General features: G+C 44.5%; 6 protein-coding genes across 8 annotated transcripts in view; 3 read left to right on the top strand and 3 right to left on the bottom strand.

The window, feature by feature from the left end:
* The window catches only part of LOC118373132 (oocyte zinc finger protein XlCOF6-like), a 14,360-nt gene extending 13,875 nt beyond the window's left edge, over nucleotides 1–485 (bottom strand). The window contains exon 1 of one of the 3 annotated variants that reach the window (XM_052525524.1): nucleotides 1–485. This exon is cut by the window's left edge and continues 1,835 nt beyond it. In XM_052525524.1, coding sequence (XP_052381484.1) covers nucleotides 1–348 — 348 coding nt within the window. In that variant the 5' untranslated portion in view covers nucleotides 349–485. The other 2 variants (XM_052525521.1, XM_052525522.1) reach the window with 2 other exon arrangements.
* A 12,461-nt stretch (nucleotides 486–12,946) lies between these two features.
* Nucleotides 12,947–13,462, top strand: LOC127931806 (uncharacterized; the record flags this gene model as incomplete). The annotated part of the gene is made up of 1 exon (XM_052525517.1): nucleotides 12,947–13,462. A coding segment is annotated over one exon (516 nt), but the record flags the coding sequence as incomplete, so codon positions are not given.
* An 8,190-nt stretch (nucleotides 13,463–21,652) lies between these two features.
* Nucleotides 21,653–40,204, bottom strand: LOC118373122 (short-chain specific acyl-CoA dehydrogenase, mitochondrial). The gene is made up of 10 exons (XM_052525511.1): nucleotides 40,067–40,204; nucleotides 33,926–34,086; nucleotides 25,536–25,685; nucleotides 25,353–25,464; nucleotides 24,984–25,135; nucleotides 24,664–24,834; nucleotides 24,429–24,566; nucleotides 23,568–23,663; nucleotides 23,430–23,486; nucleotides 21,653–23,284 (listed from the first exon to the last, which is right to left on the bottom strand). The coding sequence occupies exons 1-10, from the start codon at nucleotides 40,092–40,094 to the stop codon at nucleotides 23,132–23,134; spliced, it is 1,218 nt and encodes a 405-aa protein (XP_052381471.1). The 5' UTR covers nucleotides 40,095–40,204; the 3' UTR covers nucleotides 21,653–23,131.
* Nucleotides 40,205–41,686: 1,482 nt separating this feature from the next.
* LOC118373127 (beta-crystallin B1) lies at nucleotides 41,687–45,209 on the bottom strand. Its single transcript, XM_035759193.2, has 6 exons — nucleotides 45,101–45,209; nucleotides 44,290–44,431; nucleotides 43,392–43,510; nucleotides 42,922–43,054; nucleotides 42,544–42,686; nucleotides 41,687–42,084 (listed from the first exon to the last, which is right to left on the bottom strand). Exons 2-6 carry the CDS (start codon nucleotides 44,410–44,412, stop codon nucleotides 41,907–41,909), a joined length of 696 nt encoding a protein of 231 aa, XP_035615086.2. The 5' UTR covers nucleotides 44,413–44,431; nucleotides 45,101–45,209; the 3' UTR covers nucleotides 41,687–41,906.
* An 8,164-nt stretch (nucleotides 45,210–53,373) lies between these two features.
* Nucleotides 53,374–56,649, top strand: LOC118373124 (beta-crystallin A4-like). The gene is made up of 6 exons (XM_035759189.1): nucleotides 53,374–53,471; nucleotides 54,658–54,701; nucleotides 55,321–55,439; nucleotides 55,647–55,788; nucleotides 55,901–56,043; nucleotides 56,432–56,649. The coding sequence occupies exons 2-6, from the start codon at nucleotides 54,663–54,665 to the stop codon at nucleotides 56,577–56,579; spliced, it is 591 nt and encodes a 196-aa protein (XP_035615082.1). The 5' UTR covers nucleotides 53,374–53,471; nucleotides 54,658–54,662; the 3' UTR covers nucleotides 56,580–56,649.
* Nucleotides 56,650–67,814: 11,165 nt separating this feature from the next.
* The window catches only part of LOC118379134 (beta-adrenergic receptor kinase 2), a 97,509-nt gene continuing 93,694 nt past the window's right edge, over nucleotides 67,815–71,629 (top strand). Inside the window, exon 1 of the mRNA XM_052525518.1 lies at nucleotides 67,815–69,754. Coding sequence (XP_052381478.1) covers nucleotides 69,642–69,754 — 113 coding nt within the window. The 5' untranslated portion in view covers nucleotides 67,815–69,641. The remainder of the gene's footprint in view (nucleotides 69,755–71,629) is intronic.

The raw sequence follows: 71,629 nt of genomic DNA, 5'->3' as shown, positions 1-71,629 counted from the left end.
ATACTGCGAGAGCTGGCGGAGCTCCGCAATGTACTCCGGTATTGACTCTGTCTTTTGCTGATTCCGTTTGTGAAATCGGAAACGTTCGGCTATGACCAGCGGCTTTGGATTTAGATGGGTCTGTAACGCGTTTACAATCTCTATGAAGGTCTTCTCTTCTGGCTTTGTCGGTGCTGTAAGGGTACATAGTAAGTTATATGTTTTAGCTCCCATTACACCCAGAAGTACCCCCACTTTCCTTTCAGCTTCTACATCGTTAGCAAAGCAATACTGCTCAAGTCTCTCGATATATGTAGCCCAATCCTCTATGGTGCTATCGAAATTGTCCATTTGCAGCAGCAGGTCCATTTTGGGGTAGAGCTATCAACGTGATATACTCAATATCAAGCAAATAAAGTCGACGTTTCACCCAAATTTCGGTGCCCATTGCATGGTAGGAATTATACTTCAAGCAGAGAACATTTACATTACTTCTTCTTGGTAGTTTCCGGCAGCAATACGCTGTGTTGCGTATTGCTGCCTTTCACAGGTCGGAGTGCGAATTTCACATTTTGTCACAACTTCATCTGGTACGGTCCTCGGGCGCATTCGACATTGATTTTAAATGCGAGTCAATAATCACCTTGGATCATAAATAACGATTCTAAATAACAAATGTTATTTGTAGGTCAGTCAGTCATTCACAATAAAGGTTAAATAGTATTTTAATTTAAGAAAAGAAGACAAATACCGGTTTTGATGCCCTCGAACACAGCCTTTGAATTCGTTATTCAAACTCATGCGCAGTGCATTGTTGCGCAAGCGCGGTACTTGAATAAGTATCACTGCTCAAGTAGCAACATACAGTGCCTTGCGAAAGTATTCGCCCCCCTTGAACTTTGCGACCTTTTGCCACATTTCAGGCTTCAAACATAAAGATATAAAACTGTATTTTTTTGTGAAGAATCAACAACAAGTGGGACACAATCACGAAGTGGAACGACATTTATTGGATATTTCAAACTTTTTTAACAAATCAAAAACTGAAGAATTGGCCGTGCAAAATTATTTAGCCCCTTTACTTTCAGTGCAGCAAACTCTCTCCAGAAGTTCAGTGAGGATCTCTGAATGATCCAATGTTGACCTAAATGACTAATGATGATAAATACAATCCACCTGTGTGTAATAAAGTCTCCGTATAAATGCACCTGCACTGTGATAGTCTCAGAGGTCCGTTAAAAGCGCAGAGAGCATCATGAAGAACAAGGAACACACCAGGCAGGTCCGAGATACTGTTGTGAAAAAGTTTAAAGCCGGATTTGGATATAAAAAGATTTCCCAAGCTTTAAACATCCCAAGGAGCACTGTGCAAGCGATAATATTGAAATGGAAGGAGTATCAGACCACTGCAAATCTACGAAGACCTGGCCGTCCCTCTAAACTTTCAGCTCATACAAGGAGAAGACTGATCAGAGATGCAGCCAAGAGGCCCATGATCACTCTGGATGAACTGCAGAGATCTACAGCTGAGGTGGGAGACTCTGTCCATAGGACAACAATCAGTTGTATATTGCACAAATCTGGCCTTTATGGAAGAGTGGCAAGAAGAAAGCCATTTCTTAAAGATATCCATAAAAAGTGTCGTTTAAAGTTTGCCACAAGCCACCTGGGAGACACACCAAACATGTGGAAGAAGGTGCTCTGGTCAGATGAAACCAAAATTGAACTTTTTGGCAACAATGCAAAACGTTATGTTTGGTGTAAAAGCAACACAGCTCATCACCCTGAACACACCATCCCCACTGTCAAACATGGTTGTGGCAGCATCATGGTTTGGGCCTGCTTTTCTTCAGCAGGGACAGGGAAGATGGTTAAAATTGATGGGAAGATGGATGGAGCCAAATACAGGACCATTCTGGAAGAAAACCTGATGGAGTCTGCAAAAGACCTGAGACTGGGACGGAGATTTGTCTTCCAACAAGACAATGATCCAAAACATAAAGCAAAATCTACAATGGAATGGTTCAAAAATAAACATATCCAGGTGTTAGAATGGCCAAGTCAAAGTCCAGACCTGAATCCAATCGAGAATCTGTGGAAAGAACTGAAAACTGCTGTTCACAAATGCTCTCCATCCAACCTCACTGAGCTCGAGCTGTTTTGCAAGGAGGAATGGGAAAAAATGTCAGTCTCTCGATGTGCAAAACTGATAGACATACCTCAAGCGACTTACAGCTGTAATCGCAGCAAAAGGTGGCGCTACAAAGTATTAACTTAAGGGGGCTGAATAATTTTGCACGCCCAATTTTTCAGTTTTTGATTTGTTAAAAAAGTTTGAAATATCCAATAAATGTCGTTCCACTTCATGATTGTGTCCCACTTGTTGTTGATTCTTCACAAAAAAAATACAGTTTTATATCTTTATGTTTGAAGCCTGAAATGTGGCAAAAGGTCGCAAAGTTCAAGGGGGCCGAATACTTTCGCAAGGCACTGTACATTAGTGCCTAGGATAAATGCTATATAATGGTATCACATTATTTCATATATAACACATTGTCTATGGAGATGCCTTTTATTCTGTATCCACTGGACGCTTTTGATTTAGGAGGATTTATCCCTCAGTTAAGTAAAGATACAGTAGGAGAGTCCTAGCCCAAAAATCCACTAAAGGAGCCTAACGTTACTCCTTACAGTCCAAGGGCCTACATGTTCTGTTTAAAGGTGAATTGGCTTTGGAAGCCAAAACAGCCAAATACTCAATCTAAATGTGAACAGATTCTCAATTGCTGTATGGTCCTGGAAACATAAATCCCTCTACTTTCATTTCACATCAAAATTATTCCATAACCCTATAAAAGGTGTGTATCAATTTACCCTTTTTGTTTTTAGAAAATTATTTCTTACTGATAGAAGGTCCTTTCACTTCCAAACCCGTACCGCAAGTGATGGGGCTCTGAACTCCCTCATACAGAAAACTCCCACCCAATGTTCCCTCAAAAACTTTTGGGCACTGAGCAAATTTCAGGTCTGCTGAGGGCAAACTGTCAGGCAAAGACGCACTGAGTTTGAAGGTAGGCCTTGAAATCCATCCACAGGTACATCTCCAATTGACTCAAATTATGTCAATTAGCCTATCAGAAGCTTCTAAAGCCATGACATAATATTCTGGAATTTTACCAAGCTGTTTAAAGGTAAGGTCAATTTAGTGTATGTAAACTTCTGACCCACTGGAATTGTAATACAGTGAATTATAAGTGAAATAATCTGTATGTAAACAATTGTTGTGTCATGCACAAAGTAGACGTCCTAACAGACTTGCCAAAACTATAGTTTGTTAACAAGAAATTTGTGGAGTGGCTGAAAAACAAGTTTTAATGACTCCAACCTAAGTGTATGTAAACTTCCGACTTCAACTGTATATGTCCGTTACGTTTATGGGGGGGTCAATTAAGGAATAAATCTTCTTCTGCAAACCACTGGAAACTAGGACAACATGAGAGGATATTTTTAAAGTACTGGACAGCTTTGTGACATCAAATGGACTTTGGTGGTCAAGATGTTTTGGTATCTATAAAAGCCATGACAGCAGTTGCTCCCGACGTCACTTCGGTACACTGCAGCATCCACCGAGAGGCTCTTGCTGCCAAGGGAATGCCTGACAGCTTGAAAGATGTTTTGGACACTACAGTGAAAATGGTTAACTTTGTTTAAGCAAGGCCCCTGAACTTGTGTATTTTTTGCATTATGCAATGATGTGGGCAGCGACCATGTAACGCTTTTACAACATACAAAAGTGCGCTGGTTATCAAGGGGCAAATTATTGACATGTTTTTTTGATTGAGAGACGAGATTAAAGTTATTTTTACTGACCATCATTTTCACTTGTCTGACCGCTTGCAAGACCGCTCTATCTGGGTGATGTTTTTTCTCGCTGAATGATCTGAATCTAGGATTACAGGGACTCTCCGCAACTATATTCAATGTGCGGGACAAAATTGAGGCTATGGTTATGAAGTTGGAGCTCCTTTCTGTCTGCATTAACAAGGACAGCAAACAGGTCTTTCCATCATTGTATGATTTTTTTTGTGAGCAAATGAACTCAAGCGTAAGGACATTGTCAAATATGATATAGCAAAGCACCTGAGTGAGTTGAGTCTGCAATTACTTACCCGAAACAGACGACACAAACAACTGGATTCGTTATCCCTTTCATGCCCTGCCTCCAGTCTACTTACCAATATCTTTGCAACAAGCGGTTCTGTGAAAATTGAATTGTATCAGAAGTCACTGCCAGATTTTGGGATAGGGTTGCGTTCAGAGTTTCTTGCCTTGGCAAATTGCTCTGTTATGACACTGATGCCCTTTGTAACCACCTATCTATGTGAGAGTGGATTCTCGGCCCTCACTAACATTAAAACTAATTACAGGCACAGACTGTGTGGAAAATTATTTAAGACTGAGACTTTCTCCAATACAACCCAACATTACAGAGTTACGTGCATCCTTTCAAGCACACCCTTTTCATTAACCTGTGGTGAATTATTCACAATTTTTGATGTACAAATAAGGTTGTATATGTAAGATGGATAAATAAAGAACAAAATTGTTTATTATTATTATTATTATTATTTGTGCCCTGGTATTATAAGAGCTCTTTGTCACAACCCAGCTTATGGGAAGTGACACACTCTCACTCATTCTTAAGCGACTCCCAAACCCGCATGCGGGAGCGTAATCATCGCCTGAAACTAATTAGCATAACGCAGCGGGCATAAATATCCCTAGAAAATATTCCTATTCATGAAAATCACAAATGAAATATATTGAGACACAGCTTAGCCTTTTGTTAATCACCCTGTCATCTCAGATTTTCAAAATATGCTTTACAGCCAACACTAGACAAGCATTTGTGTAAGTTTATCATAGCCTAGCATAGCATTAATTATGCCTTGCTAGCAGCAGGCAACCTTGTCACGGAAATCAGAAAAGCAATGAAATGAAATCGTTTACCTTTGATGAACTTCGGATGTTTTCACTCACGAGACTCCCAGGTAGATAGCCAAAGTTAATTTTTTCCCAAAATATTATTTTTGAAGGCGAAACAGCTCCGTTTGTTCTTCACGTTTGGCTGAGAAATAGCCCGGAAATTGCAGTCACTACAACTGACCAAAAATATTCCAAATTAGCTCCATAATATCGACAGAAACATGGCAAACGTTGTTTAGAATCCATCCTCAAGATGTTTTTCTAATATCTATTCGATAATATATCCGTCGGGACAATTCCTTTTTCTCTAGGACCGATTGGAGTAATGGCTACCTCTGTACTTTACGCGAGAATCTCTCTCGGAGCCACCATGTGACAACTTACGCAATGTGTCCGCATATGGCTATTCTTCAATAGAAATGCATATGGCTATTCTTCAACAGAAATGCGTAAAACTACGTCACAATGCTGCAGACACCTTGGGGAATACGTAGAAAGTGTAAGCTTGTTGATGGTACATTCACAGCCAAATAGGGAGTCATTGGAACGCAGCGCTTTCAAAACCTGGGGTACTTCCGGATTGGATTTTTCTCAGGCTTTCGCTTGCAACATCAGTTCTGTTATACTCACAGACAATATCTTTACAGTTTTGGAAACGTTAGTGTTTTCTATCGAAAGCTGTCAATTATATGCATATTCTAGCATCTTTTCCTGACAAAATATCCCGTTTAAAACGGGAACGTTTTTTCCCAAAAATGAAAATACTGCCCCTATAGTTCCAAAAAATGTATTGTATGTGTGTGTGTGTGTGTGTGGCAGGCTTACAATGATGGCAAAAAAACATTTGAGAGTGCGCTGACCCTGGTGCACATAGCTGGAGGTTTAATGTTTGAAGGGGTACAGGACTATAAAAAGTTTGGGAACCACTGAATTAGAAAAACCAAAAGCTTACCTTGATGTGGAAGAGTTCCAGTGTTGGAAGCCATAGCCAGCTAGCTAACATAGCAGCCCTCTGTTTGAGCCAGGTGTTTAAGTAGGCTAAACTAGCTAGCTGCATTTGCTAGCTAGCTGTAGCTTATGTTTTCAGCACTAGATTCATTCTCTGATCCTTTAATTTGGTGGACAACATGTCAGTTCATGCTGCAAGAGCTCTGATAGGTTAGAGGACATCCTCCGGAAGTTGTCATAATCACTGAGTAAGTAATTGGAAGGGAAATATGAACCTAGATTTTATATTGAAGTCAATGTACCCAGAGGAGGACTGAAACTAGTTGTTCTCTGGCTACACCATGGTGCTACCCTACAGAGTGCAGTTGAGGCTACTGTAGACCTTCATTGCAAAACAGTGTGTTTTAATCATGTTTTTGGTGACAGGAATATATTTAGTATAGTTTTATCTCAAAAGGATCACTTAATTAAAAAAATGTTTCACTATTAACCTTTTTATTAAGGGAGCCTCCACTGACCACTATGTCGTTTGTATGTGAAAATTATGCATACTTTAAGCTTTTCCGAACTTACTTCACTCGTGCAAAAGCATATGGAGAAGTTTACGCTGCTGTTTCTGGCACATGCGCAGATCAAATAAACAGCAACAGTTAATGTCGTCTGTCGGCTGACGTAGACTCAAGCCAATCGCAGAATGTGACGAAATAACTGAATTAATGTTATTGGTTCAGAGTGTGTTTTGATATTTTAACCTGCATGTCGTGATCGCGTTTGGTGTGGGGGGCAAAATAAATGTATGCATGATCACACACGCACGCAGCCCGTTTGGGTTTCGTGTCAGGATCCAACTAAAATCTTCACACTGCTAAAGCTCAATGCCCTCGTGCTGATGAGCGGGTTGGGCGAGATGGGCAAGATATCAAACAACGTCGTAGCCCTATACAACCACTTAAGGTATCGTATTTAAATACCCGTGCATAAACACACACAGTGTTAGGTCTGGATTCTTTGAAGTGTTGAGTGACAAAGTGCTGACAAAAGTTCGACACAGATAATATTGGGTTGATAGATTGAGGGATGGATTATTTCTCTGTTCCCCACTCCAGTCACCTCCACCTCAGACCTGCATGGTCTGTTGTTTACAGTGTCGTATGGCAGAAGGACTCACCATGTACACAAATGCGATCTCTCCCACAACTCCTACCCATCTTCCTCTTCCACCACCTATAGTTGAAGTCAGAAGTTTACATACACTTAGGTGGAGTCATTAAAACTAGTTTGTCAATCACTCAACAAATTTCTTGTTAACAAACTATAGTTTTGGCACTTCCTTTAGGACATCTACTTTGTGCATGACAAGTAATTTTTCCAACAATTGTTTACAGACAGATTATTTCACCACTGTATCACAATTCCAGTGGGTCAGAAGCTCCTCTCCCTACACAAGCTCCTCTCCCTATAACTCCTACCCCTACACCAGCTCCTCTCTCTATACCTCCTATCCCTACAACCAGCTCCTCTCCCTATACCTCCTATCCCTACAACCAGCTCCTTTCCCTATACCTCCTATCCCTACACCAACCCCTCTCCCTATACATCCTATCTCTACAACCAGCGCCTCTCCCTATACCTCCTATCCCTACACCAGCCCCTCTCCCTATACATCCTATCTCTACACCAGCTCCTCTCACTATACCTCCTATACCTACACCAGCTCCTCTCCCTATACCTCCTATCACTACACCAGCTCCTCTCCCTATACCTCTTACCCCAGCTCCTCTCCCTATACCTACTATCCCTACCCCAGCTCCTCTCCCTATCCCTACACCAGCTCCTCTCCCTATACCTCCTCTCCCTATACGTCCTCTCCCTATACATCCTCTCCCCACACCAGCTCCTCTCCCTATACCTCCTATCTCTACACCAGCTCCTCTCCCTATACCTCCTATCCCTACACCAACCCATATCCCTATACCTCCTCTCCCTACACCAGCTCCTCTCCCTACCCCTACACCAGCTCATCTCCATATCCCTACACCAGCTCCTCTCCCTATCCCTACACCAGCTCCTCTCCCTATCCCTACACCAGCTTCTTTCCCTATACCTCCTATCCCTACACCAGCTCATCTCCCTACACCAGCTCCTCTCCCTATCCCTACACCAGCTTCTTTCCCTATACCTCCTATCCCTACACCAGCTCATCTCCCTACACCAGCTCCTCTCCCTATACCTCCTATCTCTACACCAGCTCCTCTCCCCATCCCTACACCAGCTCCTCTCGCTATACCTACACCAGCTCCTCTCCCCATCCATACACCAGCTCCTCTCGCTATACCTACACCAGCTCCTCTCCCTATACCTCCTATCCCTACACCAGCTCCTCTCCCTATCCCTACACCAGCTCATCTCCCTATCCCTACACCAGCTCCTCTCCCTATCCCTAAGCCAGCTCCTCTCCCTATCCCTACACCAGCTCCTCTCCCTATCCCTACACCAGCTCCTCTCCCTATCCCTACACCAGCTCCTCTCCCTATCCCTACACCAGCTCCTCTCCCTATCCCTACACCAGCCCCTCTCCCTATCCCTACACCAGCCCCTCTCCCTACACCTCCTATCCCTACACCAGCACCTCTCCCTATACCTCCTATCCCTACACCAGTGCCTCTCCCTATACCTCTTATCCCTACACCAGCCCCTCTCCCTATACCTCCTATCCCTACACCAGCTCCTCTCCCTATCCCTACACCAGCTCCTCTCCCTATACCTACACCAGCTCCTCTCCCTATCCCTACACCAGCTCCTCTTCTTATCCCTACGCCAGCTCCTCTCCCTATCCCTACACCAGCTCCTCTCCCTATACCTCCTATCCCTATACCAGCTCCTCTCCCTATCCCAACACAAGCTCCTCTCCCTATACCAGCTCCTCTCCCTATACCTCCTATCCCTACACCAGCTCCTATCCCTACACCAGCTCCTCTCCCTATCCCTACACCAGCACCTCTCCCTATCCCTACACCAGCACCTCTCCCTATCTCTACACCAGCCCCTCTCCCTATCCCTACACCAGCCCCTCTCCCTATCCCTACACCAGCCCCTCTCCCTATCCCTACACCAGCCCCTCTCCCTATCCCGACACCAGCTCCTATCCCTACACCAGCTCCTCTCCCTATCCCTACACCAACTCCTCTCCGTATATCACCTATCCCTACACCAGCTCCTCTCCATATCCCTACACCAGCTCCTCTCCCTATCCCTACACCAGCTCCTCTCCCTACCACTACACCAGCTCCTCTCCCTATCCCTACACCAACCCCTCTCCCTATACCTCCTATCCCTACACCAGCTCCTCTCCCTATACCTCCTATCCCTACACCAGCTCCTCTCCCTATCCCTACACCAGCTCCTCTCCCTATCCCTACACCAGCACCTCTCCCTATCCCTACACCAGCTCCTATCCCTACAACCAGCTCCTCTCCCTATACCTCCTATCCCTACACCAGCCCCTCTCCCTATACATCCTATCTCCCTACACCAGCTCCTCTTCCTATACCTCCTATCCCTACACCAGCTCCTCTCCCTATACCTCCTATCCCTACACCAGCTCCTCTCCCTATACCTCTTACCCCAGCTCCTCTCCCTATACCTCCTATCCCTACCCCAGCTCCTCTCCCTATCCCTACACCAGCTCCTCTCCCTATACCTCCTCTCCCTACACCAGCTCCTCTCCCTACCCCAGCTCCTCTCCCTATCCCTACACCAGCTCCTCTCCCTATACCTCCTATCTCTACACCAGCTCCTCTCCCTATACCTCCTATCCCTACACCAACCCATATCCCTATACCTCCTATCCTAACACCAGCCCCTCTCCCTATACCTCCTCTCCCTACACCAGCTCCTCTCCCTATATCTGCTCTCCCTACACCAGCTCCTCTTCCTATACCTCCTATCCCTTCACCAGCTCCTCTCCCTATACCTCCTATCCCTACACCAGCTCCTCTCCCTATACATCCTATCCCTACACCAGCTCCTCTCCCTATACCTCCTATCCCTACACCAGCTCCTCTCCCTATACCTCCTATCCCTACACCAGCTCCCTATACCCCCTATCCCTACACCAGCTCATCTCCCTATCCCTACACCAGCTCCTCTCCCTATCCCTACACCAGCTCCTCTCCCTATCCCTACACCAGCTCCTCTCCCTATCCCTACACCAGCTCCTCTCCCTATCCCTACACCAGCTTCTTTCCCTATACCTCCTATCCCTACACCAGTTCATCTCCCTACACCAGCTCCTCTCCCTATCCCTACACCAGCTTCTTTCCCTATACCTCCTATCCCTACACCAGCTCATCTCCCTACACCAGCTCCTCTCCCTATACCTCCTATCCCTACACCAGCTCCTCTCCCTATCCCTATACCAGCTCCTCTCCCTATCCCTATACCAGCACCTCTCCCTATACCACCTCTCCCTACACCAACTCCTATCCCTACACCAGCTCCTCTCCCTATCCCTACACCAGCTCCTCTCCCTACCCCTACACCAGCTCCTCTCCCTATCCCTACACCAGCTCCTCTCCCTATTCCTACACCAACTCCTTTCCCTATATCACCTATCCCTACACCAGGTCCTCTCCCTATCCCTACACCAGCACCTCTCCCTACACCAGCACCTCTCCCTATCTCTACACCAGCCCCTCTCCCTATCTCTACACCAGCCCCTCTCCCTATCCCTACACAAGCCCCTCTCCCTATCCCTACACCAGCCCCTCTCCCTATCCCTACACCAGCTCCTCTCCCTATCTCTACACCAGCACCTCTCCCTATCTCTACACCAGCCCCTCTCCCTATCTCTACACCAGCCCCTCTCCCTATCCCTACACAAGCCCCTCTCCCTATCCCTACACCAGCCCCTCTCCCTATCCCGACACCAGCTCCTATCCCTACAACCAGCTCCTCTCCCTATACCTCCTATCCCTACAACCAGCTCCTCTCCCTATACCTCCTATCCCTACAACCAGCTCCTCTCCCTATACCTCCTATCCCTACACCAGCCCCTCTCCCTATACATCCTATCTCTACACCAGCTCCTCTCCCTATACCTCTTACCCCAGCTCCTCTACCTATACCTCCTATCCCTACCCCAGCTCCTCTCCCTATCCCTACACCAGCTCCTCTCCCTATACCTACACCAGCTCCTCTCCCTATACCAACTCTCCCTATACATCCTCTCCCCACACCAGCTCCTCTCCCTATACCTCCTATCTCTACACCAGCTCCTCTCCCTATACCTCCTATCCCTACACCAACCCATATCCCTATACCTCCTATCCTAACACCAGCGCCTCTCCCTATACCTCCTATCCCTACACCAGCTCCTCTCCCTATATCTCCTCTCCCTACACCAGCTCCTCTCCCTACCCCTACACCAGCTCATCTCCCTATCCCTACACCAGCTCCTCTCCCTATCCCTACACCAGCTCCTCTCCCTATCCCTACACCAGCTTCTTTCCCTATACCTCCTATCCCTACACCAGCTCCTCTCCCTATACCTCCTATCCCTACACCAGCTCCTCTCCCCATCCCTACATTTACATTACATTTAAGTCATTTAGCAGACGCTCTTATCCAGAGCGACCTACACCAGCTCCTCTCGCTATACCTACACCAGCACCTCTCCCCATCCATACACCAGCTCCTCTCGCTATACCTACACCAGCTCCTCTCCCTATACCTCCTATCCCTACACCAGCTCCTCTCCCTATCCCTACACCAGCTCCTCTCCCTATCCCTACACCAGCTCCTCTCCCTATCCCTACACCAGCTCCTCTCGCTATCCCTACACCAGCTCCTCTCCCTATCCCTACACCAGCTCCTCTCCCTATCCATACACCAGCCCCTCTCCCTATACCTCCTATCCCTACACCAGCACCTCTCCCTATACCTCCTATCCCTACACCAGTGCCTCTCCCTATACCTCCTATCCCTACACCAGCTCCTCTCCTTATCCCTACACCAGTTCCTCTCCCTCTCCCTACACCAGCTCCTCTCCCTAAACCTCCTATCCCTATACCAGCTCCGCTCCCTATCCCAACACAAGCTCCTCTCCCTATACCTACACCAGCTCCTCTCCCTATCCCTACACCAGCACCTCTCCCTATACCTCCTATCCCTACACCAGCTCCTATCCCTACACCAGCTCCTCTCCCTATCCCTACACCAGCACCTCTCCCTATCCCTACACCAGCACCTCTCCCTATCCCTACACCAGCACCTCTCCCTATCCCTACACCAGCACCTCTCCCTATCCCTACACAAGCCCCTCTCCCTATCTCTACACAAGCCCCTCTCCCTATCCCTACACCAGCCCCTCTCCCTATCCAGACACCAGCTCCTATCCCTACACCAGCTCCTCTCCCTATTCCTACACCAACTCCTCTCCCTATATCACCTATCCCTACACCAGCTCCTCTCCCTACCCCTACACCAGCTCCTCTCCCTATCCCTACACCAACCCCTCTCCCTATACCTCCTATCCCTACACCAGCTCCTCTCCCTATCCCTATACCAGCTCCTCTCCCTATCCCTATACCAGCACCTCTCCCTATACCACCTCTCCCTACACCAACTCCTATCCCTACACCAGCTCCTCTCCCTATCCCTACACCAGCTCCTCTCCCTATTCCTACACCAACTACTTTCCCTATATCACCTATCCCTACACCAGCTCCTCTCCCTATACCTCCTATCCCTATACCAGCTCCTCTCCCTATACCTCCTATCCCTACACCAGCTCCTCTCCCTATACCTCCTATCCCTACACCAGCTCCTATCCCTATCCCTATACCAACTCCTCTCCCTACACCAGCTCCTCTCCCTATATCACCCATCCCTACACCAGCTCCTATCCCTATCCCCTACACCAGCTCCTCTCTCCATCCCTACACCAGCTCCTCTCCCTACCCCAGCTCCTCTCCCTATCCCTAAACCAGTGCCTTTCCCTATACCTACCCCAGCTCCTCTCCCTATCCCTACACCAGCTCCTCTCCCTACACCAGCTCCTCCCCCTATACCTCCTCTCCCTATACATCCTCTCCCTATACCTCCTATCCCCACACCAGCTCCTCTCCCTATACCTCCTATCCCTACACCAGCTCCTCTCCCTATCCCTACACCAGCTCCTCTCTCTATCCCTCCACCAGCGCCTCTCCCTATACCTACCCCAGCTCCTCTCCCTATCCCTACACCAGCTCCTCTCCCTATACCTCCTATCCCTTCACCAGCTCCTCTCCCTATACCTCCTATCCCTACACCAGCTCCTCTCCCAATACATCCTATCCGAACACCAGCTCCTCTCCCTATACCTCCTATCCCTACACCAGCTCCTCTCCCTATACCTCCTATCCTACACCAGCTCTCTCCCTATACCCCTACACCAGCGCCTCTCCCTATACCTCCTCTCCCTACACCAGCTCCTCTCCCTACACCTGCTCTCCCTACACCAGCCCCTCTTCCTATACCTCCTATCCCTTCACCAGCTCCTCTCCCTATACCTCCTATCCCTACACCAGCTCCTCTCCCAATACATCCTATCCGAACACCAGCTCCTCTCCCTATACCTCCTATCCCTACACCAGCTCCTCTCCCTATACCTCCTATCCCTACACCAGCTCCTCTCCCTATACCCCCTATCCCTACACCAGCTCATCTCCCTATCCCTACACCAGCTCCTCTCCCTATCCCTACACCAGCTTATTTCCCTATACCTCCTATCCCTACACCAGCTCCTCTCCCTATACCTCCTATCCCTACACCAGCTCATCTCCCTACACCAGCTCCTCTCCCTATCCCTACACCAGCTTCTTTCCCTATACCTCCTATCCCTACACCAGCTCATCTCCCTACACCAGCTCCTCTCCCTATACCTCCTATCCCTACACCAGCTCCTCTCCCTATCCCTATACCAGCTCCTCTCCCCATCCCTATACCAGCACCTCTCCCTATACCGCCTCTCCCTACACCAGCTCCTCTCCCTATCCCTACACCAGCTCCTCTCCCTATCCCTACACCAGCTCCTCTCCCTATCCCTACACCAGCTCCTCTCCCTATCCCTACACCAGCTCCTCTCCCTATCCCTACACCAGCTCCTCTCCCTACCCCTACACCAGCTCCTCTCCCTACCCCTACACCAGCTCCTCTCCCTACCCCAGCTCCTCTCCCTATCCCTACACCAGCTCCTCTCCCTATTCCTACACCAACTCCTTTCCCTATATCACCCATCCCTACACCAGCCCCTCTCCCTATACCTCCTCTCCCTATACATCCTCTCCCTATACATCCTCTCCCTATACATCCTCTCCCTATACATCCTATCCCCACACCAGCCCCTCTCCCTACACCAGCCCCTCTCCCTACACCAGCCCCTCTCCCTATCCCGACACTAGCTCCTATCCCTACACCAGCTCCTCTCCCTACCCCAGCCCCTCTCCCTATCCCTACACCAGCGCCTCTCCCTATACCTCCTCTCCCTACACCAGCCCCTCTCCCTATACCTCCTCTCCCTATACATCCTCTCCCTATACATCCTCTCCCTATACATCCTATCCCCACACCAGCTCCTCTCCCTATACCTCCTCTCCCGATACATCCTCTCCCTATACATCCTATCCCCACACCAGCTCCTCTCCCTATACCTCCTATCCCTACACCAACTCTTCTCCCTATCCCTACACCAGCCCCTCTCCCTATCCCTACACCAGCCCCTCTCCCTATCCCGACACTAGCTCCTATCCCTACACCAGCTCCTCTCCCTATACCTCCTATCCCTACACCAGCACCTCTCCCTATACCTCCTATCCCTACACCAGCTTCTCTCCCTATCCCTACACCAGCTCCTATCCCTACACCAGCTCCTCTCCCTACACCAGCTCCTCTCCCTACACCAGCTCCTCTCCCTATACCTCCTATCCCTACACCAGTTCCTCTCCCTATCCCAGCTCCTCTCCATATCCCTACACCAGCTCCTCTCCCTATCCCTACACCAGCTCCTCTCCCTATACCTACACCAGCTCCTCTCCCTATACATCCCATCCCTACACCAGTACCTCTCCCTACACCTCCTATCCCTACACCAGCACCTCTCCCTACACCAGCTCATCTCCCTATACCTCCTATCCCTACACCAGCTCCTCTCCCTATACCACCTATCCCTACACCAACTCCTCTCCCTCTGCTCTGAATGTGTTTGCGTTACATGGCCGAGGAGAGAAATGCTTTCTTCAGCCTCACTCTGGGTTACTACTGGAACCTATTACTGGACAGATATGATGGGAAGGACCGCCACTCCATCAATCCTTCCTCCCAATCCTTCAGCACCACCCCTGGGCCAGCACGTGTGAGAGGTGGGACCATCAGGGTCAGAAAGAGGGTTTTTGGCCAGGTAAGAGGAGATGGGCCTAATCCCAAATGTTTGCCAAAACCCTATCCACTGGTAGAGATCTGAGAAGATTTAATTGGTACAAGTAATAGTGTTAAACTTCCACTCAGCCTATTACCAAATCTTCTCAGGTCTCATTTGGGATTGGGACCGAGAGTGGGGGCAACAGATGAAGAGGGAGAGACCGGGGCGAGGAAGAAGGGGAGACCGGGGAGAGGATAGTGGGGGAGTAGGGGGACAATTGGTGAAAGAGAGGGCGACATAAGTGCAGCTTGAGGTAGTTGTGTAAGGCAGAAGACAAATTTCAATATCTCTCAAAAAGGACAAAACAATGCAGCATAACATTGCTAATGAGTGTATATTTACTATAGGTGTACATTTATGTATTATAATTATACAAAGTATTTGTCTTTGTGTGTGTGTGTGTGTGTGTGTGTAGGAGACCAGTGAGCCACCTGTCTTTTCAGTCTCTAAATCTAGAACAAATTCAAGAAAGCATACAGTATTATATAGAGCCATTATTGCATGGAACTCGCCTCCATTTCATATTGTGCAAATGAACAGCAAACCTGGTTTCAAAAAACAGATAAAGCAACATCATTGCACAATGCGTCTCTCCTATTTGACCTAGATAGTGTATGTATTGATATGTAGGCTGTATGACATTTAAATGTTCTGTTCTTGTCTATTAATGTTCTGTATAATGTCATGTTTTGTATGGACTCCAGGAAGAGTAGCTGCTGTTTTCGCAACAGCTAATGGGGATCCTAATATAATAACCAATACCAAAGTGTATCAGTTTGAAGGCCTGGTAACTGATGTGGTGTGGGACCGAGTCCTCTCCTCAACCTCAAAACTTAACTACAGTTGAAGTCTGACGTTTACTCCAACTTCGGTTGGAGTCATTAACTCGTTTTTCAACCACTCCACACATTTCTTGTTGACAAACTATAGTTTTGGCAAGTCGGTTCGGACATCTACTTTGCATGACACAAGTCATTTTTCCAACAATTGTTTCCCAATTTTTTCACTCACACTTCCAGTGGGTCAGACGTTTACATACACTAAGTTGACGGTGCCTTTAAACAGCTTGGAAAATTCCAGAAAATTATGTCATGGCTTGAGAAACTTCTGATAGGCTAATTGACATCATTTGAGTCAATTGGAGTTGTACCTATGGATGCATTTCTATGCCTACCTTCAACCTCAGTGCCTCTTCGCTTGACATCATGGGAAAATCAAAAGAAATCAGCCAAGACCACAGAAAAGTCTGGTTCATCTTTGGGAGCAATTTCCAAATGCCTGACGGTACCACGTTCATCTGTATAAACACCATGGGACCACGCAGGCATCATACCGCTCGGGAAGGAGACGCGTTCTGTCTCCTAGAGATGAACATACTTTGGTGCGAAAAGTGCAAATCAATCCCAGAACAACAGCAAAGGACCTTGTGAAGAACCTCACACTCAACGTCAACAAAACTAAGGAGATGATTGTGGACTTCAGGAAACAGCAGAGGGAACACCCCCCTATCCACATCGATGGAACAGTAGTGGAGAGGGTAGTAAGTTTTAAGTTCCTCGGCATACACATCACAGACAAACTGAATTGGTCCACCCACACAGACAGCATCGTGAAGAAGGCGCAGCAGCGCCTCTTCAACCTCAGGAGGCTGAAGAAAATCGGGTTGTCACCAAAAGCACTCAAACTTCTACAGATGCACAATCGAGAGCATCCTGGCGGGCTGTATCACCGCCTGGTACGGCAACTGCTCCGCCCACAACCGTAAGGCTCTCCAGAGGGTAGTGAGGTCTGCACAACGAATCACCGGGGGCAAACTACCTGCCCTCCAGGACACCTACACCACCCGATGTTACAGGAAGGCCATAAAGATCATCAAGGACAACAACCACCCGAGCCACTGCCTGTTCATCCCGCTATCATCCAGAAGGCGAGGTCAGTACAGGTGCATCAAAGCTGGGACCGAGAGACAGAAAAACAGCTTCTATCTCAAGGCCATCAGACTGTTAAACAGTCACCACGAATATTGAGTGGCTGCTGCCAACACACTGACTCAACTCCAGTCACTTTAATAATGGGAATTGATGGGAAATGTAAAATATATCACTAGCCACTTTAAACAATGCTACCTAATATAATGTTTACATACCCTACATTATTCATTTCATATGTATACGTATATACTGTACTCTATATCATCTACTGCATCATTATGTAATACATGTATCACGAGCCACTAACTATGCCACTTTGTTTACATAGTCATCTCATATGTATATACTGTACTCAATACCATCTACTGTATCTTGCCTATGCCGCTCTGTACCATCACTCATTCATATATCTTTATGTACATATTCTTTATCCCCCTACACTTGTGTGTATAAGACAGTAGTTTTGGAATTGTTAGTTAGATTACTTGTTGGTTATTACTGCATTGTCGGAACTAGAAGCACAAGCATTTCGCTACACTCGCATTAACATCTGCTAACCATGTGTATGTGACAAATAACATTTGATTTGAAGATGCTGGAGGAAACCGGTACAAAAGTATATGTATCCACAGTAATACTAGTCCTATATCTATTGGGAAGGACCACCACTCCATCGATCCCTCCTCCCAGTCCTTCAGCACTACCCCTGGAACAGCACGTCCATAGCCATGAAGTGCTTTGAAAGGCTGGTCATGACTCACATAAACACCATTATCCCAGAAACCCTAGACCCACTCCAATTTGCATACCGCCCAAACAGATACATAGATGATGCAATCTCTATTGCACTCCACACTGCCCTTTCCCACCTGGATGAAAGGAACACCCATGTGAGAATGCTATTCATTGACTACAGCTCAGCGTTCAACACCATAGTACCCTCAAAGCTCATCACTATAAGCTAATGAACCTGGTACTAAACACCTCCCTCTGCAACTGGATCCTGGACTTCCTGACGGGCCTCCACCAGGTGGTGAGGGTAGGTAGCAACACATCTGCCTCGCTGATCCTCAACACTGGAGCTCCCCAGGGGTGCGCAGTCCCCTCCTGTACTCCCTGTTCACCCACGACTGCATGGCCAGGCACGACTCCAACACCATCATTAAGTTTGCTGACGACACAACAGTGGTAGGCCTGATCACCGACAACGACGAGACAGCCTATAGGGATGAGGTCAGAGACCTGGCCGGGTGGTGCCAGAATAACAACCTATCCCTCAACGTAACCAAGACTAAGGAGATTATTGTGAACTACAGGAAAAGGAGCACCGAGCACGTCCCCAATCTCATCGACAGGGCTGTAGTGGAGCAGGTTGAGAGCTTCAAATTCCTTGGTGTCCACATCACCAACAAACTAGAATGATCCAAACACACCAAGACAGTCGTGAAGAGGGCACGACAAAGCCTATTCCCCCTCAGGAAACTAAAAAGATAAGGCATGGGTCCTGAGATCCTCAAAAGATTGCATCACTGCCTGGTACGGCAATTGCTCAGCCTCCGACCGCAAGGCACTACAGAGGGTAGTGTGTACGGCCCAGTACATCACTGGGGCAAAGCTGCCTGCCATCCAGGACCTCTACACCAGGCATGTGTCAGAGGAAGGCCCTGAAAATTGTCAAAGACCCCAGCCACAGACTGTTCTCTCTACTACCGCATGGCAAGTGGTACCGGAGTGCCAAGTCTTGGACAAAAAGGGTTCTCAACAGTTTTTACCCCCAAGCCATAAGGTTACCTGCACTATTTGTATTATGTCCCCCCCAACCCCTCTTCTACTCCCTGTTTATCTTATATGCATAGTCACTTTAACTATACATTCATGTACATACTACCTCAATTGGCATGACCAACCAGTGCTCCCGCACATTGGCTAACCGGGCTATCTGCATTGTGTCCCACCACCCGCCAACCCCTCTTTTACGCTACTGCTACTCTCTGTTCATCATGTGCATAGTCATTTTAACCATACCCACATGTACATACTACCTCAATAAGCCCGACTAACCGGTGTCTGTATATAGCCTTGCTACTGTTATTTTCAAATCTATTTTTGTTGTTTTATTTCTTTACTTACCTACACACACACTTCTTTCGCACTATTGGTTAGCGCCTGTAAGTAAGCATTTCACTATAAGGTCTACACCTGTTGTATTCCTCGCACGAGACAAATAAACTAAAATATCGACTAAAATATCGACAGGATCTGAAAGGCCACTCAGCAAGGAAGAAGCCACTGCTCCAAAACTGCCATAAAAAAGCCAGACTACGGTTTGCAACTGCACATGGGGAAGAAGACCATACTTTTTGGAGAAATGTCCTCTGGCCTGATGAAAGAAAAATAGAACTGTTTGGCCATAATTACCATCGTTATGTTTGGAGGAAAAAGGGTGAGGCTTGCAAGCTGAAGAACACCATCCCAACCGTGAAGCGCAGGGGTGGCAGCATCATGTTGTGGGGGTGCTCTGCTGCAGGAGGGACTGGTGCACTTCACAAAATAGATCGCTTCATGAGGAAGGAAATTTGTGGATATATTGAAGCAACATCTCAAGACATCAGTCAGGAAGTTAAAGCTTGGTTGCAAATGGGTCTTCCAAATGGACAATGACCCCAAGCATACTTCCAAAGTTGTGGCAAAATGGCTTAAGGACAACAAAGTCAAGGTATTGGAGTGGCCATCACAAACCCTGACCTCAATCCCATAGAACATTTGTGGGCAGAACTGAAAAATCGTGTGTAAGCAAGGAGGCCTACAAACCTGACTCCATTACACCAGTACTTTCAGGAGGAATGGGCCAAAATTCACCCAACTTATTGTGGCAAGCTTGTGGAAGGCTACCTGAAACATTTGACCCAATTTAAGCAATGCTTAGGAGGAGCGGGCTTACACGGCACTAGCTGCAGAGAGAGGAGAGAGAAAGACAGGGAGAAACCAAATCAATCATAGGACAGACAGAAACAAGGCATCGGTCAAAAAAGCAAAGATGCAAACAGAGACATGTCTCGCTCACTGGGAATTTAAAAAGGGATGGTGAACAGAAAGCCATTAGGTCATCTACTGCTTCATTTCCTACAGTCCTACAATGCTTTAAGCAAATACTAATTGAGTGTATGTAAACTTCTGACCCACTGGGAATCTGATGAAAGAAATAAAAGTTGAAATAAATCACTCTACTATTCTGACATTTCACATTCTTAAAATAAGGTGGTGATCCTAACTGACCTAAGGCAGTGAATTTTTACTGGGATTAAATGTCAGGAATTGTAAAACTGAGTTTAAATGTATTTGGTTATGGTGTACGTAAACGTCCGACTTCAACTGTACATGTCTGGGTTGCAATACCCTGGGCCCAGGCTACAACAATACACCTCATAATGGGATGACCTGGTCCAAGGCCATCTACTCCACCCTGGAGATGTTCTCCTGGAGGAAAACACAGTGAACTCCTCCAATGCCTATCAGAGGCCATTACCAATGAGAGGAAAGAGGAAGTATTTGAAAGGAGGGCGCAGAGAGAGGGTGTGGCTATAGGGAAGAGTAGTAGGTTTGTTTATCTGGGTCGAGTTACCCCGGTGGTTGTTTGAAAAGGGTGAAAAGTGATTGCATTTGTTTTGGATCCATGCTGTCTCCTGGGTGTGAACCTTGTGCCCCACTCTGGCTGACGGCGAAGTCGGCTAAGAACAAAAGTGACGTAGATTAAGCACGTGAAGCGATAAGTAGGATTCCTTGTTCACATGAAGAAGTGATTACTTTTGATAAAAACGCTTTCTGCCTGTTGTATGTTTCTGGATGATGCACCTAGCTGCCTTTTTGACAACATGACTGAGCAGCGCAGATTGAGTCGAGAAGGGTGCTCCTCCCTCCGCGCTGTCGTCCGATGATGTGACGTGCCATTCCTCGGTTCAACCCGGGCCAGCATAATAGAACTCCCTCATTGCTACTAAACCTTACTTTAGATTAGAAGGTGTATGTCCTAGAGATGCTCCTTGAATGAATATACTTCTGAGCCACTGGACCAATTGACTAAGTTCTGATTCTAATAGTTTTACTGTTTCCTGATGGGTCCCAAATTAAGTTGTACTCTGGATGATGATTTTGATACATGATTTAAATACTTAAAATTAAGAACGTGGCATATTAAAAGCAATTGATGAGAAAAAAAATGATTTTTCTATGAGTAGGCTTAACCTAGGTCTGTGAAACCAGCCCTTTGGGCAAGATTAATACTGAAATGTTGCCATGTCACTAAACAGCCACAGAGCATAACTATTTAACATTAAAAGATTCAAGGGAATAATCATGTGATCTTGTGTTTTTAATTTCATTATGTACCATAATATTACAATAAAACATGTACAACAGCAGTTTGAGGCACAAGCTTGATGGGCTTTGTAGCGAATCCTCATAAAAAAATGTATTTGCTACACAACCCATCATTTAGACTTCTGAAACCCAAGAGCTCCTGTATAGCTGCGTCATTCAGTTTCATCTGAACAGATCACACAACTGATATTAAACATTCAATGCAACAGTCCTAATAACTAACAGCCATAGAGACAAACATGTTAAACCACTTCCCAGTTGTTGCAGTTCCATAACAGTCTCAAAATATCATATTGTCAATGTACAGCCTAGAGAGCAGCATCAGAACAGGCACAGCAGGAAGGTTCTGAGGTGTGTGTCCGTGTTTAAAAACTCAAATGCATTTCTCCCCCCTGCTTGAAGTAATCATTGATTATTTTCCAACATGATGATAACTAACTACTAGTCTCACCCACCAGCCTAGCCTGAGGATGAGGTTAGACCACAGCAGTAGAATCCTTGTTTAAAACTACCCAATTTGGTGAATAAATATTTCCAAGGAAGAGAACAGGGAGGAATGCACGTTACAAGTGTTCAAAGGGCCATTGATTTCCCTCATTGCATGTGAAGGCAAGACAGTCCAGACACTGCACTGCCCTCGTGTGGCTTGAATTAGCACTGCACCTCACATAGACAACACGCTCAAGAGGACGCAACCGCATACTGGACATTGTAGATAGAAATGGCATGAACAGAACTGAAATGATTCCTCACTAAGCATGTCTAAGAGACATGTCAGTTCTACACAATACATTTCTATCTGATCACCACCCAGGACAGCACCTTTCTTTTTGTCTGATTTGGACAGAGCTAGTCATCTTCACCCTGGTTATCCACAATGAGGACATGAGTCCACTAACTTCTATTATGTTACCAGATAACATCAGTTTAAGGCAGATAATAATGTTAAGGCAGAAAGGAAGATGCATATCTTCATGTTGATATCAAAAGTAACAAATTGCGTGGATTGTTTAGTAATTGTTGCAGTAATATGAGTCAGAGGTGGGGTGCAAGTTGTCCTGAACCCTGGCCTGATGGTGTCCCATTGGAGTGGTAGGTAGGTGTCACTCCCCATTGGCCCAGGGAAAGATGTTCTCTCCATAACAGTTGAGGTTAGAATTTGGGCGTTGGGCAATCTGGTCCAAGATCTGTGTGTGGTTAAGGGCAACTTCTACCCAGAGCTGTGTGAGCCTGTCTCCATGCCTGGCATTCCTTCCAGTTCAGTAGCTGACCGGCGCTGATGAGACTGTGCAACACTACACTGCAGTCCTGAGTGTAGTAGCTGTTATGAGCCAATCTGAAATGGCACCCTATTCCCTATATAGTACACCACTTTTGGCCATTGGACTCTATCCAGAAGTAGTGCACTATGTAGGGAATATACGGCTACCATTTGGGTCTAAATCACAAGTCTCTATGACGCGTACTCCTTCAGCAGCTGGCCGGCTATCACCAGTCTCTGGATCTCACTGGTGCCTTCATAGATCTCAGTGATTCGCGCATCACGGTAGTGCCTCTCCGCTGGCATGTCTGTCACGTAACCCATTCCCCCAAGAACCTGGATTGACTTTTAGTTCCACAGATAGAGAAAAAGGGGTAAATATTTTTAAAGGTTTAGCATCTGAGAAATGTCAATGAATTCCATATTGATTATTGATTGATTCAGTCACTAGTTGTAGAAATAAGGACATGACAGGTTCTCTGATGCGTACCTGGTGGCCGCAGAAGGTAGCAGCCTCAGACGCTGCTAGTTTGGCCATCGCTGCTTCCTGTGGGGACAGGAAGGACGAAGTACAACGTTATGTAATATGACAGAGAGGATGGTGTGTGTGGTGTGGTGGGATGTGTACCTTGGTGAAGGGTTTCTTGGCATCTTTTAGCATTGCAGCCTTCCAGGTGAGGAGACGAGCACTTTCAACAGCTACAGCCATGTCTGCCAGCTTGAACTGAAGCATAGAGATACACACACTTCAAGTGGAACTGACAGTATTTTAGCATATACACCCCCAGGAAGAACATGACACTGGATGGTGCGTTTCCAGGCAGTAGCAATAGATACTTTAGATCATGAGAACACATTCGCCAAAAGCCACCTGAATGGATTTCTGCTAATATGTAAATACCACAGGAGTCCTCTTACATTAGTGAACTTTACAGTCCTTGATCAAACAACCATGAAAAGGTAGGCTCTCTCCTTCAGTTATGCACATCAACAAGATCAACAACTAATGCTAGCCAGAGCAAGATGTTATGACTGAATTGTGATCATTGACCTTGCTAGTTTGATTGTATTGACATTCCCTGCCTTCGTTACAGTCATGTGTTTTTGTCCAACATATTGAGTCATTGAAAGTGAAACAGTGCATCCCGAACGGAGGCAGCAAACAATGTTCCAGACCAGCTGGATTTATAATCTGATAGCAATATGTTTTGGACTACCAAGAACTATTGGTGAATTATATTAATCATGCATTGACCTACATCCAACTATTCTACCAACAGTGCCTTAGTGTACGTCATGGAATGTTGAGTCAAATAGAAACTATTTTGAAACATCTTATAAAGTTGGCTTTGTAGCATAAACTGAGAATTAGATTTTTTTGATTGATATGATTGTCTGTTTCATATCTGAAAAGTAGTACAAACGTGGTCAGTTCCACTTTAATAAAAGACACCTTAACATTTAAACAAACTTTTACATATACACACACCTGTACAGCCTGCAGCTTGCCAATGGGCGCGCCGAAAGCGGTGCGTTTGTGAGCGTAGTCCGCAGCACAGTCCAGAGCAGCCTGAGCAATACCCAGGGCCTGGGAAGCTATACCTATGCGCCCACTGTCCAGGGTTTGCTGTGAGAGGGGGTCAGTACACACAGACAAGCACATCATCACTCACATCGACTATGCACACACACAACCAACACCCCACCCCCACCTATAAACCGACCATGGCTATCTTGAAGCCAGATCCTCGTGGCCCCAGCATGTTGCCCAGGGGTATCCTACAGTCCTCCATGATGAGGTTGGCCGTGGAGGTTGCTCTGATGCCCAGCTTGTCCTCCTTCTTCCCCAGGGACAGGCCAGGATGGGGCATGGGCACCAGGAATGCACTGATACCCTATGGGGGGGGGACAACACACTGAAACGCATGTATAAGTTACATTTATTATAATATCAAAATACTCAGAAACAGAGAGAGTGAGCGAGTGAGAGAAGAAGGAATATAGGGAGTTTCACCGACTCAACTCCAACAACGGTGTATCTAACCTTGTGTTTGAGTGACTTGTCAGTGGTAGCGAATATAACAGTAGCCGAAGCATCCCAGCTGTTGGTAATCCAGGCTTTAGTCCCGTTCAACACCCACTCCTCTCCCTCCTGTCTGGCTAACGTAGACGCTGCCCCTGCATCACTACCATTACCTACACAGATGGGGGAGAGAAAGAGAGAGAATCAACACCCACTCCTCTCCCTCCTGTCTGGCTAACGTAGACGCTGCCCCTGCATCACTACCATTACCTACACAGATGGGGGAGAGAAAGAGAGAGAATCAACAACCACTCATCTTCCCTAGTTGGAGTGTAGTAGTAAATGGAGGGCCCTGGGGCACAGTGTGTGTTGTGTGCGTCTGTGGTGTACCTGGTTCACTCAGAGCGAAGCAGCCAACTTTCTCTCCAGTCGTAAAGGGAGTGATCCACTGTTCCTTCTGCTTCTGTGTTCCAAACTTCAATATTGGCCCTATGTACAAAGACTACACACACATACCCTTTAGTATCAGTGTTAGATACAGCGACAACATAAAACACACACACCCTTACGTACGTTGTTGACCGAGACCACACATCCAGTACTGCCGCAGCCCCTACTGATCTCCTCCACGGCCAGAGAGTAGGCCAGGTAGTCCATTCCTGCTCCTCCCAGCGCCTCAGGAACCTCGATAGCCATCACCCCCATAGCACCCAGCTCTCGCACCTGTAGAAACACACACATGGATGCATTAGAGAAACATGCAGCTTCTCATCTGTCATTACTGCCCTAGAAGACTAAATAAGCCTTTGCTTACCAGAATGTAGAAAGTAAATATAATATAAATACATAATATATCCTTTGTCAAGATAAACCATCCACCTGACAGGCATATCAAGAAGCCGATTAAACAGCATGGTCATTACACAGGTGCACCTTGTGCTGGACACAATAAAAGGCCACTCTAAAATGTGTTGTTTTGTCACGCAACACAATGCCACAGATATCTCATATTTTGAGGGAACGTGCAATTGACATGCTTAGTGCAGGAATGTCCACCAGAGCTGTTTCCAGAGAATTTGTCAATTTCTCTACAATAAGCTGCCTCAGAAATGGGTGCTCAGGAGTATTTGTCTGTAATCAAGCTTATTCTGATTGGCCGGGCATGGCTCCCAAGTGGGTGGGCCTATGCCCTCCCAGGCCCACCTATGTCTGCACCCCTGCCGAGTCATGTGAATAGGGCCTAATGAATTTATTATTATTATTTCAATTGACTGATTTCCTTATTTAACTAGGCAAGTCAGTTAAGAACAAATTCTTATTTACAATGACGGCCTACCAAAAGGCTTCTTGCGGGGACGGTGGCTGCGATTAAAAATAGAAATAGGACAAAACACATCACAACAAGAGAGACAACACTACATAAAGAGAGACTTAAGATAACATAGCAAGGCAGCAACACATACAACACAGCATGGTACAAACATTATTGGGCACAGACAACAGCACAAAGGGCAAGAAGGTCGAGACAACAATACATCACACAAAGCATGATTGAGTCTTTGAATGAAGAGATGGAGATAAAACTGTCCAGTTCGAGTGTTTGTTGCAGCTCGTTCCAGTCGCTAGCTGCAGCGAACTGAAAAGAGGAGCGACCCAGTGTGTGCCTTGGGGACCTTGAACAGAATGTGACTGGCAGAACGGGTGTTGTATGTGGAGGATGGGGGCTGCAGTAGATATCTCAGATAGGGGGGAGTGAGGCCAAAGAGGGTTTTATAAATAAGCATCAATCAGTGAGTCTTGCGACAGGTATACAGAGATGACCAGTTTACAGAGGAGTATAGAGTGCAGTGATGTGTCCTATAAGGAGCATTGGTGGCAAATCTGATGGCAGAATGGTAAAGAACATCTAGCCACTCTAGAGCACCCTTACCTGCCGGTCTATGAATTATGTCTCAGTAATCTAGCATGGGTAGGATGGTCATCTGAATCAGGGGCAGTTTGGCAGCTAGGGTGAAAGAGGAGCGATTACGATAGAAGAAACCAAGTCTAGATTTAACTTTAGCCTGCTTTGATATGTGCTGAGAGAAGAACCGTGCACCATCTAGCCATACTCCCAAGTACTTGAATGAGGTTACTACCTCAGGATTTAGAGCTTAAGGTAGTCATCACACCTGTGGGAAGAGGGGCATTCTTATTACCAAACCAAGACCTTTGTTTTGAAGGTTTTCAGAACAAGGTTAAGGGCAGAGAAAGCTTGTTGGATACTAAGAAAGCTTTGCTATAGAGCATTCAACACAAATTCCAGGGAGGGGCCAGCTGAGTATAAGACTATCATCTGCATATACAGTGGGGGAAAAAAAGTATTTAGTCAGCCACCAATTGTGCAAGTTCTCCCACTTAAAAATATGAGAGACCTGTAATTTTCATCATAGGTACACTTCAACTATGACAGACAAAATGAGAAAAAAATCCAGAAAATCACATTGTAGGATTGAATTTTTTTTAAATTATGGTGGAAAATAAGTATTTGGTCACCTACAAACAAGCAAGATTTCGGTCTCTCACAGACCTATAACTTCTTCTTTAAGAGGCTCCTCGGTCCTCCACTCGTTACCTGTATTAATTGCACCTGTTTGAACTTGTTATCAGTATAAAAAGACACCTGTCCACAACCTCAAACAGTAACACTCCAAACTCCACTATGGCCAAGACCAAAGAGCTGTCAAAGGACACCAGAAACCAAATTGTAGACCTGCACCAGGCTGGGAAGACTAAATCTGCAATAGGTAAGCAGCTTGGTTTGAAGAAATCAACTGTGGGAGCAATTATTAGGAAATGGAAGACATACAAGACCACTGATAATCTCCCTCGATCTGGGGCTCCACGCAAGATCTCACCCCGTGGGGTCAAAATGATCACAAGAACGGTGAGCAAAAATCCCAGAACCACACGGGGGGGACCTAGTGAATGACCTGCAGAGAGCTGGGACCATTGTAACAAAGCCTACCATCAGTAACACACTACGCCGCCAGGGACTCAAATCCTGCAGCGCCAGACGTGTCCCCTGCTTAAGCCAGTACATGTCCAGGCCCGTCTGAAGTTTGCTAGAGAGCATTTGGATGATCCAGAAGAAGATTGGGAAAATGTCATATGGTCAGATGAAATCAAAATATAACTTTTTAGTAAAAACTCAACTCGTTGTGTTTGGAGGACAAAGAATGCCGAGTTGCATCCAAAGAACACCATACCTACTGTGAAGCATGGGGGTGGAAACATCATGCTTTGGGGCTGTTTTTCTGCAAAGGGACCAGGACGACTGATCCGTGTAAAGGAAAGAATGAATGGGGCCATGTATCGTGAGATTTTGAGTGAAAACCTCCTTCCATCAGCAAGGGCATTGAAGATGAAACGTGGCTGGGTCTTTTAGCATGACAATGATCCCAAAACACAAGAAGCATTTCAAGGTCCTGGAGTGGGCTAGCCAGTCTCCAGATCTCAACCCCATAGAAAATCTTTGGAGGGAGTTGAAAGTCCGTGTTGCCCAGCAATAGCCCCAAAACATCACTGCTCCAGAGGAGATCTGCATGGAGGAATGGGCCAAAATACCAGCAACAGTGTGTGAAAACCTTGAAGACTTACAGAAAACGTTTTACCTCTGTCATTGCTAACAAAGGGTATAAAAACAAAAGTATTGAGATAAACTTTTGTTATTGACCAAATACTTATTTTCCACCATAATTTGCAAATAAATTCATTATACATCCTACAATGTGATTTTCTGGATTTTTTTAAAATAATTTTGTCTGTCATAGTTAAAGTGTACCTATGATGAAAATTACAGGCCTCATCTTTTGAAGTGGGAGAACTTGCACAATTGGTGGCTGACTAAATACTTTTTTGCCCCACTGTAAATGGATGAGAGCCTCCTACTGCCTGAGCTATGTTGTTGATGTAAATTGAAAAGAGCGTGGGGCCTAGGACCGAGCCTTGGGGTACTCCCTTGGTGACAGGCAGTGGCTGAGACAGCAGATTTTCTGACTTTATACACTGCACTCTTTGAGAGAGGTAGTTAGCAAACTAGGCCAAAGACCCCTCAGAGACACTAATACTCCTTAGCCGGCCTACAAGAATGGAATGGTCTTCTGTATCAAAAGTTTTGGCCAAGTCAATGACCAGACAGCCAATAGGGAGGTGGTCAGAGTCCTGGCCGTGTGGTGTCAACCTATCTCTCAACGTAACCAAGACTAAGGAGAGGATTGTGGACTACAGGAAAAGGAGGACCGAGCACGCCCCCAATCTCGTCGACAGAGCTGTAGTGGCGCAGGTTGAGAGCTTCAAGTTCCTCGGTGTCCACATCAACAAAACTAGAATGGTCCAAACACACGAAGACAGTCGTGAAGAGGGCACGACAAAGCCTATTCCCCCTCAGGAAACTAAAAAGATTTGGCATGAGTCCTGAGATCCTCAAAAGGTTCTTTAGCTGCAACATTGAGAGCATCCTGCCTGACTGGTTGCATCACTGACTGGTACGGCAATTGCTCGGCCTCTGACCGGTTATTTCACTGAGTAGCCATTACAAACACAGGCTGTAAAACAGTGTATTTCATATACCTTTGACTATTGGATGTTCTTATTGGCACTATAGTATTGCCAATGTAACAGTATAGCTTCCGTCCCTCTCCTCACTCCTACCTGGGCTCGAACTAGAAACACAGACAACAGCCACCCTCGAAGCAGCGTTACCAATCACTCCACAAAAGCCGCGGCCCTTGCAGAGCAAGGGGAACAACCACTCAAAGTCTCAGAGCGAGTGACGTTTGAAACGCACCCCGCTAACTAGCTAGCCATTTCACATCGGTTATACCAGCCTAATCTCGGGAGTTGATAGGCTTGAAGTCATAAACAGCACAATGCTTGAAGCACAACGAAGAGCTGCTGGCAAAACGAACGAATGTGCTGTTTGAATGAATGCTTACGAGCCTGCTGGTGCCTACCACCGCTCAGACTGCTCTATCAAATCATAGACTTAGTTATACGAGCCTTAGGTCATTAATATGGTCGAATCCGGAAACTATCATCTCGAAAACAAGACGTTTATTCTTTCAGTGAAATACGGAACCGTTCCGTATTTTATCTAACGGGTGGCATGCATAAGACAGACTTGGTGAAGACAACTGCGCACTGAAGATGATCCTTGGTAAAGTTTACCAATCCCCCACCTTTGGAAGATCTGTCATGCCGAAAAAGGTTATAACCAGAAAACACATCTCAATAATGACCAGCACTTCTGGATTGGAGCTGTGAACCCACACTTTCAATTAACCCATTTTAGGTAATAAGCTTCGAGTGTTATCGTGCAGAAAACCCAGGCTTTTACGAGAGCAGAAATCAGTGAATCAGATATCAGAGCACAAGTCAAAATTGGGGCAAGCAACTGTAGATGGGCCAGGGTGTACATGCACATTTCCAGATAACATCAGCATTAATACTATCAGGGCACGGCAGAGGGCAGGGAGAGCTCTGCAGTGCTGATTTATACATCTGAATGTGCATCAGATGGCAACAAGATCATATTGTACAGCAATTTAATCAGGTAACACGAATACAAAACAGGAGTAGGTATGACTCCCACTTGGGAGAAATGTTCATTTCTGGAGGCAGATTTCTTGTAGAAAATGCCAGTGAATGGTCTTTGAACAGCAGGAGGGAGCTTCAGAGGACACTTCAAAGACTCCTGCCACTTGTTGGGTCCAAAGGCTTCAACACCTTTTATTTCACACCTCAGTGCTAATTTAAGTTGTATCTGGTCTGTCCTGGCAGCCTTAACTCAGCATTCAGTTAAAGTTAAATATATCATTGTAATGTACTTTATATTTAATTTTCTTCTTGGCTTTCAAAATAGCATCAGACCTTATATGAACTGTAATGCAGCAAAATCTTATATTTTTGTTAAGTGTAGTTGACATCTGTAAAGTTCTAGGAACACAATTTTATTCGATTTTTATCATCTATGCTTCTCTTCCGCAGCAGACGTTTAGGCATTGGGGAGGAAATGCAACAAGCCCCCAAAACAGGAAAGATTTACTGTGCAAAATTACCAAATGACATCGGTTTTACCACTTTTAAGGAAATTAAAAGCTGTGAAAACGACCCAACATGTTTCTGATAAGATTTCAGTTTGGCTTAGATGCATGCATACTATGTGGTTTAAATACTATCGGATTTTAGGATTCTGATAAAGATAGCATCTTTACAGACGCTCCCTAACCACACATGCATTATTTTAAAAAGGCCCAGAACAGTCATTCTGATTCCCATGTAAATTAGCCTTTTGAGTGACTAAAATATCACCCATATTTTTTTTTTTGGGGGGGGGTTAGAGAAATACTTTCTTCCATGGCTAACTACCAGGAAGTTTGAAAAGACAGGCTGAGTGGGCGGGAAGCTTATATCTAAGCTTGCCTTGACTGGCAGATGTTTGAAAGGCCTATGTCAAGAAACTTGGATGAAATGAGCAATGTGGCAACAAAATAATCTCAAGCCAATTTGGTGATACACAAAGAAACTCGTACAACATTGAAATTGCATCACTTTTTCTTTTATACATCTCCCATTTGGCATGTCACTTATGATACAGTTCACAGGAGCACTGACGGATGTGTTGACATGACAACTGTGTCAGAGTTTTGAACGACACTTCCCCCCTTTGTTCAATGCTGGCTGAAGACCTAGCTAGCCAGTAACTAGCTAAAACCAGACACAGATGAAAGAAGACACAAGGGTCTCTGCCATAGATAAATAGTGTAAACTTTTAATTATATTTGCTGACACCCAACAGTCAAATTTTGGCATCTGTAGAGTAGCTACCTAGCTATATAAACCATGACACTCATCAAATACACCTTCTCCAGTGTTGGTTACAAGGCGGTACTACTTATTTAAATTAGGTAAGAGAATATGATCTTACCATAGGTGTATTAAAATGAGTTAGGGTGATGTCACCCTATCCCCTTAATAATCCGCCTCAGTAACTTTATGATCAATGTAAAAGCAACTGTCATTTGTCATACTTTGGTCAGCATATTTTTAATCTGGTTTCAACCAAATATCACCCAAACATAATTGACTGTCATGACCTTTAAGATCCTGAAATAAATTATTCATATTTCTCCACTCCTGTTCAAAATGTAGATTTGGTGTATCAGTAATGCAAAAGTGTTTCATTCTGCAGGAGTTAATAAACAACAAAAATATAAATGCAACAATTAAGATTTGACTGAGTTTCAGTATATAAGGAAATCAGTCAATCGGAATAAATTCATTAGGCCCTAATCTATGGATTTCGAATGACTGAGAAATAGTCACAGATACCTTAAAAAAAAACGTAGGGGAGTGAATCAGTCAGTATCTGGTGTGATCACCATTTGCCTCATGCAGCACGACATCTCCTTCGCATCTAGTTGATCAGCCTGTTGATTGTGGTCTGTGGAATGTTGACCCTCTCCTCTTCAATGGATGTTTGAAGTTGCTGGATATTGGCAGGAACTGGAACATGCTTTCGTAAATGTTGATCCAGAGCATCCCAAACATGCTCAATGGGTGACATGTCTGGTGAGTATGCAATTGTGTTTGTTGCCCGTAGTTTGTTTATGCCTGCCTGCCTGCCTGCCCATACCATAACCCCACCATGGGGAACTCTGTTCACAACGTTAACATCAGCAAACCGCTTGCCCACAAACGATGTCTGCCATCTGTCCGGTACAGTTGAAACCAGCTGTCAATCGTGAAGAGCACTCTTCTCCAGCGTCCCAATGGCCATCAAAGGTGAGCATTTGCCCACTGAAGTCTGTTACGACGCCAAACTGCAGTCAGGTCAAGACCCTGGATATGATAAACACGCATATGGAGCTTCCCTGCGCAAGTTTCAAAAAGCATTTGGCGAATGGCATGTATTTGGCACTCGTACAGTCAGGCTCTGAAGCTTAGGCTTACGCACTAATGACATACGAATAATGAAAAACTTCAATTTAGCCTATAGATATGAACTGCACAAGAATTATGCATTTTTTATGCATTTTTCCCATTTTTCAACCTGCCTGCCACCCACACAATATTTCATGACCCTATTCCCACCATTCCGGCGGATATAACCAAGAGTAGCGATGGGCTTTTGACGTTTGACTGAGTACTAGCAATTCCTCATTGAACACTGCATGGTGATGAATTGTGGCGATGACATCTATTTGGTGAGTAGGCGTAATGATTCTGATGAAAATACGCTCCGTTTTAATAAAACAAATATTTGTACATATTTTCAGTGTGGAACCTGTCTATGTTTATGGAGGTTATAGCCTGGGCTAATTGGCACTAGCAGTTCGCAAGGTAGCCAAAGCAGAAATTAGACGGGATGCAATTATTCCAAAACTGCAGCTTGTTGTTGGAACACATATTTACCTACTTCAAATCAACCAGTCCATTGTGAATTTGTGATAAAACTGTCTTCATTTGGCAAGGAGTGTAGATTGTGTATCCCTTCAGAGCCATTTACGCACACTGTTTGTATAGGCATTTCTGTAGGCCTAACAGGAGAATGTGTGCAAATTCAGCAGGTGTGTGTAGAGGGAGTTGTCGGAACGCAAATGAGTGAAAGAGATATGGAGGGGAAAGGGAATTTAGGGAGAAGAACTGTGTTGCCTTGGATTCTTTTTTGTTGTGCCCCGCAAATGCAAATGTACAAGTGGAACACTAAGGAAAGCAAATTAACATTTCCTTCAAGACAATGGGGGGGGGGGGCAATCCACAAAGCCCATTCCACCAAATAGTTTCAGTATTTTATTGGATTCTTTTTATCCCCTCTGGTCAAAGATCGAGTTTTGACATCCAATCGAGGACTCAATTACTCATACCTAAAACCCCCGGGACTGTAGGTTGAGTCTACCCAAGCATCACTAGTGTGTGTGTACCTGTTGCGCTGGGAAGAGGTGTTCCTTATCAAGTTTGCCAGCTATAGGACCCAGCTCTCTGTCTGCGTAGTCTCTACAGGTTTGTCTCATCATCTGGTGCATCTCTGGTAGCTCAGCTAGAGAGGACAGAGACCTACAGCCACTGACACACAGGCCCAGGGCTGGAAAGGGGGAGAAAGACAGAGAGAGAGGCTTTAGTATTGTAAGAGCTGCTCACGTCTAGCATGAATTCACAACATCATAACTCGACTGTTAGACAGTGTTACATGAATACAACTGCCCAGGTCGACCCTGAGTGACAACCAATCATTGTAAATAGACCCAACACACACGCACTAGGGCCGTCACCAGAGTTTCATACCATTCAGGGATCAGTCCCGAAGACCAGGGGCTAAGGGGTTTGCAGGTCAGAGAAAAATGTTTGCCTTTTCTAAAAGAATTGTAACGCTAGATCATTTTACATGACTGAAGACAATACAATAATATTTTATATACCACACAAATTACCTAAATGACAAGTTACTGACATTGACATAGAGATCAATAAAATGAATGACCCAAAGCATAAATGACACCAATAGCATTAGGCCAATGAAAAAAAGTCCCACAGTTAACAGTGCATGTCAGAGGAAAAACCAAGCCATGAAGTTGAAATAATTGTCCGTAGAGCTCAGAGACAGGATTGAGTCGAGGCACAGATCTGGGGTAGGGTACCAAAAAATGTCTACAGGCATTGAAGGTATCCAAGAACACAGTGGCTTCCATCATTCTTAAATGGAAGAAGTTTGGAACCACCAAGACTCGTCCTAGAGCTGTCCACCCGGCCAAACAGAGCAATCAGGGGATTAGGGCCTGGGAGGTGGATCAGGGTAAGGGAGGTGGCCAAGAACCCTGACGGAGCTCCAGAATTCCTCTGTGGAGATGGGAGAAACTTCCAGAAGGACAACCATCTCTGCAGCATTCTGCCAATCAGGACTTTATGGTAGAGTGGCCAGATGGAAGCCACTCTTCAGTAAAAGGCACGACAGCCCACTTGGAGTTTGCCAAAAGGCACCAAAAGGACTCTCAGACCATGAGAAACAAGATTCTCTGTTCTGATGAAACCAAGACTGGACTCTTTGGCCTGAATGCTAAGCGTCATGTCCGGAGGAAACCTGGCACCATCCCTACGGTGAAGCATGGTGGTGGCAGCATCATGCTGTGGGGATGTTTTTCAGCCACATGGACTGGGAGAAAAGCAGCCAACAAGTGCTCAGCATGTGGGAACTCCTTTGACACTGTTGGAAAAGCATTCCAGGTGAAGCTGGTTGAGAGAATGTCAAGAGAGTGCAAAGCTGTCATCAAGACAAAGGGTGGCTTTTTGAAGAATCTCAAATATATTTTGATTTGTTTTGCACTTTTTTGGTTAGATTCCATATGTGTTATTTCATAGTTTCGATGTCTTCACTATTATTCTACAATGTAGAAAATGGTAAAAATAAAGAAAAACCCTTGAATGAGTAGGTGTTCAAAATTTACACTACCGGTCAAAAGTTTTAGATCTTGAATGATGTAGGCTAAGTAGCCTAACTATTGTTTAACAGAATTTTAGCACAGATAGAGTTAAACACAACAACTTTATTTAGTTTAAATCAAATAATATTTTAGCATATAGCGCATGCTGTTGAGTTGTGTTTGAGGAAAAAAAAAAAAATCTACATTTCAGCACAATCATCCTAAATTGTCATAAGAAAAGATGTGGTGTTTTTGGTATAACAGTAGCCTGACATTATCTATGCTATTATATTAGGTTTGTTATGCACAATATTCATTAATCATTAAGTGATCTTGCGAAAAAGTACCATTCTGAGAAGTGGCGAAGCATCACTCCACTGCGCACTGGCAGCACAACACCCTTGATTATAACGGTTGGATGACTTTGTGAGTGTCACGTAACCATAGCATTATTAACTAAGCGGCACATTCAGTTGACTACAAAAATAAATACATGTACACCATCGCAAAAGATTCAGGGCCCCAAAAGCAAGGTCCTGGTGACGTCCCTGGCACCCACACACACAGTACCATCCACAATACATAACTGTCTAGCTAAATCTCGCCACACTGACAACACCCTGCCGGTGGGGTAAAGGTTGGAGACTGGACATGAAGATTATCAACATGCATCATCATCATTAGGTAACGTTAATATCAGCAGCATACCACCCTGCATCCCACTGCTGGTTTGCTTCTGAAGCTCAGCAGGGTTGGTCCTGGTTGGGAGACCAGATGCTGCTGGAAGTGGTGTTGGAGGGCCAGTAGGAGGCACTCTTTCCTCTGGTCTAAAAAAACTATCCCAATGCCCCAGGGGAGTGATTGGGGACATTGTCCTGTGTAGGGTGCTGTCTATGGGATGCTAAATGGGGTGTCCTGACTCTGTGGTAACTTAAGATCCCATGGCACTTATTTTAAGAGTAGGGTGTTATCCCCAGTGTCCTGGCTAAATTCACAATCTGCCCCTCAAACCATCATAGTCACCTAATTATCCCCAGTTTACAATTGGCTCATTCATCTCCTCTCCCCTGTAACTATTCCCCAGGTCGTTGCTGAAAATGAGAATATGTTCAGTCAACTTACCTAGTAAAATAAAATAAAAGAGAGGCCCTGGATGAAAGTAGGCTGTGACTTGTAAACTAAAAAGATTATTCAGTAGCAAATGACTAGTCATTTAACTTTGCAAATTCCCTCAAGAAGTAAATAATACATCGCTTATATCAATTTATATTGGTTGGCTGTTAAAAGGATCCACCCATTTAAAAACATTTTTAGCCTAAAATTACATACTCAAATCTAACTGCCTGTAGCTCGGGACCTGAAGCAAGGATATGCATATTCTTGGTACCATTTGAAAGGAAACACTTTGAACTTTGTGGAAATGTGAAAGGAATGTAGGAGAATATAACACAATATATCTGGTAAAAGCTACCATCTTTGAAATGCAAGAGAAATGGCATAATGTATTATTCCAGCCCAGGTGAAATTTAGATTTTGGCCACTAGATGGCAGCAGTGTATGTGCAACGTTTTAGACTGATCCAATGAACCATTGTATTTCTGGTCAAAATGTTGTATCAAGACTTCCCAAATGTGCCTAATTTGTTTATTAAATAACTTTTATGTTCAAAATTGTGCACGCTCCTCAAACAATAGCATGGTATTCTCTCACTGTAATAGCTACTGTAAATTGGACAGTTAGATAAATCCTTGTTAAAGCTTTCTGCCAATATCAGATATGTCCTGGGAAATGTTCTTGCTACTTACTAATGCTAATTGCATTAGCCTACATTAGCGCAACTGTCCCATGGACGGACACCGATCCCGAAGAAGTTCACTATATTGAACAAAAATAAAACGCAACATTCAACAATGTCTAAGAGTTACAGTTCATATAAAAGGAAATCAGTCAATTAAAATAAATTCATTAGGCCCTAACCTATGGATTTTAGATGACTGGGAATACAGATATGCATCTGTTGGTCACAGATACCTTTAAAAAAAAGGTAGGGGTGTGTAGTGGCTTCCTTTCGTCTTTACCATAGCCACTGCCCAAGCCTGAAGCGGGGTTGTTTGGTACGCATACAGTCCACACTCAAGGTTTCCAAACGGCCAAACATTCCATGACATCCAGGGATATGGTGCAACAAAAATGTTTATTCTTCTTATATCTAACAAATAAATGATTCTCCAATCAACTTAAAGCATAGATGACTTTATATGGAAAATACATATTATGAGATGTCTGTATGTCTGTATGGTCAAAAAACTATACCGCTCCCGCATCTAGCAAGGACTCCCTCTCCCGAAGGCCCAACTTCCTGCCTTTATCCTAACACACTTACCACATTAAACCCCTACAACTCATCCAGAACGCCGCAGCCCGTCTGGTGTTCAACCTTCCCAAGTTCTCTCACGTCACCCCGCTCCTCCGCTCTCTCCACTGGCTTCCAGTTGAAGCTCGCATCCGCTACAAGACCATGGTGCTTGCCTACGGAGCTGTGAGGGGAACGGCACCTCAGTACCTCCAGGCTCTGATCAGGCCCTACACCCAAACAAGGGCACTGCGTTCATCCACCTCTGGCCTGCTCGCCTCCCTACCACTGAGGAAGTACAGTTCCCGCTCAGTTCGCTGCTCTGGCCCCCCAATGGTGGAACAAACTCCCTCACGACGCCAGGACACCGGAGTCAATCACCACCTTCCGGAGACACCTGAAACCCCACCTCTTTAAGGAATACCTAGGATAGGATAAGTAATCCTTCTCACCACCCCCCTAAAAGATTTAGATGCACTATTGTAAAGTGGCTGTTCCACTGGATGTCAGGTGAATGCACCAATTTGTAAGTCGCTCTGGATAAGAGCGTCTGCTAAATGACGTAAATGTAAATGTAAATACAATGAACAGGCAAGAGGGGAGGCCAAATGGCCGAGTTACACTAACAACAAATTAATATATCTCAATCGGATAAATATAAATCATAAAGGTACGTACCTAATATTTCATCATTTACATTAATATTTAAAATATTTACACAAATATACATGGAGCTCCATATGTTCGGTCTTTTATACAAATATGTCCAAATCGGCTCTAACAGGGTGTCACCACCATTTGTCTTATGCAGCACGACACATCTCCTTTGCATAGAGTTGAATAGTCTGTTGGTTGTGGCCTGTGGAATGTTGTTCCACTCCTTTTCAATGGCTGTGCGAAGTTGCTGGATATTGTCGGGAACTGGAACACACCGTCATAAACGTCTATCCAGAGCATCCCAAACATACTGAACAGATATCATATCTGGTGAGTATGCAGGTCATGGAAGAACTGGGACATTTTCAGATTCCAGGAATTGTGTACAGATCCTTTTGACATGGAGCTGCGCATTATCATGCTGAAACATGAGTTGATGGCAGCGGATGAATGGCACGACAATGGGCCTCAGGATCTCATCACGTTCTCTCTGTGCATTAATATTTCTGTCGATAAAAAGCTAATGTGTTTGTTGTCCATAGCTCATGCCTGCCCATACCATAAGTCCACCATGGGGCACCTTGTTCACAACATTGACATCAGCAAACTGCTCACCCACACAACACCATAAACATGGTCTGTGGTTGTGAAGTGGTTGGATGTCAGTTTATGGTAGAGAAATTAACATTCAGTTCTCTGGCAACAGCTTTGGTGAACATTCCTGCAGTCAGCATGGCAATTGCACACTTCCTCAACACTTGAGACATCTGTGGCATTGGGTTGTGTGACAAAACTACATTTTAGAGTGGCCTTTTATTGTCCCCAGAACAAGGTGCATCTGTGTAATGATCGTGCTGTTAATTCAGTTTCTTGATATGCCACACCAGTCAGGTTGATGGATTATGTTGGCAAAGGAGAAATGCTCACTAACAAGTATGTAAACACATTTGTACACAACATTTAAGAGAAATAAGATTTTGTTCATATGGAAAATGTGTGGGATATTTTATTTCAAGCATGAAACATGTTGAGTTTATATTCTTGTTCAGTGTAGGTGAAAGGTCACCTCTGTCCTCTCGCTTTTAACCTTTATCCCAGTGCGAGCGCTTGCCCGAGAAAACACTTGGGTGGACAACGAATACATTGAAATGCGAATAGATTAATTACAATATGTGTATTACATAGCTAACCACCCAACAAAAGTCAGTGCAAACAATGGTTACTTAACGTTAACTGGTTGCAGTCCTTACTTAACCCCATTCAAGTTCAAATGCCTTGAAAGCTATTACTAGCTCAACGAAAGCCATACTAATTTACTGCCATTGCAAATGCAGCATTCTAGTAATGCATAAAAGCTGTGAATCGTTTTTGGGGGTGGTTAGCTAGCTAAGAAGCCAACTAAACGCTCGATATGCAACTAGCTGTCGTTACTTAGCATTGGTCTTTAGCTAGCTAGCTAGCTCATTACCAAATACTAGCATAAGCTACTCGCCGAGTAATGTAGCTAGCACCCCGGCACATGACTGTCAGTCTATTCATTGTCGAAGGATCAACAAACAAAATAAGTACAATATCCCTTTGTATTCGAGAGACAAATTAGCATTTTTCAATAGTTTGTGTATTGATTGTATACTGACCTTTTCCAGCTTTGAAGAGTGCTGCCATGTTGTTTATGCTTGACTTGCTGCTTGAAACCAGACAGCTGGAGTCGCTATCAACCCACGTGACATAGTTCGAGTGACGTCTGCACTTTTTGTTATGGTTATGTAGCCTGCATTTCTTTAAAATATATATATTTTTTATTGCAGATTAACCAGTATACAACCAGACAATGATAACATTTGCTAGGGGGTACAACAAATGACAGATTATACAAAGACCTTAAAAGATACACACATATTGATTGCTGTCACAGCTTTCGTATTAGAAGAATGTAGAATGGTCTTAATGTACTGCTCGAATTCCTTATAGAAAACACGGAAGAGTGTTTTTTTCTTAGTGAATTTACATTTATGAATATTACATTTTTTCCATTAGCACAGTTAGATTTATGAGGTAAAATTGTTTTTCTTTATATTTATTATGGTTAAGGTAACCGAGTAGCACCTTCTCCCGTAACAAACAAAAGTCATCAAGAATATTAACAATTATAAAACTGTGAATATCTTTCCATAATTTCTTTACATGTAGATAATGCAAAACTGTTTCTGGATGCTCAACACAAAATGTACAGTTTATGCTAATGTCTTTTCTGAGTTTCTTCAGGTAATGATTTGCAGGGTAATACTTAAGGATCATTCTGAAAGAGACCTCTGACCTTGTTAACAAGCAGGTATTTGTGTGGTAATAACCAGAGCTTTTTCCAACAGATATTATTGACAAATGTATTCCAGTAAGTTGTGACATAAGGAATAGATACAATATCCCTTTGAAATAAAGAACGTATAGATCTGTTGTTCTGAGGGAGCAAGGAGAAACATATTTTCCTATTGGAGAGTCAACTGGATTAATTTAGGGTAGGTCAAGAAGGTGAGGTAGCCTAAATTTCTTATCAGAATTATTTAGCTACATGTTTACATCAGTATAGCGGCAGATGTTTGTTGCAGAACTGGTTGATGTTAAAACAACCGGATGCTCTGTTGTAACCTAAAATTAGCTCATTTCATCATTTTCCTATTTTAATGATGATTTATCATGTCTACATCTTTTTGTTTGGTCATTTTATGGGACCATTGGCCAAAACTCAAAGGTGAACATTTTAATTCCCTCATATTTGTCAAATTTTGTGTTTTGTCATAAACTGACCATAACTCCTACGTCATAGCTCTAGATAGGAAACACATTTCAAGGTCCCATTGAATAACCTTATACAAGCTTTATCTACATGCATCCTCATGGTTAGGTAATAATCATTTCAACTGTTCAATCTATAGCTTAGAGACAGGGGGACTGTGCTGTCTGTCAGTGGTGAGAGGGGCTGTGTTCAACCTTTAACCCCTCGCTAATCAGATGGTCCTTTCTCAGTCTAACAGGACAGATGGAGAGGTGAGGGACAGAAGGAAGAGAGAGAGAGATGGACACAGTGAAGGAGGGAGAGACCGAGAAAGACAAAACATGGGAGAAAGCAGTCAGACAGACATAAGGGAAGATAGAGAAATAAACAGTGAATAACAAACAGAGAAAGACAGTAAAGCACAAAATGCTGTGGTAAAAATGTTGCCACAGGCTCTGAATAAAAGTAGTCCAGGCAAAAGGAGTTCAAGTTTTTCAAAACATGTTTATTATTTGGCATCATAAAAAGTCATTGAGGTTGTTCAAGTTGGTACGATGCTGTCATTCTATCCCTTTAGGATGGAGGGATGAGGGTGGGTGAAGGGAAGGAAAGGAGGGATAGGGTTGGAGAAATAAAAAGCCTGTTGAGCGGGTTGAGTGAGGGAGGGCTGGCTGCAGTTACAGTGTCCGTCCACCAGAGTTCACTCACTTGGTGGCGGAAGTGAGGTTGAAGCAACCACGCTGATGGAACTGCATGTCCCTGACGCGACGCATGGACTGGATCTGGGGCTGGAAGGCACAGAACTCGTTGTAGTGTCTGTAGTCACCACACTCAAACAGGTACTGGTAGCCTCTGTATCCGGGGTACTGGTAACCCACCCACCTGGAGAGAGGAGGAGATAGAGAGGATCAGTTTAGTTTAGTTACCGTATATTTAGATTTATAGTATTTCTAGGCTGTTTTTAGATTAAAATGAAGTCATATAATGGAGTTCTACAGTCATAAATGTACCTTTGATATTTTATGACACACAAACATGACACAGTCCTCCCCATGACTGACTGAATACTTCCCTTGTTGTAGACACAAGGCAAGGGACCTGCATCTCTGCCTTAGGCTCTGGGCCATATGTCACTATACTGCTGCTAATGTATTACTACTCTATTTCTAGCTTCTCCTGCAGACATGAGCTTTATCACTGATATAGCTGATGATTTGTCAGTTTATTTAACCAGGTTCTCAGCAGCAGAGTAGCCCTACTGCTGTGATTCATATAAATATAGATGTGGTGTGTGCGTATAAGCATGAGTGCATGTGTGTGTGTGTGTGTGTGTGTACTCACACTCCGCCAGGCACCCTCACGCTGCCCACCCTGTCAGTGAAGCCGTGCGCCCAGAGGGTGGGCACGTCATCCTCCTGGATCTCCATCTTATTGCCCTTGAAGTCAGAGAGCTCAAACAGACAGATCTTGTGCTCCATGCTGTCCTGATGAGGGAAGGAGGGAGAGAGGGAAGGAAGGGGAGGAAAGAGAGAGAATGTCAGGGTACAGTGTTGGAGGTTAATTCCACTAGCTACTGTATTAGCCCTGGTCACCAGATGTTTTTGCTTTTGCAAACTCCTTTGTCATTGTCATGTTGGGAATGTGTGTGTGAAAATGTGAGAGTGCGTTTGGCATGAGTCTATGTGTGAATGCGAACGTGTGTGTGTGTGTGTTCCTCACCATGCGGATGGGTCTGAGAGACATGAGGCAGTCGCTACGGTAAGAGTTGCTCCAGGTATCCCAGCGAGGGTACTCTCCCTTCTCCAAGATGAACATCTCCCCACGGAAGTTAGTCTGCTCAAAGGCAACAAAGCTGGAGAGGGGGGGCCATCAGAGACAGGGGGGGCACAAGGGGGAGATGGGGGAGAGAGGGATTAGAAGACGGGATGAAATGAGTGTGAAGAACTGTGAAAGAGTACAGGATCAGTGTTAGATCTCAGATATGAAAGTGTATATAGTGGCGCTTACTGATTGTGTAATCATACCCTATAGGTGTGTGTGTGTGTGTGTGATCTTTCCCTGTAGGTGTGTGTGTGTGTGTGTGTGTGTGTGTGTGTGTGTGTGTGTGTGTGTGTGTGTGTGTGTGTGTGTGTGTGTGTGTGTGTGTGTGTGTGTGTGATCTTTCCCTGTAGGTGTATGTGTCCACTTACGGGCCGCACTCAACGATGATACTGCGCACTCTCTCCATGCCGCGGTCACACACGTTCATGCACTCATTCTGGATCTCCATCATTCTGCCCTGGAAGTTCTCCTGGTCGAACAGCATGATCTGCAGGGGTCCGAGTTTAGATGACATCATCAACAGGAGAGGTCAAGGGTGAGACACTGTCCTTATTCCAGAAATATTGTATTCTATATTTGCCATTTTACCATAGAATTAGAATGAATATGGTGCCTTTTACTACTGCAGGTATGTAACTACTGTAGGACTCAGAGCCCTTTACAGTTGGGGCTGGTAACTACAGTAACTCAATCTATCAATCAGTTAGAAAGCTCCATTATCACTCTGATTACCTGGACAGGAGCTTCCTTCCACTAAACCCAAAGACCCCTGTACTGCTGTGAAGGCCGTAAGATGTCTGGGGTCATCTTAAGACCCACTGACTGAGTAGCAATGTTTCCAATCACAACAGACCTCCTGTATAATGCTCTATCCATAGTCAATTAACCCTGCTCAAATAAAGGCTAAAGGCAAATGGCTAACTTTAGACTGTTTGCTGCTCCCACACAATGGGTGGACATTACTCTTTTTTCTGCTCCCACACAATGGGTGGACATTACTCTTTTTTTCTGCTCCCACACAATGGGTGGACATTACTCTTTTTTCTGCTCCCACACAATGGGTGGACATTACTATTTTTTCTGCTCCCACACAATGGGTGGACATTACTCTTTTTTTCTGCTCCCACACAATGGGTGGACATTACTCTTTTTTTCTGCTCCCACACAATGGGTGGACATTACTCTTTTTTTCTGCAGTTACAATTTGAATCCAGCTCCTGTGCCAAGTGGGCTGTGTCTATATATAATGGAGATGTGGTGACTCACTTTGAAGTTTCCCATGCCAGGGTCTCCGGTCTTGGTGGCCTTGCTGGTGGCAGCGGGGGCAGGGGCTCCCTTGTCCTTAGCATCAGTGCCCTGACTGGAGGCGGACTTGGCGGTCTGAGACATGGTGAGGGATCAGGAGATTCTGACAGAGAGACGGAGGGAGATGGAAAGTACGGAGGGAGAAGGGATAGAGGGAGGGACAATGGAGGGAGGGCATGGAGAGATGAGTGTGGGAAGAGAGGGGGCAAGGAGAGGATGGAGGGATTGGAGAGAGGGGACAGGGAGAGGAGAGGTATGTCAGAGGAAAGAGAGGGTGGAGCAACCAGAGACAGTAAAAGGGAGTATTGACGGAAAGAGGGCAAGTGAGGAGGATAGAGATGCAAGTAAAGAGAGCGAAAGAGAATGGAGGGGGAGGTAGAGAGATAGATTGAGAGAAAGAGGGACAAGGAGAAATACATGTAAAAACAGTTAAAACACAATCAGGTAAAGGTGTGGTATCTATGTTCTTACTACAGAATGAATGTGTGTTGATTGTGTGTTACTATTTTATTTTTGTAAATAACTGAGGCAGGACACAGAGGCCACACACTTCCATAGGATGGATCAGAATCACCAATAAGAAAGTAACCATCCAATGTTGCAATCCAGCCTGGGGTCTGAGTGCCTCATGTAGGCCCTGAGGCCTGGGCCTATGTTAGGGGCTCTGCCCCGCTCGAGGGTAACACACCCAGGCATTGTAGGCTGAGAGGAGTGGGCCCTTGTGTACTGTTTGCCGCTGTGGATTGTGTGTGTGGGTGGGGTGTGTCCTTACCTGTGTGTACAGCTTGTAGTGCCGTGTGGGGTAGGCTGGCTCGTGCTGGCCCCCTCAGTGCAGAGCCCTAGCTTTTATACCCTGGCAAGGGCCGAAAGCCGGGGCTCGCAGGACAATAAAAACACAAGCGTCATCAGAGTTGATCTGGACCAAAGCACCCCAGGTCATCGCATCACCCAGAACCCCCCATGCTGCCTGTAAGCACTTTACTGTCAATGGAAAGCCCTGACAATTGCACTTTCCCCTCTGTTAGTGCGCTGGGCCTGTAAACTATAGCAGCATATAGAGAACAGGAATGCATAGACCTGAAGGGCGCAAGGAGTTAATCCTCTAACACAAACACACGCAGCTGCATGCACACACACATGTGAAGACACACACAGACACATACACACAGACACAGACACACACACAGTGTTTCTCTCTTATCTTTCTCTTACTCTAACAGGAAAAACGTTACATGGTATAGCCATGACTGATTTACTCCGTTCCTTCTTCTATGTAGTTCCAAGCACAATGTGTGAAAAGTAGTTTATGAATAAATTTAAGATCACTATTCATATTTTTTTATTATAATAATTTATTATAATTATTATCGGAGAAAGGATATGGATATGTAACCAGGTGATAACGTCTCACAGCACTGTCTGTCTGTCTGTCTCCCACACATGTTTTACATGGATATAATGCTAATATACAGGCAGTATCACACAGCATTTTAAAACACAGAAAAGGATGCTAAATGAAGATAGAGGAGAAATAGTAGAGCCTGTATGACACTGCCAAAGCCTTAATCCTTGTCTTTTCTCCTCTCTACTACTCTCTTCTTTCTCCTCTTTCCTTACCCCCCATCTCCCCGTCTCTCTCTACCCCCTCACCACAGGTCTTTATGGAAAGTGTTCATGTTCTACACACATTGTCCAATCAAGTACAGGTCCCTCCATTGTATAGGTCAATGTTAATGATCATGAAGTTATGGTTTTAAGAATAAAGATGACTTTTTCAATGTTGTGGATATCGTGATCCTTGAAAGATTGATTGATTGTTTGTTTGTTTGATTGGTTAATTAACTCATTTAGATAGATACAGTTCCTTCAGAAAGTATTCACACCCCTTGAATTTTTCCACATTTTGTTGTGCTATAAAGTGGGATCAAAATTAATTTAATTGTCCGTTTTTTGTCAACAATCTACTCAAAATACTCTAATGTCAAAGTGGAAGAAAAATTCTAACATTTATAAAAAATAATATATGAAAAAATAAAACACTAATATATCTTGATTACAAATAGTTGAAGTCGGAAATTTACATACACTTACTTTGGAGTCATTAAAACTCGATTTCAACCACTCCACAGATTTCTTGTGAACAAACTATAGTTTTGGCTAGTCGGTTAGGACATCTACTTTGTGCATGACACAGTAATTTTTCCAACAATTGTTTACAGACAGATTATTTGACTTATAATTCACTGTATCACAATTCCAGAAGTTAACGTAAACTAAGTTGACTGTGCCTTTAAACAGCTTGGGAAATTCCAGAAAATGATGCCATGGCAGCATCATGTTGTGGGGGTGCTTTGCTGCACGGGGGACTGCACTTCACAAAATAGATGGCTTGATGAGGATGGAAAATAATGTGGATATATTGAAGCAACATCTCAAAACATTAGTCAGGAAGTTAAAGCTTGGTCTCAAATGGGTCTTCCAAATAGACAACGACCCCAAGCATACTTCCAAAGTTGTGGCAAAATGGCGTAAGGACAAAAAAGTAAAGGTATTGGAGTGGCCATCACAAGATGTCTGCCGGCAGGCACAATGGCTTCGGAAAGTATTCCTTCTTATTGGCAGGGACTAGGGAGTTATTTAGGAAAAATATTAACAGAATAGAAAAGCACAGGAAAATCCTAGAGAAAAATGTGTTTACGGTTGCTTTCCAACGGACAAATTCACCTTTCAGCAAGACAATAACCCAAAACACAAGGCCAAATACAGTACCAGTCAAAAGTTTGGACACACCTACTCATTCAAGTGTTTTTCTTTATTTTTGTTATCTTCTACATTATAGAAAGTAGTGAAGACATCAAAGCTATGAAATAATACAAATGGAATCATGTAGTAACCAAAAAAGTGTTAAACAAATCCAAATAGATTTTATATTTGAAATTCTTCAAAGTAGCCACCATTTGCCTTGATGACAACTTTGCACACTCTTGGCATTCTCTCAACCAGCTTTAGCTGGAATGCTTTTCCAACTGTCTTGAAGGAGTTCCCACATATGCTGAGCACTTGTTGCCTGCTTTTCCGTCACTCTGCAGTCCAACTCATTCCAAACCATCTCAATTGGGTTGAGGTCGGGTGATGTGGAGGCAAGGTCATCTGATGCGGCACTCCATCACTCTCCTTCTTGGTCAAATAACCCTTACAAAGCCTGTAGGTGTGTTTGGTCATTGTCCTGTTAAAAAACAAATGATAGTCCCAGTCAGAGCAAACCAGATGGAATGGCGTATAGCTGCAGAATGCTGTGGTAGCCATGCTGGTTAAGTCTGCCTTGAATTCTAAATAAATCACAGACAGTGTCACCAGCAAAGCACCCCAACACTATCACACCTCCTCCTCCATGTTTCACGGTGGGAACCACACATGCGGATATCATCCGTTCACCGACTCTGCGTCTCACAAAGACACAGCGGTTGGACCCATACATCTCAAATTTGGACTCATCAGACCAAAGGACAGATTTCCACCGGTCTAATGTCCATTGCTTGTGTTTCTTGGCCCAAGCAAGTCTCTTATTATTATTGATGTCCTTTAGTAGTGGTTTCTTTGCAACAATTCGACCATGAAGGCCTGATTCACTCAGTCTCCTCTGAACAGTTGATGATGAGATGTGTCTGTTATTTGAATTCTGTGAAGCATTTATTTGGGCTTCAATTGCTGAGGCTGGTAACTCTAATTAATTTATCCTCTGCCGCAGAGGTAACTCTGGGTCTTCCTTTCCTGTGGCGGTCCTCATGAGAGCCAGTTTCATCACAGCACATGATGGTTTTTGCAACTGCACTTGAAGAAACGTTCAAAGTTCTTGACATTTCTGGATTGACTGACCTTCATGTCTTAAAGTAATAATGGACTGTTTCTCTTTGCTTATTTGAGATGTTCTTGCCATAATATGGTCTTGGTATTTTACCAAATAGGTATTTTACCATCTTCTGTATACCACCCCTACCTTGTCACAACACAAATGATTGGTTCAAACACATTAAAAAGGGAAGAAATTCCACAAATAAACATTTAACAAGGCACACTTGTTAATTGAAATGCATTCCAGGTGACTACCTCATGAAGCTGGTTGAGAGAATTTTAACATTTTAATTTTTTAAAATTGTACCTTTATTTAACCAGGCAAGTCAGTTAAGAAAACATTATTATTTTCAATGACGGCCTGGGAACAGTGGGTTAACTGCCTGTTCAGGGGCAGAACGACAGATTTGTACCTTGTCAGCTCGGCGGTTTGAACTCACAACCTTCCGGTTACTAGTCCAACGCTCTAACCACTAGGCTACGCTGCCGCCCCTGACAGCTTTGCCACAAGTGTTCAAAGCTGTCATCAAGGCAAAGGATGTCTACTTTGAAAAATCGCAAATTTGAAATATATTTTGACTTTATTAAACTATATGAATCCATATGTGTTATTTCATAGTTTTGATGTCTTCACTATTATTCTACAATGTACAAATAAAGAAAAACCCTTGAATGAGTAAGTGTGTCCAAACGTTTGACTGGTACTGCATATACTGGAGTTGCTTACCAAGACAACATTGAATGTTCCTGAGTGGGCTAATTACAATTTTGACTTAAATCGGCATGAAAATCTATGGCAATAATTCAAAATGTCTATCTAGCAATGATCAACAACCAATCCTAAAAATAATAATGTGGTGTGCAAAGCTCTTAGAGACTTACCCAGAAAGACTCACAGCTGTAATCACTGACAAAGGACACTGGAACACATGTTGTAATGTGTATAATTTGTTCATAAAGTGTGTGACTGGTTATTTTAGCCACATACAGTACATTTAGCATTAGCCACATTGCGGTAGCATAGTCATAGCAGTGGTGTAAAGTACTTAAGTAAAAAGTACTTTAAAGTACTACTTAAGTTGTTTTATGTGGTATCTGTACTTTACTTTTTATATTTTTGACAACTTTTACTTTTACTTCACTACATTCCTAAATAAAATAATATACTTTTTACTCCATACATTTTTCCTGACACCCCGAAAAGTACTTATTACATTTTAAATACAGGAAATTATCAGATTCCCGCACTTGGGGCGGCAGCGTAGCCTAGTGGTTAGAGCGTTGGACTAGTAACCGGAAGGTTATGAGTTCAAACCCCCGAGCTGACAAGGTACAAATCTGTCGTTCTACCCCTGAACAGGCACTGTTCCCAGGCCGTCATTGAAAATAAGAATTTGTTCTTAACTGACTTGCCTGGTTAAATAAAGGTAAAATTAAAAATTAAAAAATCAAGAGAACATCTCTGGTCATCCCTACTACCTCTGTTCTGGTGGACTCACTAAACACACATGCTTCATTTGTAAATGATGTCTGAGCGTTGGAGTGTATCCTTGGCTATCCGTTAAAAGAAAATTGTGGGGTTTGCTTAATATAGGCAATCTTAAATGATTCATACTTTTACTTTTGCTACCTAAGTAATTACACTTTTTCTTTACATACCTAAGCAATTACATGTAGTATATTTAAAACCAAATGCTTTTAGACTTTTACACAAAGTGACCTTTACTTTTACTTGTCATTTGCTATTAAGGTATCTTTACTTTTACTCAAGTATGACAACTGGGTACTTTTTCCACCACTGGTCATACTGTAGCTCATACAGTAGCCAGATAGCTTTAGAATTAGCTCATAGCAGTACAGTACAGTACAGTACCAGAAAAGTGCCTGTCTGTGTCAACAATAGAGTGACTGGCTAGTCAAGCAGTAGTCAACAGAGAGAAGAGCAGAGACAGGACTGCAACTAGCCTACCTCTCTCTAACCGGAGCCTGTGGATGGTTGGTACAGTGCATTCGGAAAATATTCAGACCCTTGATCTTTTCCACATATTGTTATGTTACAGCCTTATTCTAAAATTGATTAAATACTCTTCCCCCCTCATCAATCTACACACAATACCCCAAAATGACAAAGTGGTTTTTAGAAATGTTGTCAAATTTATTAAAAATACAAAACAGAAATACCTTATTTACAAAGGCATTCAGACCCCTTGCTATGAGACTCGAAATTGAGCTCAGGTGCATCCTGTTTCCATTGATCATCCTTGAGATGTTTCTACAACTTGATTGGAGTCAACCTGTGATAAATTCAATTGATTGGACATCATTTGGAAAGGCACACACCGGTCTATATAAGGTCCCTAAGTTAACAGTGAATGTCAGAGCAAAAACCAAGCCATGAGGTCGAAGGAATTGTCCGTATAGCTCTGAGACAAGATTGTGTAGAGGCACAGGTCCGGGGAAGGATTCCAAAAAATTGCTGCAGCATTGAAGGTCCCCCAAGAACACAGTGGCTTCCATCATTCTTAAATGGAAGAAATTTGGAACAACCAAGACTCTTCCTTGAGCTGGCTGCCTGGCCAAACGGCGCAATCAGCGGAGAAGGGCCTTGGACAGGGAGATGACCAAGAGCCAGATGGTCACTCTGACAGAGCTCCAGAATTCCTCTGTGGAGATGGGAGAACCTTCCAGAAGGACAACCATCTCTGCAGCACTCTACCAATCAAGCCTTTATGGTAGAGTGGCCGGAGGGAATCCACTCCTCAGTAAAAGGCACATGACAGCCCACTTGGAGTTTGCAAAAAAGGCCCCTAAAGGACTCTCAGGCCATGGTAGGAAGCATGCTCATAGCATCATGCTGTGGGGGTGTTTTTCAGCAGCAGAGACTGGGAGACTAGTCAGGATCGAGGGCAAAGATGAAAGGAGCAAGGTACAGAGAGATCCTTGATGAAAAACTGCTCCAGAGTGCTCAAGACGTCAAACTGGGGTGAAAAAAACACTAATTCATTTTATATTAAGGCTGTAACATAACAAAATGTGGAAAAAGTCAACAGGTCTGAATACTTTTTGACTGTGCGTAGGGTTAACGTGACTAGACAACAGGATAGATAATAGGCAGTAGCGGGTAGCCATTTGATTAGCTATTCAACATTCTTGTTTGGCAGTTTTATGGCTTCGGGGTAGAAGCTGTTAAGGGTCCTGTTGGTTCCAGACTTGGTGCACTGATACCGCTTGCAGTGAGGTAGCAGAGAGAACCGTTTATACTTGGGTGGCTGGAGTCCTTGGCAATCTCAGTCCTCTGTCAAGTTTCTTGGCTTGGCATTATCCCTTAATCTCTATGTTTCTTTCTATCTCTCTCTCTCTCTCTCCCGCTCTCTATTTCTCTCTCCCGCTCTCTATTTCTCTCTCTCTCTCCCCTCCCGCTTTCCCTACTCTCTCACCCCCTTATCTTTCTCTGTCTCTCTTTTTCCTTCTATTGCTTTCTTTCCTTATCTCTCTTTCCTTCTCTCATTCCCCTCTCTCCCCCATTTTTTCACTCTCCCTCTCTCTCTGCCAAAATAGATCTCTACATTCCAGCAGCAAATGGGGCCTCCTGCTACTGTGTGTTATAAAACATGGAAGCATGTCCTGATCATACTGACTGATTAACTATGATTAATGGCAGGAATAACTAAGAGACACACCATCAACACTACATGCTGTGGCTCAATGTGGGCTAACAGAATAAAAAAGAAAAACAACAACTTTGAAAACAATCTAAAAGTCTTCCAGGCACAAGTTTAACTGTGTACATTTATTTTGAAGATGCTCGGTTTGAGTCCTGTCAACCTTCTACAATGACAGTAAACTGATGTCATAACAATGAAGTCTTGTCACACTTTACACACATATACATTTACACACAATACCCCATGATGACAAAGCAAAAACAGGTTTTTAGACAGTTTTGCAAATATATTCTAAATAAAAAAAACTGAAATATAACATTTACATAAGTATTCAGACACTCTACTCAGTACTTTGTTGAAGTACCTTTGGCAGCAATTACAGCCTTGAGTCTTCTTTGGTATGACGCTACATGCTTGGTACAATTGCATTTGGGGAGTTTCTCCCATTCTTCTCAGCAAATCCTCTCAAGCGCTGTCAGGTTGGATGGAGAGCGTCTCTCCAGAGATGTTCAATCGGGTTCAAGTCCGGGCTCTGGCTGGGCCACTCAAGGACATTGAGACACTATTCCCAAAGCCAATCCTGTGTTGTCTTGGCTGTGTGTTTAGGGTTGTTGTCCTGTTGGAGGGTGAACCTTCGCCCCAGTCTGACGTCCTGAACGCTCTGGAGCAAGTTTTCATCAAGGATCTCTCTGTACTTTGTTCCGTTCATAAATCAATTCTGACTAGTCTTCCAGTCCCTGCCGCTGAAAAACATCCCCACGGCATGATTCTGCCACCACCATGTTTCACCGTAGGGATTGTGCCAGGATTCCTCCAGATGTGATGCTTGGCATTTAGGCCAAAAAGTTACATCTTAGTTTGTTCAGACCAGAGAATCTAATTTCTCATGTTCTGAGAATCCTTTAGGGTGCTTTTAGGCAAACTCCAAGCAGGCTGTCATGTGCCATTTACTGAGGAGTCAATGGGTCTTTATACTTTCCGAATGCACTGTATATAGATACAGTATTTTGTTATTTGGGGGTTAATAGGAGACAGTGACTGTAACAGAGCAGGTGAGGTGAACCAGAGTGTGACAGACATGTGAGCAGACAGAGAAACAGACAGGTCTCTCCCTATAGGTGAGTAAAGGACATGACAAGCTTGTCAACAGAGAGGGCAGGTAGGGAGGGTCATCCATTAGGCTTTGGGGACACAGCTAGCTAGTTTACTTACTCATAAGAAAACGTGAGGTGTGAATGATTAGAAATCGAGAAGGTTGATAGGGAGAGATGGTTAGGAAGAGAGAGGGAGAGAGAGGACGCGAGAAGAGAGAGAAATCAACAGTGTAGGCTACTGTACATGGCTTTGAGGGCATCCCCCTCCCATCCTCCTCGCCCCTTGATATGCTCTCTAAGTGTCCTTCTCTCCTCCCCATATCTGGTCCCTGCCCTGGGTGATACTGTGGTGTCTGCACTTCTGGCCCTCTATAGATTACCCCTGCTTTTGTCGGTTGGACAAAGAGAGGCCCCTCCCCGCTGCTGAGCCGGGGCTTTCAGCGTGGCCCCTTGCCAGGGGAGGCTTTAAAAGGGTGGGGGCGCGTGAGTCCTCTCACTCTCATTCCAGGACAGCCAAGGGCATCAAAGCAAGGTGAGTCCCTCTGTCCCACCCAGCACCAGCCTGATCATCCACCCAGCAAGCCAGGCAGGCAAACAGGCAGGTTGAGCGGGGCAGAGTACCCAGGGTAGGGTAGCAGGCCCCATACTGACTTGGTCTGTCCCCCACCACTTCGCACTGCAGCCTAGCAGGCCCAAAGGCCTAACTCTGGGCGGCGGAAACAGAGACCAGGGGCAGACATAGGATGGACAGAGAAAGAGAGATGGAGAGAGGAGGAAAAGAAGGAGGGAAAAGGGGGTAAATAGAGACGAGACGAGAAAAATGGTTAGATCGACACAGGAAAAAAAGGGAAAAATAGACAGAGTAGTATCCTAGATATGCACCATGGCCAGCTGGACTTTCCTCATTCTAATCGGGGATGTGTAAATAGCTGCTGATGATTTCAATCCAGCCTCACACAATGGTCCTGCTGTCCAGGCCAGTTGCTCCACAGCTCATGCTTTTCGGCTCGCTGGGATACTAGCCTCACAGGCGTTTCAGCACAGAACAACACATAGTTAAATCAAGCCTTTTAGCCCTGGATACAAAGCTAAACCAGCCTTTTCACATTCTAGAGCATTGGAGCTGTACAGGCCTTTTCAGTACAAAAGCATAGCGTAGCTGTGGTCGTAGAGTATGAATAGTTTACACACATGGATGGAGTCCTGCTGTGCTAACCTTCCATTGGAAACTATTCTGGGGTTTGAAGCACAATGCTTCTCCATTTTCTCCCTCCACCAGCTATTTTATTTGTTTTTGTGTTTTAATTTTCACCCATATATTTTTTTGATGCTCAGTAGTTTTTGATATGGGCAAACTTTGTTTCTAAACATTATTGTGTGTCTGGGGCACTGTGTATGTGTGTGTTAATAATGTGAGAAGAAAGTGTGTGTGTGTGTGTGTGTGTGTGTGTGTGTGTGTGTGTGTGTGTGTGTGTGTGTGTGTGTGTGTGTGTGTGTGTGTGTGTGTGTGTGTGTGTGTGTGTGTGTGTGTGTGTGTGTGTGTGTGTGTGTGTGTGTGTGTGTGTGTGTGTGTGTGTGTGTGTGTGTGTGTAATATGAGTATGAATGTGGGAAAGAAATTCTCATCACGAGTTGTACATTGCACAAATGTAACATTCTGCACTTTGTAGGACTACAATTGTTTATAACAGTCCAACTGTCTGTCCTCTCTCATTCCAGACAAGATGACTCACCATTGTACCAAGTTCTCCGGCCACTGGAAGGTATGTGAGACTGATTAACTGAGTGTATGGAGGACAGCACAGCTCAATGCATTATGTAACGGTCTGTTCTGGCCCTGTTTCAAAACTTCTACAATTCATCCTTTCTTGCAGTAGTCAATGATCTGAAAGCAATGTAGTGTACTTCCATCTATCCAGCTATGTGTCAGAACAGTGATCACCCCAAGGAGGGAAGAGGGGAAGGAAGGATGGATTTGTTAAGTATTTGAGCATAGCCTGCCTGTGTGTTCAGGAAATCTCTCTAACAGAGGGCTGTGTGAGAAACAGGCTGAGCTCAGTACACACCGTTTATCACAGGAGACAATTCTGTCATAACAGCAGGCTCGGGTCTAGACACACTATTTCTGTTCCAGCTGAACAGATTACACCCTGCCCAAATTTAGACAAAACAGACCACATTGCATTACCATAGTATCATATGATTGGTCCATTTATCCAGGTTCATGTAACTGTTATTAGAACCAAATTGACCAATATCCCAGCTTTAAAGAGGTAGTTGTAGAGATACTTGTGGCTGCACCCAAACCTCAGCTTTAGCCTGTCCAGGTACATAGATAGATAGAGTACGTAAGTCATGTCTCTCTCTCTCTGCCCCTCTCAGATCATTGTCTTCGACGAGGAGTGCTTCCAGGGCCGTCGGCATGAGTTCACCTCCGAGTGCTGCAATGTGATGGAGTTTGGTTTTGAGACCGTGCGCTCCCTCAGGATTGAGAGTGGAGCGTGAGTAAAAAACACACACAAATCCACATACACACGCAGACACACTCACCTAGCACTGTATGGTTTCAGACTTTAGAACTATTGCTCAGAGAAGCCGGGGGAAAATGATAATATCGACGCAATCTCTGACTTCTTCCCTTTCTCCCTCCCATCTTCTCTCCATCTCCCTCTCTCCCTCCCTGACCTTTCTCTCACTCTCTCCTATAGTTGGATTGGCTATGAGCATGCTTCCTACCAGGGCCAGCAGTTTGTGCTGGAGAGAGGAGAGTACCCCCAGTGCGATGCCTTCAGTGGTAGCAATGCCTACCACATAGAGAGGATGACCTCCTTCAGGCCCATTGCCTGCGCTGTGAGTAACACAACCACCACTCTCTCTATCCATATCTCTTTTTACCACTACCTATTCTACACTCTCCCTCTTGACTGACTACCTGACATCCCCCCTGTTCTCTCCCCTCCAGAACCACAGGGAGTGCCGTATGACCATCTATGAGCGTGAGAACTTCCTGGGTCGTAAGGGCGAGCTGAGTGACGACTACCCCTCCCTTCAGGCCATGGGCTGGTGCAACAACGAGGTCGGCTCCCTCAGGATCCAGTCTGGAGCGTGAGTAGCCAGCCTTAGCCCCCTCTCACCCAGTCCCCTAACACATCTCCCTCTCACCCTGTCTCTCACCCTCTCTCCTTCTCTCAAATCAAATCACATGTTATTTGTCACCTGCTTTGTAAACAACAGGTGTAGACTAACAGTGAAATGCTTACTTACGGCCCTTCCCAACAATGCAGAGAGAAAGAAAATAGAGAAATAATAGAAAAGTAAAACACGTAATACTATACTCACTCTCAAGTGCTCACTCCAATCTGCCTCTCTCTCTTACATTCTCTATGAATCTCTCTCATCCTCGCTACAATTTCATTTTTTACTACTTCCCTAGCCTAATAGTATCCCTTTCCGCCAACTGACTCTGAAATCTCTCTGTCTCTCTACCTACCAGTTTCGTGTGCTACCAGTACCCCGGATACCGTGGCTACCAGTACATCATGGAGTGTGACCGTCACTGTGGCGAGTACAAGCACTTCAGGGAGTTCGGCTCCCACTCCCAGACCCCTCAGATCCAGTCCATCCGCCGCATTCAGCAGTAATTTCACCCGTTACCCCAAGCTTATCCCCACTGCTACCCAATGCTGAATAAACTGTCTTTCTAAAACCTCACTGACCTACTGTCCATGCTTCTGCCTCTCTGAATGTATGTCAACTGTAGATTAAATGGTACTATGAGATAAATATAGCTAGAGACAAACAAACAAACAATTCAATAAATAAACAAACAAACAATTAAACAGAGGGATATTTAGACATGTTTGAGTACTTCTGACAATAATACCTTCACTGGCCGGCAGGGGGCGCTACGTCTCCAGTGATGCCTCTAAAAAAGTTAAATATCATAATAAAACGCGGATTGGTTAAATCAAATATAACTGTGCGATGACGCACATTGCTGGATAGAATCACACACATCATATTGACGACACCTGGCCCTGATGGCCTGTCAGTTGAATTCTATAGACAGTTTTGAGAGTTACTAGAATAACCTATTTTTTATGTTTCAAGATTGCATTGAAAATGAGGAAATGGTCTCCACTATGAAACAGGGCCATATTTCACTGATTCCGAAGCCAGATAAAGACCCTTCTCTCAACGTTGATTACAAATGGATTGCTCTGGTTCATGCCAAAAGATTAAAGAAAGGAATAGATACCATTATAAATTAGACTCAAACAGGATTTATGAAGGGCCGTCACATAAACTCTAACATTAGTTTATTCTTTGACCTTCTAGATTATTCAGATGCAATTGACTCAGATGCGGTTGTCCTATTTTTGGATTTCTGTAAAGCCTTTGACACAATTGAACATTAATTTCTCTTTCGGTCACTTAAACTCTTTGGCTTCTGTGAAAATGTTATCAAATCATGTGCATGTTTTTACAAAGATATAAATAGTTCTGTGTTACAAAACCTTAATAGATCCAAAAGATTCAGTATCAACAGAAGTGTATGACAGGGATGCCCAATTTCCCCATTTTTATTTATTTTGGTTGTGGAACTTCTCTCTCTAGATATTCTGAATAATGCAAATTTGCATGGCTTAACCATTTTTAACAAAGAAATCAAAATGTCCCAACTGGCTGATGATACTACTCTTTTCTTAAGAGACAAAGACCAGGTCTCACATGGCCTTAATGCTATAACTGCATTTTCTATTGCATCAGGATTAATGCTGAATGTTTCTAAATGTGAAAACGTATGTTTATATGACTCTGATGATAAAGAAATAGAAGATATTCCTGTAAAGGTCTGTGTTAAATATTTAGGAATACATCTGTCAAAAAACCACTTAGTCAGACAAGATATGAATTTCTCTCCTAAAATTAAGAAAACAAAAAATATATTTAATAATTGGCTATAAAGGGATCTTTCTATACTTGGGAGAGTACTTCTGTCCAAGGCAGAGGGACTGTCTCGTTTTGTGTACCCCTCATTATCTGTATTTGTAAATCCCTCTACTTAGAAAGAGATCCACAAGACCTTTCTTGACTTCATCTGGAAAAATAAGTCTCACAAACTAAAGAAATCTGTCCTCTCTAATAAAAGAGCTGAAGGCGGTCTAGAAGTGTTTCGATTTTGTTGACATAAATAACACTTTCAAGATCAAATGGTCTCTGGCCCCTTCCCAGTTAGGGGGAGTGATGAGCTCTACAGCAGAGTCTCACAACTCAATCGCTGGTTGAAAACTGTTTTCTGCCCCTCCCAAAAGATAGAATTTGTAGATAATTGGCCCTCTTTCTGGGACTCACCCACAAACAGGACCAAGCCTGACCTGCTGAGGAGTGACGGACTCCATCCTAGCTGGAGGGGTGCTCTCATCTTATCTACGAACATAGATAGGGCTTTAACTCCTCTAGCTCCACAATGAAATAGGGTGCAGGCCAGGCAGCAGGCTGTTAGCCAGCCTGCCAGCATAGTGGAGTCTGCCACTTGCACAGTCAGTGTAGTCAGCTCAGCTATCATCATTGAGACCGTGTCTGTGCCTCGACCGAGGTTGGGCAAAACTAAACATGACGGTGTTCGCCTTAGCAATCTCACTAGGATAAAGACCTCCATTCCTGTCATTATTGAAAGAGATCATGATACCTCACATCTCAAAATAGGGCTACTTAATGTTAGATCCCTTTCTTCAAAGGCAATTATAGTCAATGAATCTGATCATAATCTTGATGTGATTGGCCTGACTGAAACATGGCTTAAGCCTGATGAATTTACTGTGTTAAATGAGGCCTCACCTCCTGGCTACACTAGTAACCATATCCCCCGTGCATCCCGCAAAGGTGGAGGTGTTGCTAACATTTACGATAGCAAATTTCAATTTACAAAAGAAAAAATATGTTTTCGTCTTTTGAGCTTCGAGTCATGAAATCTATGCAGCCTACTCAATCACTTTTTATAGCTACTTTTTACAGGCCTCCTGGGCCATATACAGCGTTCCTCATTGAGTTCCCTGAATTCCTATCGGACCTTGTAGCAGATAATATTCTAATCTTTGGTGACTTTAATATTCACATGGAAAAGTCCACAGACCCACTCCAAAAGGCTTTCGGAGCCATTATCGACTCAGTGGGTTTTGTCCAACATGTCTCTGGACCTACTCACTGTCACAGTCATACTCTGGACCTAGTTTTGTCCCATGGAATAAATGTTGTGGATCTGAATGTTTTTCCTCATAATCCTGGACTATCGGACCACCATTTTATTACGTTTGCAATTGCATCAAATAAACTGCTCAAACCCCAACCAAGGAACATCAAAAGTAGTGCTATAAATTCTCAGACAACACAAAGATTCCTTGATGTCCTTCCAGATTCCCTCTGTCTACCCAAGGACGCCAGAGGACAAAAATCAGTTAACCACCTAACTGAGGAACTCAATTTAACCTTGCGCAATACCCTAGATGCAGTTGCACCCCTAAAAACTAAAAACATTTCTCACAAGAAACTAGCTCCCGAGCTCTGAAGCAAGCTTCCAGAAAATTGGAACGGAAATGGCGCCACACCAAACTGGAAGTCTTCCAACTAGCTTGGAAAGACAGTACCGTGCAGTACCGAAGAGCCCTTACTGCTGCTCGATCATCCTATTTTTCTAACTTAATTGAGGAAAATAAGAACAATCCGAAATTCCTTTTTGATACTGTCGCAAAGCTAACTAAAAAGCAGCATTCCCCAAGAGAGGATGGCTTTCACTTTAGCAGTGATAAATTCATGAACTTCTTTGAGGAAAAGATCATGATTATTAGAAAGCAAATTACGGACTCCTCCTTAAATCTGTGTATTCCTTCAAAGCTCAGTTGTCCTGAGTCTGCACAACTCTGCCAGGACCTAGGCTCAAGAGAGACGCTCAAGTGTTTTAGTACTATATCTCTTGACACAATGATGAAAATAATCATGGCCTCTAAACCTTCAAGCTGCATACTGGACCCTATTCCAACTAAACTACTGAAAGAGCTGCTTCCTGTGCTTGGCCCTCCTATGTTGAACATAATAAACGGCTCTCTATTCACCGGATGTGTACCAAACTCACTAAAAGTGGCAGTAATAAAGCCTCTCTTGAAAAAGCCAAACCTTGACCCAGAAAATATAAAAAACTATCGGCCTTTATCGAATCTTGCATTCCTCTCAAAGATTTTAGAAAAGGCTGTCTTCCTGAAGACAAACAATGTATATGAAATGCTTCAGTCTGGTTTTAGACCCCATCATAGCACTGAGACTGCACTTGTGAAGGTGGTAAATGACCTTTTAATGGCATCAGACCGAGGCTCTGCATCTGTCCTCGTGCTCCTAGACCTTAGTGCTGCTTTTGATACCATCGATCACCACATTCTTTTGGAGAGATTGGAAACCCAAATTGGTCTACACGGACAAGTTCTGGCCTGGTTTAGATCTTATCTGTCGGAAAGATATCAGTTTGTCTCTGTGAATGGTTTGTCCTCTGACAAATCAACTGTAAATTTCGGTGTTCCTCAAGGTTTAGTTTTAGGACCACTATTGTTTTCACTATATATTTTACCTCTTGGGGAAGTCATTCGAAAAAATAATGTTAACTTTCACTGCTATGCGGATGACACACAGCTGTACATTTCAATGAAACATGGTGAAGCCCCAAAATTGCCCTCGCTAGAAGCATGTGTTTCAGACATAAGAAAGTGGATGGCTGCAAACTTTCTACTTTTAAACTCGGACAAAACAGAGATGCTTGTTCTAGGTCCCAAGAAACAAAGAGATCTTCTGTTGAATCTGACAATTAATCTTAATGGTTGTACAGTCATCTCAAATAAAACAGTGAAGGACCTCGGCGTTACTCTGGACCCTGATCTCTCTTTTGAAGAACATATCAAGACCATTTCAAGGACAGCTTTTTTCCATCTACGTAACATTGCAAAAATCAGAAACTTTCTGTCCAAAAATGATGCAGAAAAATTAATCCATGCTTTTGTCACTTCTAGGTTAGACTACTGCAATGCTCTACTTTCCGGCTACCCGGATAAAGCACTAAATAAACTTCAGTTAGTGCTCAATACGGCTGCTAGAATCCTGACTAGAACCCCCCAAAAATATCATGTTACTCCAGTGCTAGCCTCCCTACACTGGCTTCCTGTCAAAGCAAGGGCTGATTTCAAGGTTATACTGCTAACCTACAAAGCATTACATGGGCTTGCACCTACCTATCTTTCTGATTTGGTCCTGCCATACATACCTACACGTACGCTACGGTCACAAGACGCAGGCCTCCTAATTTCTAAACAAACAGCTGGAGGCAGGGCTTTCTCCTATAGAGCTCCATTTTTATGGAATGGTCTGCCTACCCATGTCAGAGACGCAAACTCGGTCTCAACCTTTAAGTCTTTACTGAAGAATCATCTCTTCCGTGGGTCATATGATTGAGTGTAGTCTGGCCCAGGAGTGGGAAGGTGAACGGAAAGGCTCTGGAGCAACGAACCGCCCTTGCTGTCTTTGCCTGGCCGGTTCCCCTCTTTCCACTGGGATTCTCTGCCTCTAACCCTATTCCAGGGGCTGAGTCACTGGCTTACTAGGGCTCTCTCATACCGTCCCTGGGAGGGGTGCGTCACCTGAGTGGGTTGAGTCACTGATGTGATCATCCTGTCTGGGTTGGCACCCCCCCCCCTCCCTCTAGTGGTGTGGGGGCTGTGCTTTGGTAAAGTGGGTGGGGTTATATCCTTCCTGTTTGGCTCTGTCCGGGGGTGTCCTTGGATGGGGCCACAGTGTCTCCTGACCCCTCCTGTCTCAGCCTCCAGTATTTATGCTGCAGTAGTTTATGTGTCAGTTTGTTATATCTGGAGTACTTCTCCTGTCCTATTCGGTGTCCTGTGTGAACTTAAGTGTGGTCTCTCTAATTCTCTCTTTCTCTCTCTCGGAGGAGGACCTGAGCCCTAGGACCATGCCTCAGGACTATCTGACATGATGACTCCTTGCTGTCCCCAGTCCACCTGGCCGTGCTGCTGCTCCAGTTTCAACTGTTCTGCCTTATTATTATTGGACCATGCTGGTCATTTATGAACATTTGAACATCTTGGCCATGTTCTGTTATAATCTCCACCCGGCACAGCCAGAAGAGGACTGGCCACCCCACATAGCCTGGTTCCTCTCTAGGTTTCTTCCTAGGTTTTGGCCTTTCTAGGGAGTTTTTCCTAGCCACCGTGCTTCTACACCTGCATTGCTTGCTGTTTGGGGTTTTAGGCTGGGTTTCTGTACAGCACTTTGAGATATCAGCTGATGTACGAAGGGCTATATAAATAAATTTGATTTGAAAAATAAAAATACATTTGATTTGATTTGACCAAAAGCCCTGTCCGCCCCTGCCCGACCACTGCAAGCGTACCGGGCCCCCCTTCAGCAGTAAGGTAATGGGAGCAACTACCTGACCAAAACCCTGGATAAACCTTTGGTGGTGGGAGTCGGCCAATTACGCATGGTTGATATGGGGTCACTCTCCATCTCCACCCCCGAGGTGGAAATGCGGTACCCGAGGAAGGAGACGGACTGCTGGAAGAACAGGCATTTCTCAGCCTTGACGTACAGGTCATGCTCCAACAGTCGACCAAGTACCCTGCGCACCAGGGACACATGCTCGGCGCGTGCAGCAGAGTATATCAGAATGTCATCAATATACTCCACTACACCCTGCTCGTGCAGGTCCCTGAAAATCTCATCCACAAAGGCTTGGAAGACTGATGGAGCATTCATTAACCAGTACGGCATGACGAAGTACTCATAATGCCCTGAGGTCGTACTGAACGCCGTCTTCCACTCGTCTCCCTCCCGGATACACACCAGGTTGAAAGCGCTCCTGAGATCTAGTTTGTTTTCGATAGTCAATACACGGGCACAGACCTCACTCCTTCTTCTTCACAAAAAATAAACTCGAGGAGGCGGGTGAAGTGGAGGACCGAATGTACCCCTGATGCAGGGATTCGGAGACATATGTTTCCATAGCCGCCGTCTCCGCCTGTGACAGGGGATACACGTGACTCCTGGGAAGTGCAGCGTCTACCAGGAGATTTATCACACAATCACCCCGTCGATGGGGTGGTAATTGAGTCGACTTCTTTTTGGAGAAGGCGAGTGCCAAATCGGCATATTCAGGGGGAATGCGCACGGTGGAGACCTGGTCTGGACTTTCCACCGTAGTAGCACCAATGGAAACCCCTAAACACCTCCCCGAGTACTCTCATGACCACCCTGTGAGAGCCCTCCGTTGCCAAGATACAGTGGGGTCATGACAAGCTAAACAGGGTAGGTCTAGCACCACGGGAAACGCAGGAGAGTCATTGAGGAAGAGACAGATTCTCTCCTTGTGACCCCCTCACCATACCCAGAGGAGCAGTAGCCTAATGGTTGACTGACCCTAATGGTTGACTGTCTATGGCGTGAACGGGGAAGGGCACAGCCACGGGAACAATGAGGATCCCTAAACTAAGGGCGAACGATATGTCTATAAAATTCCCAGCTGCGCCTGAATCGACGAGCGCCTTATGCTGGGAATGCGGGGAAAACTCAGGAAATGTAACACACAAAAACATGTGTGCAACAGAGGGCTCTGGGTGAGAATGGTGCCGGCTCACCTGGGATGACACCAGAGTGCCCTGCCTGCAGCCTCGATCCCCAGAAGAACCAACCCGGCACCGACCGGCAGTGTGACGTCTGCGGCCACAGATGGTGAACGAGACGGAACCTTCTCCAGTCTCCCTACACACAGTACCTCCCAGCTCCATGGGCACCGGAGCGGCGGTGCTGGGGGATGGAACCGACAGAACCCGATCTGGACGTCCGAGGCTAGCCAACAGGTTATCCAGCCAAATGGACAGGTCCACCAGCTGGTCAAAGACGAGGGTGGTGTCCCTGCAGGCCAACTCCTGACGGACGTCCTCGCGCAAACTGCAGCAATAGTGGTCGATCAGGGTCCTATCGTTCCATCTCGCGCCGGCGGCCAGGGTCTGAAAATCCACGGCGAACTCCTGGGCACTCCTCGTCCCCTGCCTGAGATGGAAGAGATGTTCACCCGCCGCTCTATCCTCTGGTGGGTGGTCGAAGACTGCCCGGAAGCGGCAGATGAAATCCTCGATATGGTCCAGCGCCGCATATCCTTCTCCCCACATTGCGTTGGCCCACTCCAAGGCTTTCCCAGAGAGGCACGAGACGAGGGCGGACACCTTCTCACAGCCTGAAGGAGCCGGGTGGACGGTTGCCAGGTAGAAACCCTGGAGCCTGTCGTACTCCCGGGGACGGGCGAGATGAATCCCACTGGGACCTGGTGAAGGGGTAGCGAGTTGTGGAGACCCCGGTTGTGCTGGTGGAAGCGCTGGAGGAACTCCCTGTCTCTCCCAGCGGTCTATGGTTTGGATAACGCAGTCCATGGCGGCGCCGAGATAGTGAAGCATCGCCGCGTGCTCCCGAACACGCTCCTCCACCCCTATTCCAGGGGCACTCACTTTGAATGTAAATTTGTGTCAGAATTTTGGGAAAACCTTGCAGAATACTTATTTGCCATTAAGAACACTACCCATGTTTTTGACATGAAGGATATAATATGTTACTATTGCAATGATAACAAGACCATTGACATTTTCGTAATTTAAAAAAATTATTGTTGTTAAATTGGCACGTTCGTTGTAACGAGGAGACCAAGGCGCAGCGTGATGATAATACATTCCTCTTTATTAAAGGAAGAACACGAAGAACACTTAAACAAACTAAACAAAAGTGCTGCTATATCACACGAATGCTGAAACAGGCAACTATACATAGACACTAACCCACAGATGAACCTAGGAATATGGCTACCTAAATATGGTTCCCAATCAGAGACAACGATAAACAGCTGCCTCTGATTGAGAGCCATTCTAGGCAACCATAGACATATAAACCTCTAGACTAGGTACCCTTGACATACAAAACCCCCTATTCAATCCAAAAAAACAAACACACCACCCTTGTCACACCCTGACCTTACCAAAATAATAAAGAAAACAAAGATAACTAAGGTCAGGGCGTGACACAAATACTTTATACACAAACAAAAATTCCAGAATTCTATTCCAAAATTACACATATTTTTGATTGAATGTAATTATCTTGTTAAGATATTATCCCTAGTGAATAACAACAAGAATAACATCTTCCTGAATCATTATGTGAATACAATTGCACAATAATTGTTAATTTAAAAAAATGATTTTATAGATATTTTTGTATGTTTTAGCACTTTCTTGTTAATACCTGTGTTTTGTTTTGTTAGACATGTTTGATGTAGCAATGTAAGTTGTTGATATTTGTATTATGAACAAATATATAATATTAATCATACATCATACTGACGACATAACACAAACCGTGACAGGCCTGTTATGAGAAGAGTCAGGTGGACAGTGGAAGCCCAATTTTGCCATGCTTTCATCAGAATTTGCTTTCCTTTTTTAAATGCTGTCCACAAGGAATCACTGTATTATACTCTAAAGCACTACAACATTTGTAAGTAATTAGTATATTATAGCTATATAAATACTATTTCAAAAATCTGAATTACTTTCACATACATTTGAAGTAAGTATTCAGATATATTTTATTTGAAAAAACAAGAAGTGAAATATTTCAATGTAGGCCTATTTGGAAATACACTTGGAAAGTATTTAACCCAGGTATTTGAAAATAGCATTGAAATACAGTAAGTATTTGAAAATACTGTCAAATATAAATTGGTAGAGTATTGTTATAGACCCTGTCTTTCAAAGATAATTAGTATAAATCCAAATAACTTCACAGATCTTCATTGTAAAGGGTTTAAACACAGTTACCCATGCTTGTTCAATGAACCATAAACAATTAATGAACATGCACCTGTGGAACGGTCGTTAAGACACTAACAACTTACAGATGGTAGGCAATTAAGGTCACAGTTATGAAAACATAGGACACTAAAGAGGCCTTTCTACTGACTCTGAGAAACACCAAAATAAAGATGTCCAGGGTCCCTGCTCATCTGCGTGAACATGCCGTAAGCATGCTGCAAGGAGGCATGAGGACTGCAGATGTGGCCAGGGCAATAAATTGCAATGTCCGTACTGTGAGACGCCTAAGACAGTGCTATAGGGAGACAGGACGGACAGCTGATCGTCCTCGCAGTGGCAGACCACGTGTAACAACACCTGCACAGGATCGGTACGTCTGAACATCACACCTGCGGGACAGGTACAGGATGGCAACAACAACTGCCCGAGTTACACCAGGAACGCACAATCTCTCCATCAGTGCTCAGACTGTCCACGATAGGCTGAGAGAGGCTGGACTGAGGGCTTGTAGACCTGTCGTAAGGCAAGTCCTCACCAGACATCACCGGCAACAACGTCACTTATGGGCACAAACTCACCGTCGCTGGACCAGACAGGAATGGCAAAAAGTGCTCTCACTGATGCGTCGCGGTTTTGTCTCACCAGGGGTGATTGTCTGATTTGCTTTTATCGTCGAAGGAATGAGCGTTACACCGAGGCCTGTACACTGGAGCGGGATCGATTTGGAGGTGGAGGGTCCGTCATGGTCTGGGGCGGTGTGTCACAGCATCATCGGACAGGGAAGACATCCTCCTCCCTCATGTGGTACCCTTCATGCAGGCTCATCCTGACATGACCCTCCAGCATGACAATGCCACCAGCCATACTGCTCGTTCTGTGCATGATTTCCTGCAAGACAGGAATGTCAGTGTTCTGCCATGACCAGCGAAGAGTCCGGATCTCAGTCCCATTGAGCACGTATGGGACCTGTTGGATCTTAGGGTGAGGGCTAAGGCCATTCCCCCCAGAAATGTCTGTGAACTTGCAGGTGCCTTGGTGGGAGAGTGGGGTAACATCTCACAGCAAGAACTGGCAAATCTGGTGCATTCCATGAGGAGATGCACTGCAGTACTTAATGCAGCTGGTGGCCACACCAGATACTGCCTGTTACTTTTGATTTTGACCCCCCCTTTGTTCAGGGACACATTATTCCATTTCTGTTAGTTACATGTCTGTGAAACTTGTTTAGTTTATGTCTCAGTTGTTGAATTTTGTCATGTTCATAAAAGTATTTACACATGTTAAGTTTGCTGAAAATAAACGCAGTTGACAGTGAGAGGACGTTTCTTTTTTTGATGAATTTATATATATATATATTTACAAATAGCCATTCAAATAATAAAATACTCAAACTTGGCTGTGTATTTGAAAATACTCTAATACATAGAAATCTATTACAAATACTGATTCTCAAATACACATGTATTTGAACCCCGGTCTGTACTGGGTACCAGAAAAAATAAAAATATGTGTAGGTCTATATAGCGGCCTATGCTACAAAATCTGAGTAATTGATAGCCTTAATTTAGAACAAATTAGCAAAGGAATGGGTCTCCAACGTAGACTTACAACTACATGGTTTCAAGGTCCACAGATGAGTTAATTGTCTGCTGATTCAGGGATTGGTCCATTGGATTGATCCAGCAAGCTATCACCTAGAAGTGTCTGTTATATATTATTCATGTAATATAAAAAAAGATGCCCATAATGGCAGCCTACCGACCTCCTCTTTGATCCTATTATGTAATCTTCATTTGCAGTTAACACTGTTAAAAATAAAAATATAAAGCTAAACAAAATATTGCTCATTTTATATAATGGTTTTAATTTGATTCAAATCGTAATAGGGCATTTATAATCATCTAGGTCCGCGTCCATGAGTGATCCTACTCCATTACATGTTTTCCAGGATGCTTAGTCGCAGTTGGAGGAAGTGGGGCTTTTACAATTAGGTAGGGCTTGTTTCTGAGAATACACAACACAGCCAGCGAAATGGAGTAAAGTCAACTGTTCTTATTCGGACTCAAAAGGGATAACAAGAGGAAATCGGTGCCTCTTGGAGGACCGTAAACAAACAGGATATCAAACGTTCTCCCGCGTCGTCAGTCTGTCGAATGCACAGATCTCAGCTGCGGCTTGTGCTGATTGAGGAGCAGAAACGTTTGATGGTTACAACTTTACGGAGGAAGTCACTGACGGGCAGCAAATATTACCAAGTTATATGTACTTAGGTTCTTCGTTTATATTTCATTGCCTGTTCGTCAGCTAGTTGGCAAGCTGTTGATCGCAAAAAAAAATCAACTTGTAGTTGAAGACTCGGTCGCGAGGGACCGTGGACGGTTACCAAGCTAAGATTATCTTAACTAGCCCATTTCCTCCAACACCCCCTCCCCCATGATAGCTAGCTAGCTAGCCACTGTCTCCATATCAGAGCCCACACACTGGGGTGAAATAAATTACTATGGCTACTTTTGTGCGGTTTCGTTGGTCTCTTGTGAAATAACATGGATTTGGCTGAAGATCAGGATTCGTTACCTAACTGAGATGGCGAGCTAGCTAGCGAACTGGATGAGTGGGTTTTGTGTCGTTGTGATAAAGCGGTTGTGTTAGCTAGCGCTAGTTTGTTACCTATGCTTCGTAAATTAACTAGCTCAAATTCAGCTATCTAACGTTACTGGCTAACTCGCTACCAAGTAGCACCGGTTTCCACAGCAGCTAGTAATAACACTTCTCCCTTGTCGACCACGTACATTGAGAATCTAGCTGGCTGATTTCGTGGCTGAATTTACAGTTTAAATGTGGCTTCTAACGTAAAGTTAGTGCCAACAACTGAATGCTTGTTATCTTGATAGCTAAGTTCGATAGTTGTCGCCAACGTTAGTTAGCTAAAGTAGATTTTAGTCGGGTATAGTTTTTGCGTGCTGGATATTCAGCTGGCGACCTCCATCTGTGGTTTGATTGACGTCCTCTTTCTGATATCGCTGTGTAGGATCCTATGCCAATAACACAATTGTTTTGATTTTTCATGTTGGTGAATATGTTTGAACCTGAACCTCACTACTGTATTCGCTAGTATCTGGACCATTCATTCGTCAGGCGAGCTGGCTTGCTCTTGTTATTTTAGCTTTCTACCCCTGTCATCGTTATTTCACGAGGATGTCTTTATCGAATACCAATTCGATAGAAGTGATACAACCCATCTTTGTCGACGCATAAAGTCATGTTTTATTTTGAAGCAGATGCGACGAGACACAATTAGGAAGCTTGAAGCATACGTCTTGCTGGAGTACCACGTACCGCAATATTACAATTTTAGCTTTTCAAGAAGATACAACAAACTATGTGGCTAGGATCAGTGAGGATTCACAGTTATTAGCTCGCTGCCTTGCTAGTTCGCCACATCTAGCAGGTGGGCCATCTAAAATAAGTGAAGCTCTCTGAAATCTCTCATCAATCTTGTCTGGCCATTGAAACCACTAACATTTTTTGGCACACAAAAAATAGCCAGATGATAAATACAATTTTTTTTGTGTAACAATGGTTGTGTTTTGAGCGACCGTGTGTGCCGAACCTAGAGGAAGAAAACGACACGCTTCATTCGATGGTCACCCCTGTCATCCGCATATCTGCCTCGGTCGCCCAGGTTGGAACTAGGTTTTAAAGATTTTCAGTGGACATTTGCTTTATCTTTCAAAAAAAAATCCTTCCCACGGCTGGTGTTGTATCGACTCGGTCGAACCAGGGTTGAAGATGGCGGACCTCGAAGCAGTTCTCGCCGATGTCAGCTATTTGATGGCGATGGAGAAGAGCAAATCTACTCCAGCGGCCCGAGCGAGCAAGAAAATCATACTGCCTGAATCCAGGTACATGTAAATGCTCACCCGCCTTGTCGGTTCTGCTTCGGTCAGTCAATGTTTGTCTACCTGTCAAATTGATGTGTGTATGGCCATATAGGGAGATGGAAGCCCTATCTCATTGAAACCTCTCGGTCAGTTACAGTAACTCCCTAATGGGAAACTGTTTGTCAACTGTCTCCGTTAGGCGACTCCAGGGTCCCTACCATTCAAGGCCCTATCCTTCAAATCCACATTAGGCCAATTTGCATCTGACGTAATGCCATCGAGAATTATATCATTTTAATGAAGCTCATTAACAATTTGTTCTGACGACCAGACCAAGAATCATTCCAGCTAGCACCAAAACCACCCATCCATTACCACCTCCTCCATCCGGTGGTAGCTTCTGTTTATTTATTTTTTACTGGTGGCTTAAGAGTGTAAATAATATGCTGTTATTTTCATCTGATTCAGTAATATGTTAGTACTACCAGTATCTGTTTTTGATGGAATGATAGATAAGAGATGGTGGGAGGAGTCTTCTGTATCCATCCATTCACATCTGCATATCTCTCCCCTTCAACTGCCTGAATTTCCCCATTTTACATTTTTGACATTTAGCAGACAGTCTTATCCAGAACGACTTAGTGAGTGCATCCATTTTCATACTGGTCCCCCTTGGGAATCAAACCCTCAACCCTGGCGTTGCAATCACCATGCTCTACCAACTGTGCCAAACGGGACCTACGGCAATCACTGGTGTTTTTGTCAGCTATTTATAAACGCACAGTTTTTTTAAATTCTTTTTTATAACATACAGGCCCGCAGGCAGCTACTATTGGGACGTTGAAGGCAAATGTGAGGTGATGGTAATTGAGCGTTTGGAGAGTGTGATGTGTGCATGGCCTTTGATGCCACCATAGCAACACCTTCTGTCAGTATGAAGCCAGTTAGGTAGTGTTGTTGGAGCTAACTGCTACACTTGCTCATCAAACATCTAATTCCAAAATCATGGGCATTGATATGGAGTTCGTCCCACCTCTTTTCTGCTATAACAGCCTCCACTCTTCTGGGAAGGCATTCCATTAGATGTTGGAACATTGCTGCGGGGACATGGTTCCATTCAGCCACGAGCATTAGTGAGGTCGGACACTGATGTTGGGTGATTAGGCCTGGCTCGCAGTCGGCGTTCCCAATGGTTTTCGATGGGTTTGAGGTCAGGGCTCTGTGCAGGCCAGTCAAGTTCTTCCACACCGATCTCGACTAACCATTTCTGTATAGACTTAGCTTAGCAGATTTGTCCGTCGGACAGCCAGATGGTGAAGTGTGATTCATCACTCCAGAGAACGCGTTTCCAGTGCGCCAGCACTCCAGCCGGCGCTTGGCATTGTGCATGGTAATCTTGTGTGCGGCTGCTTGGCCATGGAAACTTATTTCATGAAGCTTCCGATGAACTGTTTTTGTGCTGATGTTGCTTCCAGAGGCAGCTTGGAAGTCGGTAGTGAGTGTTGTAACCGTGGACAGATGATTTATACGCGCTTCAGCATTTGGCGGTCAGGTTCTTTCAAGCTTGTTTGGCCTACCACTTCATGGCTGAGCCGTTGTTGCTCCTAGACGTTTCCACATCACAATAACAGCAGTTACAGTTGACCAGGGCTAGCAGGGCAGAAATTTGACGAACTGACTTGTTGAAAAGGTGGCATCCTATGACTGCCACATTGAAAGTCACTGAGCTCTTCAGTAAGGTCGTTCTACTGCAAATGTTTTCCTATGGAGATTGCATGTGTGTGCTCGATTTTTATACACCAGTCAGCAACGGGTGTGGCTGAATCTTCTCATTTGAAGGGGTGTCCACATACTTTTTGGTATTAACTAGGCTATTAATTAGTTAAGAACAAATTC

Source organism: Oncorhynchus keta, chromosome 9, assembly GCF_023373465.1.
Source record: "Oncorhynchus keta strain PuntledgeMale-10-30-2019 chromosome 9, Oket_V2, whole genome shotgun sequence".
Taxonomy (NCBI): Eukaryota; Metazoa; Chordata; class Actinopteri; order Salmoniformes; family Salmonidae; genus Oncorhynchus; species Oncorhynchus keta.
Note: the sequence above shows the minus strand (reverse complement) of the source record. Positions and strands in the feature narration are given on the sequence as shown.

Excerpts from the sequence above, each read along its gene's own strand:
- LOC118373122 (XM_052525511.1), bottom strand. The coding sequence starts at position 40,094 with ATGGCAGCACTCTTCAAAGCTGGAAAAG. Across the intron at positions 25,686-33,925 it reads ACCTCTTCCCAGCGCAACAG|GTGCGAGAGCTGGGTGCTAT; the intron begins GTACACACACAC and ends GTGTTTCTACAG. Across the intron at positions 25,136-25,352 it reads CTTCGCTCTGAGTGAACCAG|GTAATGGTAGTGATGCAGGG; the intron begins GTACACCACAGA and ends CCATCTGTGTAG.
- LOC118373124 (XM_035759189.1), top strand. The coding sequence starts at position 54,663 with ATGACTCACCATTGTACCAAGTTCTCCGGCCACTGGAAG. Across the intron at positions 55,440-55,646 it reads CTCAGGATTGAGAGTGGAGC|TTGGATTGGCTATGAGCATG; the intron begins GTGAGTAAAAAA and ends TCTCTCCTATAG. Across the intron at positions 56,044-56,431 it reads CTCAGGATCCAGTCTGGAGC|TTTCGTGTGCTACCAGTACC; the intron begins GTGAGTAGCCAG and ends TCTACCTACCAG.
- LOC118373127 (XM_035759193.2), bottom strand. The coding sequence starts at position 44,412 with ATGTCTCAGACCGCCAAGTCCGCCTCCAGTCAGGGCACTGATGCTAAG. Across the intron at positions 43,511-44,289 it reads CTGGCATGGGAAACTTCAAA|ATCATGCTGTTCGACCAGGA; the intron begins GTGAGTCACCAC and ends GGACCCCTGCAG. Across the intron at positions 42,687-42,921 it reads CTCTCAGACCCATCCGCATG|GACAGCATGGAGCACAAGAT; the intron begins GTGAGGAACACA and ends TTCCCTCATCAG.